At 34.0% G+C, this 56,827-nt stretch overlaps 4 protein-coding genes and 1 long non-coding RNA gene across 9 annotated transcripts; 4 read left to right on the top strand and 1 right to left on the bottom strand.

The window, feature by feature from the left end:
* Positions 1–6,874: 6,874 nt before the first annotated feature.
* Positions 6,875–16,657, bottom strand: LOC131620670 (kinesin-like protein KIN-4C). Of its 2 annotated transcripts, none has more exons than XM_058891805.1 (27): positions 16,323–16,657; positions 16,099–16,245; positions 15,812–15,967; positions 15,479–15,723; positions 15,127–15,266; positions 14,805–14,929; positions 14,267–14,303; positions 14,078–14,169; positions 13,848–13,964; positions 13,648–13,761; positions 13,469–13,552; positions 13,042–13,246; positions 12,729–12,838; positions 11,762–11,854; positions 11,536–11,628; positions 11,336–11,452; positions 11,151–11,231; positions 10,919–10,990; positions 10,747–10,840; positions 10,641–10,663; positions 10,449–10,534; positions 10,173–10,244; positions 9,825–10,046; positions 9,514–9,658; positions 9,268–9,333; positions 8,622–9,170; positions 6,875–8,412 (listed from the first exon to the last, which is right to left on the bottom strand). In XM_058891805.1, the coding sequence occupies exons 1-27, from the start codon at positions 16,461–16,463 to the stop codon at positions 8,002–8,004; spliced, it is 3,837 nt and encodes a 1,278-aa protein (XP_058747788.1). In that variant the 5' UTR covers positions 16,464–16,657; the 3' UTR covers positions 6,875–8,001. The 2 variants fall into 2 exon arrangements, with proteins under 2 accessions (XP_058747788.1, XP_058747789.1); XM_058891806.1 differs by having other exon boundaries at positions 10,750–10,840.
* An 11,150-nt stretch (positions 16,658–27,807) lies between these two features.
* Positions 27,808–29,923, top strand: LOC131617347 (uncharacterized). Of its 4 annotated transcripts, none has more exons than XR_009288558.1 (5): positions 27,808–28,126; positions 28,330–28,411; positions 28,502–28,565; positions 28,677–29,243; positions 29,574–29,923. It is a non-coding gene; the product is annotated as an uncharacterized LOC131617347 (long non-coding RNA). The 4 variants fall into 4 exon arrangements; XR_009288556.1 differs by having other exon boundaries at positions 28,668–29,243; XR_009288557.1 differs by having other exon boundaries at positions 28,330–29,012; positions 29,114–29,243.
* A 3,531-nt stretch (positions 29,924–33,454) lies between these two features.
* Positions 33,455–35,065, top strand: LOC131619259 (uncharacterized). The gene has a single exon (XM_058890374.1). It carries the CDS (start codon positions 33,455–33,457, stop codon positions 35,063–35,065), a length of 1,611 nt encoding a protein of 536 aa, XP_058746357.1.
* Positions 35,062–36,032, top strand: LOC131619258 (uncharacterized). The gene is made up of 3 exons (XM_058890373.1): positions 35,062–35,233; positions 35,321–35,439; positions 35,529–36,032. Exons 1-3 carry the CDS (start codon positions 35,062–35,064, stop codon positions 36,030–36,032), a joined length of 795 nt encoding a protein of 264 aa, XP_058746356.1.
* Positions 36,033–39,829: 3,797 nt separating this feature from the next.
* Positions 39,830–41,253, top strand: LOC131617346 (RING-H2 finger protein ATL43-like). Its single transcript, XM_058888654.1, has one exon. The coding sequence runs from the start codon at positions 39,844–39,846 to the stop codon at positions 41,125–41,127; it is 1,284 nt and encodes a 427-aa protein (XP_058744637.1). The 5' UTR covers positions 39,830–39,843; the 3' UTR covers positions 41,128–41,253.
* The last annotated feature ends 15,574 nt before the right edge of the window (positions 41,254–56,827 follow it).

Genomic DNA, 56,827 nt, shown 5'->3' with positions numbered 1-56,827 from the left:
TTGACATAGTAGATAGCTTTTCCACATCATTTAGGAGTACTTATTTATTTTGTTTTGTTTTGGTTCCAAGTGTTTGGGAGAAAAAAATTGAAATCAAAGCAAGATAAGGAAAGTGTTGAATTTGGTCAGGGGTCATAGGTCTAAGATATTTTCTTTTTGTTTTGTCTTATAAGATGTCATGTTGTTGGAGCCACCAAACAAGTGGCTACCTACATGCCAAGTCCATATAAGGCCAAATCAGTCCTCCAAAGAGACAATCAATCCCATCCATACAAAATTCTTGGTTGATTTTAAACTTCTCATCCACATCCAAAGTTACCAAATTGGTAAATACTATCAATTAAATAGTTTAGCTTTTGGGTACTAGTACTTATCCATCTCAAAACCTATGACACAAGGTCCACAAATTTCCTACTAAGTCAAAATTATTATAATGGTATCTAGCTTAGTATTTTATCATTTTCTTTCCCAATCATTCATTATGAAAAAGACAGACAACTTTTTTTTTCTCTCTTTTCTTTTGTGTCTAATGAATGAATGAGTGTTTTAAACCTTATGTGCCAACCAAGTCATATGTGCCATGTGGTATGAACAATTTGTCTGTGATTAGAATATCATTTTGGACATTTTATTATTTGGCCTTTTTACCATCCGATATATATATATATATATATATATATATATATATATATATATATATATATATATATATATATATAAAAGACGTATACTTTGACTATAATTACAATTGAGAATTTTTTATAATAACCATTAAATTTAAATTAATGACTCAGATTTACCTCATATTTTAAAATATTTAATTAATGTTTAAGTGAACAACATATTTATGTAATATGTATTTAACATATGAGATAAATCTAAGCCATTAATTCAAATCTGATGGCTATTATTAAAAGTTTTCTGTTCTCATTATAGTCAAAATTCTCATGTAATACGTCCTATATATATATATATATATATATATATATATATATATATATATATATATATATATATATATATATATATATATATATATATATATATATATATATATATATATATATATATATATATATATATATATATATATATATATATATGAGGGATATTCTTACTCCAGGAGTAAGTTAAAAAAAAATTACTCCTCATCATGAGGAGAGATATGTTACTCCAAGAGTAAGTGTAGTAGACTTACTCCAAATCTTAATCATTGATTATCATTAATCTAACGGTTTTAATTAATCATTTAATCTAATTATTTTTGGAAATATTTTTTTATAAAAAAATTAATTAAAGCCGTTAGATTAATGATAATCAATGGTTAAGATTTGGAGTAAGTCTTCTACATTTACTCTTGGAGTAAGTTTTAATTAAGATATAATGTATAATTTTTTAATAAATTATAGTATAACACACATATTATATTTATAAATATAATTTTCAAACAAATATTTATAAATTTTGTATTAAATTAAAAATATATTTAGATACAATATATTTTCATTACATTTGTTTTTATATGTTTTTGTTATTGTAGTAGATTTTTTTTAGCATGAATTAGGTTATATATTTAGTGTCGAATTCAGTTTTAGAAGAAATTAGAATAGGTCAAGTACATCTCGGATTAGTTTATTTAGTTTAATATATTTAAATTTTGTATACACATGTTTTTTTAATTTGGTTTTTGTAAAGAGACCGAGTTAATAACATGCAGATTAGTTAGTGACTCACTGGTCCGACTACTAACCTAATGATCCAGTGTATTGACCAGGTTAATTACTGGTCCGGGTTTTAAAACATTACCACTAAAAAATAAATTTACTAGTAAAATTACGCAAATATCTTTTAATTAAATAGACTAAGCTAACAATTTTTTTTTCTTTTACTAAGTGTTATAATAAAAAGTGATTCATCCAATTAGAAAAAATTGCATATTTGTTAGATATTTTGTGAAAGTTCAAACATAGTTGATTGTTTGAAAGAAGTTGGAGATACTTGTCGGTGTTAGATTGAAAGAATGCTCTGCATTTTCATTCAGTAGGATTACATTTTGTGTAATCTAATATTATATTGTTACCACAGTTACAACCATAATCCCGTTATACATAAGGGTCACAAAAGATAGAGCTAGTAACTGAAAATTTAACTAACTCTACTTGTAAAACTAATTGTAACTAACAACACTAATGTTGATTACAAAAGACTTAAGTCTAACTTAATTCTAATACTTCCCCACAAGATCAATGCGGTGGAAGCATGACCACTTTAAGCTTGTTCCTTACATCTTGGAAGATGGAACTTGAGAGAGGCTGAGTCATAATGTCTGCTATTTGAGCTGAGGTCAGAACATGTTGAATTTTGAGCTTATTTGCCATTACTCGCTCTCTGACAAAGTGGATATCCAATTCAATATGCTTTGTTCTGGCATGAAGAATAGAATTATGGGACAGTAGATCAACACTGAGGTTGTCACAGAGAAGAGTATGAGAGAAATATTTGATTCTGAGTTCAACAAGCATGGACTCTAACCAAAGTAGCTCTGAAGTTGTATAAGCCAAGGCCCTGTATTCTGCCTCTGCACTAGATCTAGCAACCAATGTCTATTTCTTAGAGCTTCAAGAATGAGATTAAGACCAACAGAGATAAAAGTTTCAGATGTAGATCTTCTATCATTTAGATCATTTGCCTAGTCAGAGTCACTATAGGCCCATAATGAATGAGCTTGATTAGGATTAGCGGGAGAGAGTGATAAATCCAGTGTAGAGGTACTACTTAAGTACCTAAGAATCCTTTTTACCATACTCCAATGAGTGTCAAGAGGGTTTGGCATAAACTGACATGCCTTATTTACAGAGTATGCAATATCATATCTTGTGAGAGTGATGTATTATAGACAGTGACACCTACAACCAAGGACGGAGCTATTATGTTGAAAGGGTGGGCCCATAGTTTTCAAGAAACTTACCATTGATTCAAGATTTAATATTACAATCAATATATTAATATATTAAATATTAAAAAGAAAATTGAATATCGCCCCCACTTAATGAAAGAATACGGAGTAAATTGAATCAATTTTTCACACATCCCATTGCATTCAATAGTTTTCTTGAGTTTTTTATTTTTTATTTTAACTATTTTGGTTCTCTCAATATAATAAATAAAATAAATGTTTTAAATAAAATAAATTTTCTTTTTCTATTCCTATTAATTCTCTTGGACTCTTTTCAAATAATACAAACAAATCACTTTTCATATTTATTTTTTCCTCACTCCTCGTTCTTTGACTGCAAAGTGTCTTTTTGTTACTAGTTTCTTCTCCATGGTTGATCTTTTAAAAATTAAAAATTTTAATTTTTTGAATTTATAATCTATTTTTATTAATATAATAAAAATAAAAATATATTATTACCCTATTGAGTTTGAAACTATGTTAATGGGAGAAAGTTTATTTTTAGAATTTTACAGTGTTTGTTTGAAATTGTTATGTTTGTATCAATTTTGTAGTATTATTATGAATTTTCATTTTAATTGTGTTTTTTTTTGTTTTTAGTAGTAAGTAATGGAAAAATATTTTAAAGGGAAATTAAAAGAGCAATCATCAACTCATAATTCTCAAACACTTAATAAACGCTGAAGTCTCAAATGGGATCCTTCCGTTGGTATAGTTGATTCTAAAGTTATTTCTAATATTATTGATGGGAACTACAACAGCTGAAAGATCTTTCTTTGCTATGAGTATTATTAATAATTGAATGCGAAATCACATGGGTGATGAATGATTAAATGATTGCTTAGTTACTTTGAGAGAGATATTTTTGTTGATGTTGAAAATTAAGGGTGTTCAAATCCAAACCAATCCAAATAAAAACCGCAAACCGATAAAAAAAAAACGAAAACCGCAAAAAACCGAAGTTTATTGGATGTGTTTGGATGTCATTTTGTGATAACTGCACAGTTCAGATTGATTTTTCAAAATCGATCCAAACCAAACCGAACCGCATGTATATGTATTTTGTACTTATTTATTTTTTATTAGTATGATATGTTACATAAATTTATTATTACATGATAATTAATTTTTTTATCTTATCTATTAACTTAGTTTAATCTATTTATTTTTATTATTTCATTTTTTTAACTATATTCGATCATTTTTATTTTATAATATTAACTTTTAATATAATATATGATATATATTATATCGAATCTATGATTTATTAGTAATTTTATAATATTAATAAAAATATAATTTATAATTTTGATATCCAAAAACCGATCCAAATTAAACCGCATTAAATTGGATCGGATCGGATTGGATTTTTTTAACATATCATCCAAAATCGAACCAAACCGCAAGTAAATTTATTTTTGGATCGGATTAGTTTTTTCCTTAAAACCGATTCAAACCGAACCGCGAACACCCCTATTGAAAATGAGAAAATCATTCAACATTTTAAGAATATAAAAATGGTAGAAAACAATTATAATGTATATTTATATTTTTGAAAATGAAATGTTATATTTATATTGACCCTACTATTCAAAATTTCTGGCTCCGTCCTTGCCTACAACATACTTATACAAGAGAGGTTCCTTCGTAGAATTAGTTCCAAACCTACTAGGTTTACAATGACTTAACATAGGTGGAGGTACTCCATTGATTTCTACCATGTTAACTCTAGATAAAAAATCTTTGATGTATTTAGTTTGAGTTAAAATAAGAGAGCCATTGGACTGATACTTAACTTCTAGACCTAGAAAGTATTGAGGTATCCCAAGTTTCTTGAGAGCAAATTGTTCATGAAGCTGAGTGATTAGTTTGTGAATAAGAAGAGAGGGAGAACTTGTAATAAGAATTTCATTTACTTATACAAGCACATAAAGTGTAATACCTTGGTGATTGTATGTGAACAATGAGTGATCGCATCTGCTTTTTACAAAACCAAAGTGAAACAAAGTTTGATGGAGCTTTTCATACCAGGATCTAGGTGTCTGCTTAAGGCCATACAATGCTTTGTTGAGTTTGTAAACAAGAGATTTGTTCTCATGTTCAAAACCTGGTGGATGTTGCATATATAATTCTTCATGAAGAGCTCCATTAAGAAAGACATTATTTATGTCTATTTGTTAAATTTCCCATTGATAAGTAATGGCTAAAGTGAGGATAACCTTAATAGTAGTTGGCTTTACTATAGGTAACAATGTTTCATGAAAATCAAAGCCATATTGTTGGTTGAAGCCTTTGGCCACAAGTCTGGCTTTATGTTTATTAAAGATACCATCAAAATTTTATTTTAGTTTGAAAACTCATCTACAGCCTATGGCTTTTTTGTGAGAGGGGAGAGTAGTGAATGTCCAAATATTGTTGGCTACGAGATCATTATATTCTTGTTGCATAGCTTCAAACCATTGAGGTTAAGAAAAAGCTTGTTTAACAGTTGTGGGTTCACAATGTGCCAAAAAGGTTTTAGGTTTAAGATGATCTGTCTTACCTCTAGTAAGTATGACATGTTTATTAGAAGCCATTGAGGGTACAAGATAGTTATCTTAAGGAGGGAGGGATGAAGGTTGGGAGGACTCATTTAGGATAGAAACAAATGGAGTATTATGTGAAATCTAATTAGGAGAAGTAATGGTAGATGCAAGTTCATTATATATAGAATTGTTGACAGATTGAGACTGATTTTGTACACTAGTGGAGGCTACCATATATTGGATAGTGTCCTGAGGTGGTTGATATGACATATTAGGACTCTCAACATTGATGGAAACATTTCAATCAGTATGTAACACAACAGAGGTAAGCATTGTAGGTTGTTCAGAGCTGGGTTCATTGGGTAGTGTGTTGTGATTAGGAGGAATGACATGTTGAACAAACCTAGAGGGCAAAGTAATGGAAAGTGGAAGAGACTTGGAGGGGCCTGATGTACTTGGCTAATTAGTAGGTGAGACCATGCTATGGTAAGGAAATTTAGTCTCATCGAAAATATCATCTTTTGAGATGTAGAAATGATCGTCCTTGCTAAGGCACTTATATCCTTTATGTTTGGGAGATATGCCAAGGTACACACACTCAGAGCTTCTTAATTGAAGTTTGTTTTTATTGTAGGTTCTTAAATAAAGAAAACAATAGTATTCAAAAGTTTTAAGTGTGGTGTAATCAGGGATAGAATTAAAAAGAGCTTGAAAGGGGGATGTGAATTTAGGCAAGGTTGATGAAGGTAGTCTATTAATGAGATTGACAGTTGCAAGTAAAACTATGCTCTGAAAATTCCATAGGAAGATGGGCATGAGCAAGAAAGGTTAAGGCCATTTCTACAATATTTCTACGAGTTACGCCCAACTTATTGAGATACCTAGTAAAAGGTCTAAACTCCCTACCAAAATCAGATTGAACAACCTTAATGTTAGTGTTAAATTGTGTTTGAACATAGGTAGAAAATTATTTGAAAGTACCTAAAGCCTCAGATTTTGGTTTCAAAAAATACAACCAAGTATATTTAGTATACACATCAACAAAGACTATATAAGAAGAATAACCTTGACCAGAGAGATTTGAAGAAGGGCCTCACAAATCTGTATGTACAAGAGCATAAGGACTAGTATATACAGTAGATGTTAAAGGTGCATAAAGTCTATAAGACTTGCCTAAACAACAAGAGGAACAAAATTCAAAACAATCTTTTACTGCTTAAGGAAATATTACACAATTTTAGCACATTTTTACTGAGTGATAAAAAAAATATATGTTTAACAAATGTGACTACGACCACGAATCTCCGAATCCACCTAAAAATATTTTGTAATTTCAGATGTGCACACCATTTAACAAATGTGGGATGAGAAATTGTCAAATTAAGAAACATAATAACTAATGGATACATAATTGTATTAATTCAACTACTGTTGATGTTTGGTTAGGCCGTGATAATCCGTAGGTCACCATCACATCTCATAATAATCTTGAAATAAAACCCTACCATTTTGCCAACTAATATACATCTTTTTCAACAATACATACAACACAGGTATCTCTTTAAAAGAATTTGCCATAAGAGTATGGCATTGACATGCTTCATAAATGGAGGATTGCACTATCAGAGCTCATTGTTCTCTTTTGCAAATGTTCTTTTTTGACGAATTGGAATTGTAGCATCAACTTCTGGCTCCTTTTTTATTGATTGATAAAAAATATATATATGTTTAACAAATGTGACTACGACCACGAATCTCCGAATCCACCTAAAAACATTTTGTAATTTCAGATGTGCACACCATTTAACAAATGTGGGATGAGAAATTGTCAAATTAAGAAACATAATAACTAATGGATACATAATTGTATTAATTCAACTCCTGTTGATGTCTGGTTAGGCCGTGATAATCCGTAGGTCACCATCACATCTCATAATAATCTTGAAATAAAACCCTACCATTTTGCCAACCAATATACATCTTTTTCAACAATACATACAATCTCTTTAAAAGAATTTGCCATAAGAGTATGGCATTGACATGCTTCATAAATGGAGGATTGCACTATCAGAGCTCATTGTTCTCTTTTGCAAATGTTCTTTTTTGACGAATTGGAATTGTAGCATCAACTTCTAGCTCCTTTTTTATTGATTGATAAAAAAAATATATATGTTTAACAAATGTGACTACGACCACGAATCTCCAAATCCACCTAAAAACATTTTGTAATTTCAGATGTGCACACCATTTAACAAATGTGGGATGAGAAATTGTCAAATTAAGAAACATAATAACTAATGGATACATAATTGTATTAATTCAACTCCTGTTGATGTCTGGTTAGACCGTGATAATCCGTAGGTCACCATCACATCTCATAATAATCTTGAAATAAAACCCTACCATTTTGCCGACTAATATACATCTTTTTCAACAATACATACAACACAGGTATCTCTTTAAAAGAATTTGCCATAAGAGTATGGCATTGACATGCTTCATAAATGGAGGATTGCACTATCAGAGCTCATTGTTCTCTTTTGCAAATGTTCTTTTTTGACGAATTGGAATTGTAGCATCAACTTCTGGCTCCTTTTTTATTGATTCATCTTGCTTACTAGCATTCCTATCCCCCAATGGAAGGATTGTACTTAATGACCCTTGCTTTTGCATGGCCCGTGGTATTCTCAAAGGTATTTTCGTGTCATTAACCTCCGGCTTTGGGGGCATTGAAGCATTTTCAAATTTAGGAGGATGCATTTTCTGTGGTATATCCACATATACATTTGCTTCACTTATGTTAGTCTTCTCTTTCTTGGGGACATCTGAATCACCTGGCAGCGAGGAAGATGGTGGTGGTTCTGTAACAAGAACCACTGAGGAGTTCCGCCATTTCTTTCTCTCGTTACCCTTCGTTGCATTTGATTTTGGCTGGAAAATAAGGTAATGATTGTTAACACAGCAACCATAAATGATCATACAAATAAGCAACACGTGTGTTAGTATCGGATACCAATTCCCAGCAACGCCGGACAACCTCTCAAGCATTGAATGACTTAAAAAATTAATGATTAAATCATATGATTTTTATCAGTGTAGATACTTGACATTGAAAAGGATGAAGTCACACGTACACGTACCAGTGCATTTCCAATGTCAGAGAGAGCTTTTCTTGGCGCATTACCATTCTTGGTTTCAGGAGGCCCCTCAATCAATGCACCCTGAAGCAACTCAGCACCTTGAGTAGCAAGAAGGCGGTTTTTATTTGCTTCGTCGCTGCCGGAATCATTTTCAGTCACTTGCTGCAGCTCATTGGAGCTAGATCCCCCCCTGTTTGCACACTTGGATTCCCGGCAACTGCAAGAACTTCCACAACCAACTCCAGTAGCCCTGCACATGCATTTTGATGTTTTGCAAGAAGAGGATTTGCTACACGAGCAGCAAACATCTGATGCAGTTTTTACTGATGGAGCATCGGGTGCTTCTGTTGAAATATCTTTGACATCATCCGAACTTACATTTGAATGATTTTTTTCGATGGTTGAATGTTCGCCGCTTTTAGATTTTCTTTTCTTACCGTTCGGTTTCGCAGACTCTGTCCATTCATCATCTGTTGCATCTGCAACTTCATCTTCATCTGATATTTCCATATATATTTCCATATCCTCAATGGTAGATCGCCGATTTTCCTATTTGATAACCAATGAATCATTAACAATAGAAGTCACAAAATATAAATGTAACTAATTAAATAATATACGGAGTATATCTGTTTGTAAAACCTACCAGCTTGCGCAAGTCATAAGGATGTCCTCCAACATAATATCCTGAATTTCGCATAGAATCTGACCTCTGCAGAAATTAAAAATTGTTGTAAAAAATGTAAGGAAAATAAGACATATAGTTTGTTACTTAAATTTGGAAAGAAGAAAATTTTATCTCATAATATCAGTAAAACCCAGGTTGCCTTGCAAAGTTATTCTGAATGCTTAATCAAGAAGACGTGGAGTTTGTTAAAAAGGTAATACTAACCATCAAATTCAATTGATGATCAAGTCCATCCCTCTGCATTTTCAACTGTTCAATTGAACCTCTTAGACTAACTATTTTCTCCTTTAGATAACTTATTTCCATGTCCTTATCTCTGCAGATAAATTCTTTTTCTCGCAAAGAACACCTGAAAATAAAGAAAAGTACGCAAAAAATCCAGTAAACTTATGAACTACTTGAGATAAAGCCAGTTATAACTCACTAAAGACAGTGTATGAACTACTTGAGATTTGACAGGTGTAGCATTTTAACATAATATATCGGTGGAAAATAGACTTGAAGATTAGCTCTACCTAGAGGTAGATGCAAGATTGAATAAATAGTTCATCAAATTCTTGGCATCAGCAAGGGACCGGACTTGGTTCCAACGTCCCTTGCCACTGAAAACTCTCTCCCGCTCTTCAGCTTCTGATAATTGAGATGCCATAGAAACTAGTGTTGTAGAAGAAGTAGCAAGCATATTATCAAGGGCAAAAATCCTTGAACTTCTTGCAGCAGGTGACATTGATACACCACTGTTATATTGGACTTGTAAGGGTTAGTGTATTAGATACAGATGGAATATTAATTAATAATATACAGTTGGCATTATTGTAGTACATAATAATTAATGGTTTCAATAAGTGCATGGTTTTTATCACCTTGGATTGTTTAGCTTCATCGTCTCTGCTTCTTCTTTTAACCGGGCACTCTCCTTGGCCATTTCAGCCCTCCTGAAATGATTAGTAAAATTAAATAAGGATGAGCGAAAATTCAACATCTATCACAGAACTCTTCCATTTGCTGATCAGAATTCTTCCAGGATAACAAGTAAATCAACTAGAGTTTTCTCATCTTTTAAGTCCGCATCAGTAATAGAGAATGTATAGTCGAGCAGGATAGTGAATATTGGTCTCAAATGAAGAAGCGCTACGTACACTTCCATTTGACGTTGATACTCTGAACGCACTTCATGCACTCGGACAGTAACTTCAAGTTCATGCTCTATTGCCTTCATCAAAGCCTTCAAATAAAAAATATATGTTAAGTAGAGACAACCAAAATCCTCAAGAAATCACAATCATTTAATATGTAGCCCCACTGATCAAAAATCACAAACATTGCAGTACCTGAATTCCTGGACCACTGATGCCTGTATAAAAAAATAAAAATGAGACTGGCTAGTAAAAAGCTTGCTAAATATACAAATATGAATGGCTAGATAAATCTCCTAACCACCAGTTTCACGTGAGGAGGCCTTCCGAGATTCCAAAAGTTCTTTTAGCCTTTTTGTAGCCAAGGATGCTTCTTCTGTCTTCCTTTGCAACACCTAAATTTGAAACACATTAATAGTGGGAATAACCACCATCCTCAGTCACAACAACGGGTGATTTGAAAATACACTAACCATCTTTGTTCTCTGATTCAACGCTAACAGCTTATGTCTTTCATATTCGTTCTTTCTCCCCTCTTTTTTAAGCTGGTAATTAAAAAAAGGTCAGCAGAGAAAAACTGTTAGAATCACCACTTAATGGCAAACAGATGTATGCTATTATTGAATGGAGTAATAGATTATTATTATAAATAAGGGTATTTCTCTAATAAAAAGTTTTGAGAAAGCTCATCCTTACTACATTTACCTGGAGAACTTCCTTTTCACGAGAAGCTTTCCATAACCTAAATTGTTCAGATTCTTGCTTAATTTTATGTTGCAGTTGAACCTATTGAATTGAACAGTCAGAATAGAATGTAAGAAAATATAATAGCAAAATGATTAAAGCATTTCAACCTATTAATACAAGCTCCATTAACAAGAGAATTGCACCTTTTGAGATTTAATTCTTTGGATCTCATCCTGCAGTTTCTTTGCAGCTTCATCACCTTTCTGTTTTTGTCTCAACAGATGAGCTTGAGCATCCTGTTTCTTCTTCAGCTCAGAGACCTGGAAAGTAAGTAATTAGTTCACTAACATAGCTGTAGTGTAGCATCTTGTCTAAAAACATTTTTAAATAATAATAAATTTACCTGTGATTCAAGTGCGTTTAATTTTTGAAGATATTCTTCTTTTAGTTTGTGAGTGCTATCACCAGAGGTGGATTTGAGTTCTTCAATTTCTCTCTACCAATAACAATTAAAAAAACAGATTTCAGTTATCACAGTAGTAAGCTTTTAAATATAATAAATTATAATCATCAATAAAATTTTCATTAATCATAATTCAACAAAAAGCTTTTAGCATAAATTGAACTACCTGTAAATATTTTTTCTCATGTTCCAACTCAAGAAGTTTCTTTTCATAATGTTGCTTGAGAACTGAAGCATTGTTAACCAGTTTCATTTCAGCCTTCAACAACAACAAAAAAAGATAGTTCAAATATGTTCTAGAATCAATACTAAATATAAAATAACAAGCATGTACAAAACTACGAAATTGCATGATTTAGCGAAGATGTAACTCAAGTTCCACGCTTCCCGTTTTGAAATGTTTCTGTTTTAACAACAACTCATCCAACAGCCCCTTCGTTTTGCTTTTACATTCTCTCTCTTTCGAAATTTTATTCATGACTTGACCAAGTTCTATCTCTTTTACCATGTGCTCTTGCTTACGCTCTCCAATAAACTCCTCTATCAATCAGAATAGTGCTTCCTTCACTACAAAATCCTTAACACATCCTTCAATTTTCCCAATCATTTTGTTATGAATTTCATTAATTCTTCTAACGCAACAAGCTAGTTTCTTCTTATTTTCAAGCTCTCTGCTACACACCTCAATATCTCTATTTACACACTCTAATCTCTTCTCTTCTTCTCTCCTCTTCCTATTACATTCCTCAGATGATGTTTCAACAAACTCAAGATCTTACTTCAACGAGGAAAATGATTTATCAACTATTTTTTCCAGTCTTTTAGTTCTATCCTTTTTCTGACCAGGTAGAAAAAACAGTAAAACCAGACGGTACTATCCTTCACATGACATGGAAAAATCTTTAGAATCAGGCGGCCATCAAGTTGCTTCTTCTCTGATTCCAGATCCTTCACCCTACAATCGAATTTAGCCTCTTTTCAATTAAACTCCTTCACTCGGCCATCGAATTTAGCCTGTTTTGAATTAAACTCCTTCACTCGGCCATCGAATTTGCGTCGTCTGTGATTCCAGAATGATCCAGTGTTTTTGTGTATTTAAAACTCAAATCTGGATGCAATAACTTATATCATACCTCCTTTTGTTCAAGTTTCTTGTCCAATTCTTTGAGTTCCCTGTCCAATTTTTCTTGAGCAGAAGAGTGTTCTAACTCCTTTTCACGAACATCCACCGTTTCCACATCATCTGCATACAAATTGCAATGTTTAAAAATTACCTAGTTGAAAATAATAGCAAATATAAAAAAATTCCAGCTATGGAGGAGAAATCAAATTGCCATCTTAAAAATTTGAAGGACTTGGCAAGAATAATATTATCAAAGTCAGCGTCAAGGAATCGCTTAAAAATAGACTTCAAAATATACTGTAAAACAGGTAGCAAAATGTTACCTGTTATACCAACAGGTTTGACATCACAATCAGAAGAATACTCATTGCCACCTGCAAATAAACCACTCTTTGACTGGAACTCGAGATCATCTGAATCAGCCCAATCAGGAAAATTGCTTGATTTCACATTCAAATTTTTCAAGCGCAGCAGTTCTTCTTCCAAATCATGGATCTTTGAAACATAAGATTTCATCAGGTCACATTCCTAAAAACAAGTTCAGATCATGAGTTAGTGATGTGCTATATTGTTAGTAAATACTGACAAAAAACTTAACGTGAGGAGTGATGAGGTGGTTCGAGGGAAGGAACACGTGAGTTAGAGAGATACACAGTAAGTGGTTGTGGATTCAACTCTTTCATTAACATTTCCAACAATTTATTAACATCTTGCATTTTTTTTAAAGGCAGTGACTTTATGTATTCGAACCTGGCTTGAACTGGAGTCAATCTCATCCCAAGATTTACCATTTCGAGCTGCTTCTATTTTCACCATCAATTGATCTTTCTCCACCTAAAACATTCAATACTTTGAGTTAGACCCAAAAATTGTTAAGTCAAAATACCGCTCTATGAAATTGCAAGAAACTCTAAGCATTCACTATGCACCTGAGCATCACAGGCACGCTGTTTTAAACTCTCACAGATTTGTCCACGTGCATGAAGCTCGCGCTGTAGCTCTGCATTGCTTGCTTCGAGTAAGGATACCTTGTGTTTGAGGATCTGGGCAGGAGGAGGAAAGGACATCAGAAATATATGCCCAGTAAATGAGGGATAAACTTCACACAGTTCCTAAGAGAACTATGTACCTGAATTTCCTCAAATGGTCCACCACCAAGACCTTTAAAACATAGAAGTTCAGCCTCTAATTGGTCAATACGGCTTTGCAGTCTTTGCTGCTGGGCGCCCATTGGATCACGATTAATCTAAAACAATAAAATTGAAATTAATATAAAATACAAAACAAAAACCCCACCCCATCCACAAGCAAATATAATAAAACATCAAAACTATAAAAACAGTAACATAAAACACTTACAATTGCCTTGTTCTGTATGTTTCGCGCGCGATTTGCATACTTTAATGTATTCAATGTCTCTTCAACATTGGTGTCTGCGGGACTAACACAAGCTGCAACATTTCAAACAGATTAAATGAGACACATGATATTAAATAGGTATAAATATTTCAAGAATCTATTGCAATTCATTGGGAATGAAGAGTGTACCTATCATCACCGTTTTGCTGTTCCCTCCAAGAGAATCCTAAGTATTCATTAACCAGTAGCTTGTCAAGATAACATGATATGAATCCATGTCATAGATATTTCAAAAGAAAACACAATTGAAACTTTATCATCACATTTTTCATCAACATTTGCTTTCAAATTTCAAGTTCGGTGTTGCAACATATATTCTATATGATAGTCAAAAGTTTCAAATGTCGAACAAGAAGAAATGCTCACACCCTCCCTGGCAAAACATCATTGTAAGATCATGAATGATGTGTTTTGTCCAGATATTATACATTTAATTATTTTACGAAGTAGAATAGAATTGTTAATATATAATCATAATATGACAGAAAATACAGTGTTGTTTAAAGTAAGAGTATTGCATTGATTGAACAAATATCATACGGAACCTAACACTCCCCTCCCCCACAAATACCACTAGTAATTAGTATCAGAATTTTAGTTAAGATACCCTATTACTTTATTTCACCAAGTAGAATAAGTTTATTTCTTTCACAAATAAGAAGTGAACCTGCAATAGTCGTGTTAACTTGCTATCTCTGTACGGTACGTGACCTCCTTCTTTTCGTTTTTTTTCATCCCCCAGCGCACTTATTACATTTCCAAGAGTCAACAATCCCTTGTTGATATGAATTCCTAAACATGAAAAATCAAGTTATTGTCAAATAAATTCGGAAAACACAACATAAAACATTTATATAATGATAGAAAGGTTGTGCACAAACTCGATTTTCAGAATTCTATTGAAACAAGTATGACAAATTATAGAACAAGTTACTGTAATAGTTATATACAAATTATATAACTATATTAGTATCACACAATCGGAATACCTTCTTTTAATCTCATTCCATCTGCCCCAGTTCTTTTTGCTCGTTCAGAACCAGCAAGATCAACTAGATGTAACTTTGCACATAAGACATCGTCACCATTCTTCTGTTCCATTGTGATGGTGAATATTGCATGTGAACGACTAGATAAAACACAAGAACCCACAGTGTCATCATCTTATTATAAATTAATTTCCCAGCTAAACTGGAAGGATAAAAACTACATGTGTAAACATATAAAAACTACTACATGTATAAACATTAATATACAGTATATTAGAGCCAGTATAAAAGTCAAACTAAACAAGTAATAGGTGGCATTTAAGATACACAATCCAAGTTTTGTTTACAGTACCTTGACTGACTGTTCATGTTTGTACTCCCGGTTGCACGTGACATGGAACCACGAGATAGATAAGAAGACATTTCTTCTTTAGTCTTGACTTCTGGCTCTGTCACACCAGCCAGGGTTATCCCCCCACTATAAGTCTCCCTAATTTGAATTGGAACTCTAGCTGGCCCGGAAAACTTCGCATTTCCAGCTAATTCTCCTTTAGAAGAATTAGGATCCAGCAGATCATATACCTCTTCCTTGAAAATCTGTAATTTTTTAACAAAAATATCCTAAAATGACTGATCCTCAATGAAAGAAAAAAAATCCACTAAAAGAGACAGTATTTTTTTTTACCTCAATAAAAGATACCCGGATTAAAAGCTCAGATGACTCGTCTTTGATATCCTTAACCCGGTTGAATATTGTTCTCATCACCTGGGGTATAACTCCACCAGCACTATCCTCTCCATTATAATTCGTTCCCATCGTGTAGGTCTTACCAGATCCAGTCTGAGAGGGGGGAAAACATCGAAATTGAAATTCAAAACCAAACATAACATCAAATTTTTCACAACCATCATTTACAAAACACTTAACCAGTAAAGACTATATAATTACAATATCATAATTAAAAATTCGACCTGGCCATAAGCAAGAACAGTCGCATTGTATCCATGAAACAGCGCATCAACTAGCGGAGCCACACAGTCATCATATATGGCTGAAGATGGAGATCCCGTACTACCATACACAAAATCATAGGTAAACGCATGTGTCCCAATTTGCACCTACAATATAAACGCGTCCATATTAAGAACAATTACAATTTCACAAAATTAATACAGCTAATGAACAAGAAATGCACCTGAGGTTCACCGGGAGGAACAGTGATGCAATTGGTGCATCCGTGAAGAAGTTCAGCCGTAATAAGAGGTCGAATGTTCACCGCGACTCGAACGCATTGCGTTGAATCTGGATTCTTGGCGCTCGTTTCAGTGTGCTCCATTTCTAGCGAGGTCAAAACGGCTTTTGTTCTTGGATCTGTAAGAAATGTTATTGGTTGAAGGGAATTAGGGTTTTGTTGAAAGGGATTCGGTGAAAGAGAAGAAGAAGAAGAAGATAGAGTCGACGAGAAAGAAAGAGGGTTTGTGTTTTTTGAAAATGTGAAATTTGAAAGTGGACGTTGGGGGTTTTGGATTAAATGAAATTTGAGGAAATGGCTCTGAGTCCGAATTCAAATGAAGAGTGAGATCATGCGCAGGGCACGTGATGTAAGGAATAGGGTGAGACTCGTAACGGTACAATACTCTTTTCTCTTTAATTTTCTTTTTTTTTAAGGTTGTGTTCGAAAAATTTATCAATGATGGTATTCGTTTTGGAAGGGTTTAATTTATTTATTTTTGAACAAGGTAGTAATATATATCAACGAAAAAGATACAAAAGGGGGAATAAGTTAGCCCCAAGATTACGAGAATCTAAAGAAAGGTATGCCTAACCTATTCTTTACAAAATCATTCCTAATTCCCAACGGGATGGAATCAAAAGTAACGGTAGAACCAATGCCAAGTGCGAAATTCGCCAAAAATCACCACAAGTATTACCTTCTCTATAGATGTGAGTGAAAGTTAGATGAGAGAAATTAGGGTGAAGAACGCAAAAGCGCCAACGAACCCTATAAACAAAAGAAACAAGATTATGGGTGGAGAAAGATTTGACCACCATGCTAGAGTCGGTTTCAACCCAAGGCTTATTCCAACCTTTATCAATGGCAATCTTCATGGCACGGATGACCGCTCCAAATTCAGCATGAAGAGAAGAGATGTACCGAATAGGCTCAGCGAAAGCGAGCTTGAAATCCCCTCTGTGATTGCGAAAAATACCCCCACAACCCGCGTTGGAAATGTCGGGAATAAAGGAATCGTCGCAGTTGCATTTGAGCCAACCAATAGATGGAGGACTCCAAAGGACTTCTTAATAACGGGAAACTTTGGAGGAATAATATTGACTTTGAATTCTTTTATGAAGGCGAATTCCTGCATGTTGATATATTAGCCTCTAGAGTCACAAAAAATTATCAGGGTAATTTGAGTCTCTTTATTTTAGTCTTCGTTTAATCACTTTTAATTATTATTAGATGGTATGACTTATAAGTTTAATTCATTTATAATTCACCAAGTCTGAAAATCTCTCTTGTTGTTATAAATTGAAACTACGTGTTTCTTTTTCATTCATCTGACATTTGTTTTGACTTTATAATTTCGTTAAAGAGTTTGGTAAGCCACACAATGCTTTTAACTTCAAGCATCTTCCAAACCTAAATAGGTATGTAGGGTAGTCTTATCGCCTCTCGGCAAACTGAACTCCATCAGAAAATCCGCTAACACTTGCAATTTGATGCTCTTTCTGGGTATATGTTGGATATTGTACTTAGATAACTCCACTTTCCAAGACATCATCCTTCCTACAAGATCTAGCTTCTTCAAAACTTGCGGATGGGTAGTTGGTTTTCATTATGACATGATGCCCTTGGAAGTATTGTTTTAGCCTCATTGCAGTTATCACGACTGCCAAGACAAGTATCTCGATCTTCTGCTACCTGGTCTTGGCACTTTTGAACACCTTGCTCATGAAGTAGACAATGTGCTCAACTTTGTTTTCTCTTGGATGAGCACAAAGCTCATCACCTGTCTGGTTAGTAATAAACAGATATAGATAAAAGGGTGTGCCCTCCTCTAGCGTGTCAATATGGGTGGCAGATTGAAAAACACCTTCTTGCACTCATTTGTACATTCTAATTTCTCCTTCTTCTTCAAAGTAGCAAAGAGGTGAAATATCATGTCATTTGCACAAGAAAGAAAATGTGTTAGGGTGGCTAAGTGTCTTGTTAGTTGTTGATGATAGCTTGACTCTTTTTTGGGTTTGCCTTTATTCCTCTCATAGTTACCATAAATCCCTGGAACTAACACGTTCGCACGCCAAATGAACACTTTGGGGGTTTAAGTGTATGTTATATCCTCCCAGCTTATTCTAGGATGTCTTCTTGGTGTGTAGCATATCGTTCCCATCTTAAGTCTTCACAATCATATCATTGATGTAGATTTTCAAGTTTCACCCTATCTATTTTGAGAATATGATATCCATTAATATTTGGTAAGTGGTGAATGTGTTCTCTAGTCCAAAAGACATGACAATATAGTAGTAATTGCCATGCTTGGACTTGAACGTTGTCTTGAGCACGTCCACAAGATCCATTTTTATCTTATTGTAGCCTAAGTATGTGCCCATAAAACTTAGGGTTTTGTAACCGAAGTGAAAGTACAGTCACGGTATTGTATGGTATCGCTTATTTGTTTTGATGTTTTTATCAATTTGAATGCGGTTGTTTTAGTATATTTGCATATTTGTAATTTGATTCTCATTTAATATTTGTGTGCTTGTACTTTATTTGTATTTCAATTATTTTATAATTGCTTAAGTTATTGTGTAGTTGTACCACTAAGAACCCTTTTTTCTTGATTAACTAAGAGTGTTTGATCCATGATATTGTTTCTTTTTTAGCCTAGCAAGTTGCTATTTTATCATTTTATCAGGCGTAGCTTGAATCACAAGTTAGATCTCTTAAATATGGATGTTGAGTTATTTCATTCAAATCAAGCATAAAACATTATTCGAATCAGAAGCCTTATGAAAATTGGGAACTACCTTTGGACCATTTGATTCGAATCATAAAATGAACATGATTCGAATCACAACCTCGTGTGATCCAAATCAAGTGTAAAAGTTGATTCGAATCAGCTGTCTCCATGAAGCAGTATTTAGGCTTTGCTCAAATTGATTTGAATTAGAATTTCTTCTTGATGTGAATCAAAGCTTCATAAGACCCATTTTTCATCCTTGATTTAAATATTTGTTTCTTTGGTGAAAGCAATAAGAAAGTGACACATATGGATGAAACCCATAGAGACAAAGAGTGAATTTGTCTTCTCTTCTTGGTGTGTATTTACTAATGACCATGAATCTTTCTTTTCTTCACTAGAACAACCTCTTAAGTGTAATCAATGTTAGATTCACTTTTTTGTTGCATCTTGTTCTTGTACAATTTTTTGTTGTTTTGAGTGAATTAGAGAGAGTGAGTTGTTTAATCTTGTTATGTTGTTTGTGATGAATCAAGATCATGATAACTGTAACACCCTAAATTCTCCACATGTCAAATTATAAAATATATCAAGTATGGATCACATATACACCTTTAGGATGTCACTTGTAACACCCGAAACCCCGAAACTTATAAATAAAGAATTAATCAATAATTTAAGGTGTCACTAACGATAATCATTCAAGCACAACATAAGAATTTAGAAAACATACAGTGGAAAACATAAAGCATACAACACTTGTCATCGCAAGGTCACTTTCACTTAGGGTATCATCACATTGAAAATCAACAATTAACATGCGACACAATTGAATAGTCTCAATCAAATACTTAAATTAAAATGAATTTCGTAAAATTACTTCAAAACATAAATAAAGTGTCCCCAACCCCGATGCTACATGAATTAGAGCATAACTACTACAGAAATAACGCACTAAATGGAAATAAACTCCAGGGAGTTTAATCTTCCACTCACAGCAACAACGCCTAATCCTGATTATCTGCAAGAATTCTATGGGGGACAATATCAAAGCAAAGGAGGTGAGAATTCACATCAATAATTAAAAAGGCATAAGCTGCAAGGTAGAATTCAAACATCTACACATTCAACAAGCAATCACATAACATCATGCAACAATAATATTCTCACACCCACATAAACATCATAGACAATTACAATTACGCATGCAACTCATTTATGCAATGCAACTCAAGTATGCCACTCAATGTATATGCATAAGGTACCAACTCAACATTTTTGTTCTCAGGAACCGGGTCCTCTCTCTAAACCCATGAGTCCCCTTTCTGAGCTTTAAGCCCCCTATTTGAGCTTGGGACAAACCACTAGTACCCTCTCTGAACTAGCGAACATGCCTCTTGACATAACTCGAATGATGCATGATTATATTATCAATATCAATGTGTTAGGATCCCTCTCTGACCCTCCCATAATCCCCTATCTAGATTACAATACAAGAACCATATATGTACAACAGAACAACATAACATTCATACTCAACATGCTCAATACATCATATCATATTCGTAACTCACAAACATTCTCATCATAACATCATCGTCAACATAACATCAATAATACATGTAATTCTCATCATTTACTCATGTTATCACAATACATTCAATTAAGCAACATCACCAATAACAATCAACATAATAATACAACGACATCATGATCATCATCAACATCATAAGAACATCATCAACTATCATGCTCACACAACAACCCATACTTGTCATAACTTTTAATCGTTCAACACAACATTATCAACATATTTTCACCTATTCACCATCTGTTAAAAATTTCATAAAATTGATTATATTACATTTTATACACAATTAATTGTTCCAAAACAGAATTTCATACACAAATTGGCACACGAAAGTAATCATCAAAATAACATATATCAACACAACAACCATCAATTTCAGAATTTCAATTAAAAAACCAACAATTTTATTGGAGGTTAAGGATTTCTCATTCTACCCCTCATGCAGATACCCATTAGAGAAGTACTTCTCCCCATTACATGGTTATTCTTGCAGCAGTGCGAATTCTGATTTTTGAATCTCTAATCCCTTTCAAGCTCTAAGCCTTCTCTTGCATTTTATTTAGCCTTTTCCTCTATTCTCCCATTATGTTCCTACGTACTGATGAAAAAGATCCCAAACTTAAGTTATGTTCCTAATTTATATCATTAGGGTAAATTTCATTATAATTATAGTTCCTCCCTCACTAACACTTGTTTTTAACTCCTTCCTCCCCTCTATTTATTTTAATTTTCACTTTAACCCATGCTCAGTTCTTTCTCTGATAATGACCAACTCGGAGAATCTAGACAATACATTTCCAATCATTTTATCATAGAAGGGAGATTGCAAGGTATCTATGAATCAATCAACCAGCTCTCATTCAGCCAGGGGTGGCTCAACTTGAGCATCTAGCTCTCTCCAACGTTGAACATGCTCCTTGAAAGATTCTTTATCTTTCTTGGTCATGCTTTGCAGTTGTCAAACCAAAATATAGAAAAATAAAAATTAAATAACAACGTTTCACCCTCGGTAATTACTATAAACTGAAGTAATAATGCTTCTCTATTACCTCAGTTTCTCAAATAATCGGGAGGAAATATGGGGTGAGCACTACAACAAATAATGTTTGTTATGACAAAGCTTTCACCATATACAATAAAAACCCGCGGGTACATGTGACCAGAGCGCCTTATTTTATTTAAAAAATAATAATTATAAATCAGCTTCCTCATATTTAAATAAAACCGACATAAGTATATGCTCAGAATTTGAGGTTCGATTCTCAGCTTCTTTTATTTAATGTTTTATATGGAATCAAAAAGGCCCCTTCATCTTTTTTAGATTTTACTACGGATATTTTACCTCGGTTTTCTGTAAAACCGAGATAAAACTCCCTAATTTTTTATTCTTTTTGCAACCCAAAAGGCGCCTTTAATTTTTGTAGATTTTACGTCACCTATGTTACCTCGATTTTTTAGATTAACCGAGATAAATACTCTTTATATTTTTAATTCCCTAAGTGTCTACCTAGATCAATTTTCGAGCCCTAACGAAAGAACACTAATTCTCCAACCAATGAAAGAACACTTCTTCTCCAAGGAGTCATAGCAAACGAAAAAACTCTCTCACCGGTATGTTATTATTGTTCTTGTTGTTGTTGTTTTTCTCCATTACTTTTGTTCTTGTTGTTTTTGTTGTTGAGAAGCATTACTTTGGGTTGTTTTAGGTTTTGGTGTTTTGGATGGTTAACGTACAAACTGCCTCAAGAATCATTGAATATAGGAAATACAACAAGATAATTTACTATAAGTTATAATTTTTATGTATGAAGCATTTCCTTTATTTTTGTTTTGGTTTTATTCATATTTAGTAGCATATAACTATAAGATGAAAGCTGATAGATTAGTGTATATGAAACCATAGAATGAAACTCCTTAATTAGTTGTAACCTTAAGTTGACAAATAAGAAACCATAAAATAAAACTTTTATTAAATAAAATTACAAAAGGACATTTTTTATTAATCATATCTAAATCCTCTGGATGAGAGAAAGTTTGACCAAGTATAATCTGCTTCATCATTATCATCAGAATCAATGATGACTGGCCTTTTCACCTTTCTTTTTCTTGATCTCCTCTTCTTGAGAGCTCTCATGGGTTTCAAAGGTTCTGTAGCAGGGTCTCTTTCAACAACTTGGACCTCTACATCCACAACAGCTTCTATTCTCTCAGCATAGGATGAAGTACTCTGTTTTTGTTTTGGTTCTTCCTCTTCTTTGATTTCTTTGGATAAAGTTTCAGCAAAATTACTCATTTTAATTCTTCCTCTTCTCTGGATGAAGTTCTTTCGCTTTTATATTAATTTTTCTGATTCTATGATCTTTGAAAGTCTAAAAGTCAAAAGATTTCATGCATGTCAAGTTTCCTTCTAATTATTGCTTCTTTAATTCACCATGTTTTCTTATCTTGGAAGTTGGAAAGATCTTCTGGTAGACTAGCTACCTTGAGCTGTTGAATGATTACATCTTTTTGTCTTTTCAAATTTCTTTTTCCCTTCTTTGATATTCCTTCCACTCCTTCTTACGCATAATTTGATGTAATGATGTGTACATTGTATGTTGTTTGGTTTCTAATGAATTGTGTCATTGATGTTATTCTTGTTCTTGTTAATTTTGTTGTTGTTGTTGATATTGTTCTCCATTACTGTTGTTCGTGTTGTTGTTCTCCAGCCAGTTCTAAAAATAATAAAATGTTGATGTTGGGAATCGAACCCACGTGCAGCTAACTTCAACCCTCGGGGCTTTAATAACCGAGGTGATAAGGGGTCACTTTTCATGATGCCCTTCGTTATCTCGCTTCCGTAGACGAGGTCAAACACATTTTGTGTCCGATGTTAGATGTGTTTTTTGTAGTAGTGGAGTTATCTAGTTCTGAAAATAATAAAAATGCAGTTGTTAGGGATCAAACCCATGTGAAGAACACTTTACCCATCGGTCATTCCAAAACCAAGAGGTAATGTGGCAAGTTTTCATGACGCCCTTCGTTACCTCACATGTGTAACCAAGGTTAAATCCCTATCGCGGCCGAGATTAAATGTGTTTTTATAGTAGTGATTCTTCAAATTTTGTAGTTAGAGGTATATGGAGAAAGAAAAGCTCACCCTAGGATGACGCTTAATGATACCCGTCCACCCTGAGAGACTCATTTTATTTCATAAAAAAAATGTCCCAACGGTGGAATCCTCAGATGAACGCCCAACTTTTACGATGTAGCAAAGAGAGGGTGAGTTTAGCACGTTGAAGACGTAGAACTCAAAGATGGTGAAGGGGATGCCGACCCCAAAATATTAAAAAACTCTGGTATAGAAATAAAATAAAAACTTTTTCTGCCCCAGAAGGTTTCCACAAAGAGACCCTTTCACATTGAACACATGACTCAAATATAACATTGGCTTTAGTTTCAGTGTTGGATAAGCCCAAGCCCATTCTTAATGTTTCTATCCAATCAACTTCTAGGAAGATGAAGTTCAAACTTAGGACTTATTTAGAAAAAGAGACCAGGAGAGTGGTAGAAAGCTCTATGGTAAATTCAATATAACCTTAATAAGAAGACATTAAATCAGTTTCATTCTCAAAAGAACCTAACATCTCTCTATCCCCTATTTTTCTCTCTCCTCACAAACTTTTAATCCACTTCCTCTGTCATCTATTCGGAAGCTTTTAGGCATCGATTCCATAAATCAAACATCTTCGAAATGGTTTAGGGCTCTATAACTCAAACTCACCACACTCACGAATAAAAACCATGAATACAAATAAAATAAGAAAAAATCAATATTTTACATGCGACAATTAGCAAATGATGAATAAGAAATGTGAAAAGAAGTTAATAGGAAGCACATGAGGATGCTGAGAAAAGACAAAACTCGAACCGTGTGGTATAGAAATAAAAAAATTCTTTTTTCTACCCCAGAAGGTTTCCACAAAGAGACCCTTTCACATTGAACATATGGCTCCAATATAACATTGGCTTCAGTTTCAGTGTTCGATAAGCCCAAGCCCATTCGTAATGCTTCTATCCAATCAGCTTCTAGGCAGATGGAGTTCAAACTCAGGACTTATTTAAAAAAAGAGACAGGGAGAGTGTTAGAAAGACCCATGGTAAATTCAATAGAACCTTAATAAGAAGACATTAAATCAGTGTCTTTCTCAAAAGAACCTAATATCTCTCTATCCCCTCTCTTTCTCTCTCCCCACTAACTTCTAATCCACTTCCTCTATCATGTATTCGAAAGCTTTTAGGCATCGATTCCATAAATCAAACATCTCTGAAATGGTTTAGGGTTCCATAACTCTCTCAAACTCGTCACACTCACGAATAAAAACCATGAATACAAATAAGATAAGAAAAAAAATGATATTTTACCTACGACAGTTAGCAAATGACGAATAAGAAATGCGAAAAGAAGTTAATAGGAAGCACATGAGGATGCTGAGAAAAGACAAAACTCGAACCGTGTTGAAATAAGGAAAAATAATGCTTATTTAAGGCCGTAAGTGGCAGGAAAAAAAAGCGACATCATTTAAGACTATTAGCCTAGGGACATAGAGGTAATGATGACCCAATTTCTGTGTTAGTCCCAAGGCAGTAAATGCTGCATAAAACTAAGCCCTTAATAAAAAAAATAGGTAGGCCAATAGTCAGAAAGAAAAACCTCTATGGAATATCTCGCGACTTCTCGACGATGATGATGATGATGCCCATACCTATAAACCAAAACTATTAAACATCATGGTTCCTTCCCCTCATAAAGGACATCTTGCCCTTTTGAGCCCCAGACATGAGGGACTAATGGTGTAAGTCGATACTCTCGTGACGTCTTGATATTTTTTTGAGTTTTTAGGGACTGATGGTGTAAGTCTCAGTCTCTCCCCATAAAGCACTTTGCCTCTTTGGGCCTCATGCTTGAGGGACTATGTACATTCCAGTCTCTCCCCTTAAAGAACCTCGCCTCTTTGGGCCTCATGCTAGATAGACCGTGCCCATTATGGACTTTCCCCTAAAACACATTGGCGCCCATGCTTGAGGGACTGTGTACATTTTGGTCTCTCCCCTTAAAGCACTTAATTTGCCCCCTCTAGGCCTTATGCTTGAGAAATTTTATACTTTTCGATCTCATCTTAGACCGGGTATGAATTTGGGCATATAGTAATATGGTCTCGTGAGAACCCAAACGCAGATGGGTCTTTGGGCCAAGGCAAGCATGTAAGCTTAAGACAGACAAATCCCATTTGATGACTGGAACATCTCTATGCAGACATAGTTGTTAAAGACGTATTAAAAGCCATAAATCATCGAACCCAGACAAGAAAACAAGAAATTTGATCCCTGTTGAGTGACATCAGACAAACATAGAGACATATGCCTTTATGGCTTATCAATTGGGCTTACGAAGGCTGAGTCTACAAGATTGTACATAAATGAACCATCTAAGAAGAATTTGATGGTCTTTTACACATATTCATACCAAAAGTAGCCTTGTGATCTAACCGACTTATCTCTAGTAGAATTTATCAAATATTTTACTTCTACTATCTACCCAATATTATAAAATTGACCAAACTCCCAATTTTAACCTTATGCAAAATAAACTTTACCCTTGCAAAAGGTTAGTGAAGTAATTAACAAATTGAATATTTGCACTTGCCATGTGTTGTCTACTCATTCGTCTACTTTTACAATTGTGTAGTTGCTTTAACATTTCCCTCCTCACCTTTCCTCTCTCTTCACGATTCAAATTATCATTCCCTCTTCTCAAACCCTAAAAGTGACTGAACAAGCAAAACCCAGAACACGCCTCCCCGCCGTCCAAACAGTTGAAGCACAGAAGATGAATCAGTTTTATCCACCAAAGCTGAAAATCTTTGTTCTCTTGGATCTCAGTTTTTTGCAAATCACACCACATGTATGTTGCTGATTCTCTCTTGAATTTCGCTTACTGTTTTTTCGTTTTCGTTTTCCTTTTGTTTTGATTTCGATAAATCTGATTGCAGATATACACAAGAAGCATTATATTTGCGCCTTCTTAAGCGTTAGATCCGCGAAAAATTTGTATTGTTATTAATTGATATCACTATGGATTTACAGGGCGATGTTCCAATATTGCTTAACCTATGCTTGATTTGCTTGCAGTTTCTATGTTGGTGATGTTCCAATCAGGGTGTTAAATAGATTAGGCTGGAGCATTTGGCTGTTATGGTAAGCTATTATGTGTTCTTGCTATACCTTTTAGGTTTTTGATGTTTTTATATATTTCTCACCATATGGAGTAGTCTTCTAATTTTGCATTCGCATTGTTCAGGTAAATCCGGTGGTGGTAAAGCTAATGAAGAGAAGGTTCTGAAAGTTTTGTGGGAGAAGGACGGTGAAGATTATTCTCTATCCTTTTTGGTATTTAACTGCATGTCTGCAACCATTTGGTTTTAGCAGAGGAACAAAAGCACAAGTATCCCATTTATTTTCTCCATTTTGCTTTAAGTAGATTTCTTCTTTTGGTTCAATGTATTTTTTCTTTGATTCTAATTTACTACAACCTCTTCTTGGTACATTGTTTTATTCTTCCAAACAGTATTTATTTAAACCACAATTAAATCAATGTATTATTATCATGTTTAACCAAAGGCCAATTATTTTATACCTAGATTTGGCTAATGTGATTTTAGTTTATTTCTTTGTTTGTAGTTCCTAAAATTACTAATCTGGAAATTGCGGATGCCGCAGTAGTTCCGTTGGTATCTTCTGCTTTAATCATCATCTTTCTATGTTTGTATTCAAAAGTAAATCCAAAGTTGTTTTCATTTCATTTCAATACTTTCCAAATTCCAGTTCTTGTGAAAGTCATATAAATGAATTTTTAATATGGTCCAAAAATTATAGTTGCACTGTGTGATTCTGTCAAAATTGTTATTCAAGTTTCTTTAAAAACTTTGTCTTTTTTTAGTAAATTTGCGTCTACTTATTGTTGAATCAAAATTTAAATTTCCGTTTCTTCATCTTCGGGCTTTGTTGTAGGCTCATGGTGGAGCATTTTTTTTCCAGTCATTGGTGAACACATCTGGTATGACCCTTCCCATTCGACAGGTACTAATACACAGGATATATGTCAGAGTCTGTCATAACATTGCATTTGTAAATATATCTATGCATTTCATCATGAAGGAAACATACTGAATGTTATAGATGTTTTACCAGGGATATATGTTTATATATGAATTATATTGCATTTTATAGATGAATTATGTACATGAATTTTGTAACATGATTATGGATGGTCAGTGATACAAGGGCTCTTCAAAAATTGCCAAAGGTAATAGGAAATATATTACAATTGACTTTTTGATTTTAGAACCCCAAACAAGTTCAAGACTGATTAGGGAAATGTTTGGAAGAGCTCGCGATCATCAGGTAGGAAGAACTTTTATTGCGTCAAACTGGTTTTCATTCTAATTACACCTACTCATAATTGATTTTTACTGTTTCTATCACTTTGTTTAACCTTCCATCATATTCATGGATGAGATTGAGGAGATCTACACTTACTAGAAAGTTCACTATATTTATTGGCTTTTTCTTTGTTGCTTTGCTTCCATGATCACTATATAAAATAGGGGCTTAGCTTGGATGAAGACTGTATGGTTAATTGAGTTCATTTTCAATTCCGCAATGGCAACCGAAACCGCAACCACCACTGTAAGCTACTTCTGCTCATTTTTCCAGCTCTCTCTTTTTAATTTTGATTTTGGTACATGTATTTTGTATGCTTACGAGGATTTCTGCCAGAGATCAAATAGAGCATCTTACTGCTCAAGCATGGCTTTCAGATAATAAACAATTAGAACAAAAGGTTGGTAAATATTTCCTATGCTATCGCTTTACTCACTGTTTGCGTTCTATTTAATAACTTTATTTGAATTCATTTAATTATGTGTACTGATTAAGTGTTTAGTCGCTGCAGGATCGTGGAGCTCAAAATGCTAGGTCCGTCAAGTCTCCTTCTACGAACAGAGCCCTGCTTCTCAAACCAACTGTGAGTGACATAAAAGCATGTGTTAAATATTAATGAATTAATGCATTTTCAATTGTTAATTATTTTTTTTAATGTGATTAGGAAAAATTAGGAGTGAAAGAGGTTAGTGATGGATAAGAGAAAACATATTTTCAGTTGAAAGGATCTGGAGCAAAATTATATCAAAGGGTACAAAATCTACTCGGTGTATCCCGTGTCAAGGCTAATAGCAATGTCGTTAGCACAATAGAAAACACTTAAGTCATGCTAAATAGAAAAATGTTGGTTAGTCAAGTTCACAGAAGCATGAATATGCAATAGATGCATCATTTCCCTTTAAATTCTTATTGCATGACAATTGAATGAATTCACATTATTTTCATCAGCTTGCTGTCGATGATCTTCCCAAAGTTCCTACCACTATTTTGGAAGATATTGATGAAAAATTAAACCTTCCTGATGTCCCAACCAAGGCACCAGTTGCCACTAAGGCTAAAGAACCTATAAAAATAAAAGGTATTTTATCATCTCTCTGAATCTGCCACAACTCTCTTTCAGAGAAAACATAAAAATAGAGTAAATATTTGCTTACTGATATGGCAGATGTTGCAATAGTTATCTCTCTGAGCTATTTCTATTTTCCATAAATTTTGTTAATTATAGTGAACATTTTCTACAATATTATCATTCTCTCAATTCTGTGTGACATTTCTTTCCTTTATTTGTATGGGATTATGTATGATTGCTTTCTACATTTGTCTCCTTCATTAGTATTAAACCATACAACTTTCTCTTCTCAATTATCACTTTGATTTAGGACATCTCTTTCTTTGTTACTCAATGCAGCAAAGCATTTCTTCATACATGACCATGTCGGCTCAGCCAACCACTGCTGTAGAACAAATTGGAGCCCCTCCACAAGCTCGACCAATACACCTGCCAAGTGATATGCCAATACATTATGGCTTGAAGAGGTCACTGAAGTTGATTTCCTAACTCCAAAACAGTCGGCAACGAAAGTCAAGCACTTCAAAAAGGAGTGAACAAAATCTCTTTCAATGGAACATTGAAATCGGATAAAGAATGACATATCAACAAGTTCTGTGACTACTTTATTAAACATGTTTATCCATCATTTTTTTTAAGGTTTAATTGACCATTCTTTGTAACTGTGACATATCAACTACTATTTTGAAACATGCTTGTCTTCTTAAGACAAATTTAATTGTCTCTAAGTAATATATCTCCTAAATTATTTATTACCATGACTATCATCTCTTTTGTTCCTGCATAATATTTCAAGCATAATATTACTATTCAAGCATAATATTACTGCACTATTTGAGTTTCCTATCAACAATTGTTTTAAACTTTGTGCACTGCTTAGTAAAGAATGGTCTCCTAAAGTATGGTTTAAGTTTTCTATCAATCATTCTTCACCAGCAACATTTTTTAATAATCAAACTCAATTCCCTCTTTTGAACTATCACTTGCATAAACACCTGGACATCACTACTTTTTCAAAGTATAATATGGACCTTCAAACCAATTTTTCTAATTATATTCAACATTTCCAGTATCATTCAAATTGTATTAAACATCCCTGTTTCATTAATGTTTTAAAATATGGATATCAATTCAAGTATCAACTACCTAACTAATAATAAAACATACCACCAAACACCCAAAATTACCCTTAATAAAAATAATAATTACTCTTACAAAAGCCCTTTATTGTAATTTACTAAATCAAAGTTTTATTCTCACCAATCACATATCCCCATTCCTCCAAATGGCACTCTCTTTTCATATTCCTTTTCATTATTTCTCAATATACCTATTAACCATTGGGTTTTTCCCTCCAACCATTCAAAACCCAAAAATCTTTCCATTTCCCACATTTCTCTTTCTCTCCCCTTGTCAATATCACGTTCTCTCTCTTTCTTCTACCCCCGCTATCTCTCCTCCTTCACCATTCAAACCCTAAAATCACGGTCATCTCCTTTCTCCCTCATCTCCGCTTCTCTTCTTCAAACCCTAAATCTCCAATTTTCCCCTTCTCCGATTCAAACCGCGGTTTGGTGTCATTGTTGTGTGAACCAAGAGTGAGCCGGTGATGATTGTTGAAACACAGTGGTTGGAGGAAGTATCTGTGACCGGAAAAGTTGAGAGAAGACAAAGGATTGATATGGTGGATGTTTGTTGATTTTCGATTCGGATTAGAGAAACAAGGAAGAGGAAGTAGTTGTTGTGTTGTACTGAGACATGGATGAAGGCATGCTGTTGTTGTTGTTATACATCGGTACAGAACAAGTTCGATTAATCTAGATGAATGCTTGTAACTTTGATTTGTGTTTATATTCTTACAATATTTCTCTATAATTCTTGTGAAACCCTTTTGCAGTGTTGAAAATAATGGAAAAAGAGGTGCAGTACAAAGCTTGTATATTAATTTTGGGATACTAAGAATAGCAGCTTGGTGATTCTTTTCTCTTGGTATTTATTTTAATTATTTGTTTTGATAACAGGAAAATAATGTTAATGCTAAATGCATTCTTGGTCGATGGTCTTCATCCATGCAGATGGAGCTTTGTCTTAATCCAGAGTTGGTCAAGAAATGGAAAAGAATGTTAAAGAAGGAACTTGTGAAAGGAAGGCAGCATTCAAATCCTTCAAATGCAGTTGAAGTGACGTTTTTGAAGAATCTCATAGAAGAATTTTTGGAGGTCTCAATTTGTTAAGAATTTCTGGAGGTCTCAATTTGGTCAAGAAATATAGTTTTTTAGAGCAACCCATATTTTTTCTTGGAAGTAGAAGTCTGAATTGTTGTCAAATTTCGCAGACATTATTTCTAGATGTGTTCAGGTAAGCTACTCAGTCTAAAGATCAAAATTTCCTGCTGTAGACCCTAAACTACAATGCTTGTCAATGTTTGTACAGGTTCATGACCTGCTATAGACCAGAAATTTGTAGAGTTAATAAAAGATATATTTATGTATTCATGCCGACTCAGACGTGCTGCCATAGTATTGCTTGATGAACCTTCAAACTCATGTTTGGACCTTTGCTGGCCATTGCTGGAAGTTATGGGAAGTGGAGGAAAGGAGAAATCTGCCAGAGGTTTAGAGCCATGTCCTAAGGCCTGAAGGTATCTTGAAGTTGATTCAGAACTTGCAGTAGCTAATGATTCAAATGGACTAATGATGGAATCTTTATCTACATCCCTGTCATCATAAGCAATTTTTCTGCTGCTTTTATGCAGCATCTTTAAATTTGGATTGTTACCTGACTGTCAATTTTGCAGGATATTCTCAATCACATTGCTCACGTTTATTTAGTGGTGAATTTGAAATGTCTGCACGAGGTTATAATGAAAAAGGAACTAGGACTTCATAAATTTACTCCAGGCCAAGAAAATATTTTTACAACCAGTTCTTGGACCCCAGCCAAGTAATCACAGAACAAACATGTCCACAAGCTCATTTGTTTATCTTTGGTTCTAATAAACTAGATATTATGTGTTAATACTTGTAGTAATTTGTTTTTGTGTCTATATTTCATCTGTAGTCCAAGGTGCTAGAAGATTACTACAGGTGGAGCGGGAGAAACCTGGAAAAGACTTCTGACTGCACTACATCTCCAGAATTTCAATGCTCTTAGTTCGTCTCAAAAATTGACTGCATGAAGAAAGGGCATCAATGGTCTTAGTAGCTGATTTTTGTCCTCAGGTAGTTCTTTATAGGTTCTTCAATGATGAAGTGAGACTGAATTTTTCGGATTTCGCAATTGAATGTCATGTTTTACATTTTGTACTGTTGTTGCACTTTATGGTATTATAGTGTAATCTAACACCACAAAATATTTAGAACCAGTGGTTGCACTTACACTTAAAAAACTATTTTATTCCATTGCCAGATCTGACACCTCTAAAGTGAGTAATACCAATCATTTACAGATAAATCAATGGTTGATATTGTATATCGATAATAAATCAGATTGTGTTGAAATGTCAATTTGTCCACTTCAATAATAACTCACTTCAATGGGGGAGCCACATCTCTCATTACTTATATTGAAGTATCAGTTCACTTAGTTCTGGCGGAGATTGAACACATCTGTGTTGTTAATATCGGCTGGCGCGGCCGCTATAGCGGCGCGGTGCGGGAAATTCGAGGCAGCCGCTTCAGGCTTGACCGGTCCAGCGCGTTTGGGTGTAGCGGGTGTATCGGCCGCGATATCGGGTGGTGAAGCGGTGCCAGCGCGGCTGTATCGGGCACTTCTCACATGGAGCGGGTCGGGTAGGCCCAAAATGCTTAAGACGTTATTTTTTTTTCTTTTTTTTTTAAATATTAAAACCCTAAATCTAAACGTTACTTTCTGCCTCTCTCACACTCACCAAAAGACAAGTTCCTAACGTAACGGCTCTTTTGCTCTCTCACACTCACCGTCGCCCTCTCTCACACTCACGGCCTCACACTCACCGTCGCCCTCTCCTCTTCTGCTCATCTTCCGTCAACTTCCTCATCTCTCCAGGTATGATTATTTCTTTCTTTCCTCTATTTCTTTCTTTCTTCCCTCTATTTCTTTCTTTCTTCCACTACTCTTTCTTCCCTCTATTTCTTTCTTTCTTCCACTACTCTTTCTTCCTCATCTTTCTATTTCTCTGTTTCCATGGCTCTGTTCTGACTTCTGATATCCATGGTTCTGTTTTTCTATTTCCAACAGCCATGGAAACTACTCCTCCAACTACTCAGCCATCATCATCTGATGTTCCATCTGTCGGTTCTTCTGCACTTAATATCCACGTACCAAGCGGTGATATTGGCTGGAAATTCAACCATTTGAAAGACTTGAATAATAAGAGGAAGGTTACTTGTAACTTTTGTAAAGAAACGTCGACCGGAGGTATTTCTAGGGCAAAACAACATCAATTAGGAATAAAGGGAAATGTGAAAGCTTGCACTCAAACTCCGGAAGACGTTAAGTTGATTTTGCAAGAGCATGAAGATAAAAAATTGGCTGCAAAGAAATCAATGTCAGGTGACGTCCACGAAGATGATGATGAGGCATCGCACTTGCTAGAGATATCTAGGATTCGAGCGGGAAAAAGGCCAGCTGAAGAGGGAAGTATGTCGGCTGCCAAGAAGAATGTAAAAGGCCCCTTGGATGTGATTTACTATCGAAAACCCGAGGAAACTTTGAAAAAAGGAAAGCAAACAAGCTTGAATGATGCATGTGATAAGAAAGCAAGATCGAGTTGTTGCAAATACATAGCGCGTTTCTTTTATCGGAATGGAATTGCTTTCAATGTTGCAAATTCTAAAAGTTTCAAATTGATGGTTGAAGCAATTGGTATGTATGGTGCACATTTGAAGCCTTCAAGCTACTATGAGTTGAGAGTTCCTATGCTTCAAGAAGAGTTGAAATTGACACATGAGATGTTGAGTAGTAATAAGAAAGAACAAGAAAAATATGGTTGCTCTATAATGTCTGATGGTTGGACTGATACAAAGGGAAGAATATTGATCAACTTTTTGGTGAATTCTCCGGCAGGTACAATGTTTGTTAAAAGTGTTGATGCATCTGCTAACATGAAAACTGGAAAAAAGTCGTTTGAACTTTTGGATAGCTTTGTAGAAGAGATTGGTGAAAGTAATGTTGTGCAACTTGTTACCGATAATGGAAGCAACTATGTCTTGGCTGGTAAGCATCTTCAAATATCGAGGCCAAAGATATTTTGGACTCCATGTGCTGCTCATTGTCTAGACTTGATGCTAGAAGATATCGGAAAAATTGCAAGAGTCAAGAAGGTTATACAAAAAGGAATGACTCTCGTGGGCTTTATTTACAACCATTCTTTGGTTTTAAACTTAATGAGGGAGAAACTAGAAAGTGAATTGGTTAGAACTGGAGTCACAAGGTTTGCCACAAACTTTCTTACTTTGCACAGATTGCACTCTTTAAAGTCAAAAATTAGGCCCATGTTCACTCCTGAAGAATGGTTGAACTTGAATGCAAGTAAGGAGGTGAAAGGAAAGAAGGCGGCTGCTATTGTTCTTCAAGTCTCATTTTGGGAGGATATTGTGTTTGCTCTTAAAGCTATGGGGCCTCTTGTAAAAGTACTTAGGCTTGTTGACAATGAGAAGAAGCCGGCAATGGGAAGCATCTATCATGCAATGTTGGAAGCCAAGGAGTTAATTAAAAAAACTTCAACAATGAGGCCAAGTCCAAAGAAGTCATTGATATTGTTGATAGAAGATGGAGTATTCAACTTCATCATCCATTACATGCAGCTGGGTATTATCTTAATCCGAAGTACTTTTATAGCAATCCAATGATTGAGAACGACGATAAGTTGTTGGATGGCCTTTATGCATGCATTAACAAGCTTTCTGCAAGTGAAAAAGTTATTGATGACATTCATGGAGAATTGGCGAAATATAAGATGTGTACATGCCACTTTGGATTGAATGAAGCGGTGAGGCAAAGAGCCAATGTAGCTCCTGGTAAGTAACTATGTCTATTTCACAATAATTTAATTACATAAGCATTTTTGTGTAAATATGCTAATGCAAGTAATTGTTGCATTGCAGCTGAGTGGTGGAGGAGGTATGGAGCAAAAACACCAAATTTGCAGCTCCTTGCTATTAAAATATTGAGTCTTACTTGTAGTTCATCGGGTTGTGAGCGGAATTGGAGTGCTTTTGAGCATGTAAGTAGTTGTTATTAAGTTATAGATTCAAATTAATACTTAAGTATGTATATTTATTTCTTTTAACTAACATTAAAATTATAATATAGATTCACTCCAAGAAGAGAAATAGACTTGAACATCAAATGTTGCAAGACTTGGTTTTTATCAAGTACAATCAAAATTTGAAAGAGCGCTTTGATAGCGATGATTTGATTGATCCTGTGGTTTTGGAAGATGATTTTGATACTCATAACCTATGGTTGTTGGGAGGTGAAGATGAGGCTCAACCCGAACCTGATGATGATATGGTGTTTGATGGTGAGGATTTGTCTTGGCTAGATGTTGAAATTGCAAGTGGTGCTGCTGAGCCTGCAATCAACACTAGAAGCCAAGCAACATTGCAAAAGAATGCGGCTGCTCCTCCACCACCTCAACCACCTTCTTCATCTAGATCTAAGCCAAAAGCAAAGGAAGTGGTAGTAGTAGATGATGAATTTGGTGATGGAGAATATATTGGAGAGGATGAAGAGTGTGAAGAGGATGAAGAGGATGAAGAGGATGCTAGTGAGGAAGGAAGTGATGATGAAGACTTAGATTTTAATGATTCGTGAACTTTTATTAGAGTTTTCATGTTTAGTTAATTTAAGATTTAGATGCTTAAGTGTTTATTTTCATGAATTTTATTGCTATTTGAAAGTTTGTTGCAATGTTTTGCACTTTTGATTAAGACATACCTTTTAATGGTATTTGGATTTGGAAGTATGGTATTATTTATTTGGAATTGGAAGTATGGTATAATTTATTTGGAAGTATTTTATTACTTAAAGACTTATGAAGTTTGACTATATTTTTTTAGTATGTTTAGTAGTATGTTTTTGGCTAGTAAGTGTCTATTTTTTAGTGTCCGCGCCACAAAAAAAGCGCCCGTGCCGCTCCCCGCAACCGTGCCGCTCCCATTTTGGAGTTGACCGCGCCGCGCCGCTTTCCGATATTAACAACATAGGAACACATATACTGAGCCTTATCGTGTTTGTACATGTAAAGCTTCTGAAGAACTAAGTTTTATGACTCCAGCTGACACTTTCTTTCCGCAACTGCCAATATGTATGAATAATGAAAGAAAACAACCTTCAGGAATCCAAACAAAGGAAACAACTTCTGGTCACAACTTTGAAAGCATCCTTCTAGCCTTGTCACCCAGTTTTTCCACTTTCTCAATGGATTGCTCTTGCCTCTAGGATCAACCATGAGAGTGGGAGATTCACTAAAATAAGAACTGTGTTGGTCAGTGTGTGGCATTGTGTTTATTTCTAGCTAATTAACAAAAGTTAGAAAATAGGTTGTTTTTGAAGGCTGCTGTATTGGTCAGTGTGTGGCATTGTGTTTATTTCTAGCTAATTAACAAAAGTTAGAAAATAGGTTGTTTTTGAAGGCTGCTGTGTTGGTCAGTGTGTGGCATTGTGTTTATTTCTAGCTAATTAACAAAAGTTAGAAAATAGGTTGTTTTTGAAGGTTGTAACTTGATGTATGAGTTACCATTTTATTTACTTCTAAAATGTAAAGTATGTGTTTCAAGTGTTTTTAGGATAATTTTTAAGCCCATATGTTCTATAAATTATGGTTGGCTCACCTTTTTTTGTGCTACATATCTCTGTGTGTGAGTCAAGAAGCAAATATATTGAAACAAGTAGAATAGTTGAGGGCTGAGGCTATGCTGGTTAATCTTGTTGCAATATTACATGCAACTTTGCTGTGCACAACTCTTTTTGTTTAAGCAGATAATAATGCAACAGTGGGTTTCGTATGGCTTCTACTCAATATAAATGCAGTTGATGACACCTACCTGCAGTTAGTTTTTTGTTACACTAATTTAAAATCCAAAATAAATAAATAGATGCAGAAAGAAAAGTAATTTGCCAATACTGGAATTAGCAAATGCATAAAATCTATTACATCTATTTTTGTATATTTCTGTTGTAATGATTATATTTATATTTATTTTACTTTGTATTAACATGTATATTTTTCTTATTACAAATATATTAGTAGAGATAAATATATTTAGACAAATATAAGTGACTACTATGTACTATGAAAATTGTTTAGTAGTTTAAAATAGTTGATATTTGTCGAGAAAATTGAGATTATAAAAAAGTCTCCGAATAATTATTTCTTTTTTAAATGAGAAGGTTTATTATTTGTATAGTTGGAATTTCCTAGATAATATGATAATGATGAGAAGGATCGAGTAAGAAGATAAGTGGTGGCCTTGGAATGAGCATGTCCATTCTTTGAGAGTATATAAGATTTGGGGAATGAATGTTTCTCATTAGCATTAAAGCTCAACTAATTCTTTCTTTTTTATGAAAAATTCCAAGCAACAACATATTATTTTTTCTTTTCCATTTTTATTTGTAAAAATCCCCTAACCACCATTTTTAATATGAGAGTTTCTTTAAATAATGTAATTAAAAATTTAAAAAAAAATTAAAATTTAAATAATTCAATTGAAATTTATAATTTGAATGAACTTATTCGTGCGGACGCACCTGTCTTCTAAGTTTTTACCTGTTATGTATTTGAAAATTTATAAATTTGTATGAAATTCTTAGGTACTAAATCCGGTGTAACTTTTAGTAACTCTGTTAAATTTTATTAATGAAACTCACTATTTTACGGGCCACTATCACCACAATATCTTTTTTATTTTATTCAACAAAATATTTATACATATTTATGGTTATCAGTGATATTTGTAATATTTCACTTCCAAAGATGATGTTTCACATTAACATTTTTAAATATATTCCTAAGAACCATTAAGATATAAGTGCTCATTTCGTTTGTAATATATTATTCACATTAAGATATGAATTACCCGTGCGGATGCACGGGTCTTCTACTAGTTATCAATAGTATTAATATTGGATGGATAGCAAACTCATAGTTATCTAAAATGAAGATTTATGAGATTTAAAATGTTTTCAATATTTTTCATTTTTCATATCGGAATTTTTTAGTTTTCTATTTATTTTAAAATGATGATTTATTACATGTTTAACAATGGTCAATTATTTATGAAAGTTTTAATATACTATTTATCTGTACATTAAAATTATATAATAAATTTATAAGTACAAGTGCATATAAATACTTTTTAAGAAAAAAATACTTTAAGTTTATTAAATAAAACAATGTATCTGATAGTTATTTTGTTGCTTTTAATAGTTATCAGAGGGTATACCAATTAAAACTAAGGATATGTTTGGATATCACGAAATGAACGGAGCGGAATAGAATGGAGCGGAGTGGGATGGAGCGGAATGGAACGGAGCGGAACGAATGTACCATTCCACTGTTTGAAAATTTTAGAACGGAATAAGACAAATTATTCATTCCGCCCAAATCGGAGGGGAAGGAATATGGTGGTAAGTGATGGAATGGAATGGAATCCATACCACTCCTTTCCGCTCCGCTCCATCGGTTTTTAAATTATCCAAACAACGGAATATCATTTTATTCCATTCCGTTCCGCTCCGCTCCATCCGATTCCATCAATCCAAACAAAGCCTAAAGGACCAGTGCGGAGAGGGTATACCAATTAAAACTAACGGACCAGTGCGGATGGACGGGTCCTTCCGTTAAAGTTAGACGATTTTCAATACAAATTGCCCACTATATAATGATTGCGTCTTAAAAAAACAACGTAGAGGAGCTTCCAATATTGATATAGACAATTAGCTTTTCATCTCACAGGTCACTATCTTAAGTAATTTATTTTAAATTTACATGTGTATTTAATTTTTTTTATGGATTATTATTTTAACTTAGAACCTAATTTTCATACTACTACTATTTTGTTAGTAAATTTTTTTAAATGGTTAATTTTCATTTTATATATGCAATTTGGTCAAACTTATTTATTTCACATTTTTCGTATCGTTCAAAAAATACTACACCATAAATAATGTACCTGTGCGACAACACGGGTCTCTGACTAGTTATGTGTACAACAACTAATATGAAAAGGTAATTAGTTAGAGAATAATTAAGTAGTTAGAGGAATAATGATTTCTTTTTTTAAACTTTAAAAAAATGAATTTTTAACTAATGAAAATATATAGACAGAATTTTAACTACAAAGGATCAATATACACTTAATTAATTCATGATCTAAACAATACTAGAGTGAGTTGATTCAGAATGTGGTGTAAAGTTAATTCCTTGATTATTTTTGTTATATTTATTTATAATTATAATAAACTTGATATTTCTATAGTTATTTGCTACCATAGAATATATCTCCCAATATAGACACGACATCCTCGTTCAAAACAACAACTACGCCTACCTTGTTTGTCTCTTTAACGTTCCGATGTCAAACTCCAAAAACAGAAAACAAAGCATCCCTTTGCACATGACATGGGTGGTGCACCTTCTATCAACCCATTCACCGTCCCATTTTTTCCCTTCTTCCCCATCATCATCATCGTCACCACCACACTCATTCTAATCGCAAGCGCCGAAGAACAAGATACAAAAGAAAATACAAAAATTCCCAGTCTCGAAGACGATAATGGCGCGGTCGACATGTCATTACAATCGCCAGTATCAGCAACCGCGGACCCCGATCAAGTGGTGACAAAATCAGTTTCATTCAAACCTAGCGCGGGAGCCATCGTAGGTGTTTTAGCAACAACATTCTCCCTCACGTTTCTACTTCTTCTCTATATTAAACACTGCAATGGCGTTGCTGGCAGCAATGCGAATCAAGACGGAGAGACGGATTTGCAAGAGAGGAAGAACTCCGGGATTGGACGGTCGGTTGTGGATTTATTACCGGCTTTCAAGTTTGGTTCATTGAGAGGACAAAAACAAGGACTCGAATGCGCGGTTTGTCTCACAGGGTTTGAGGATCAAGAGATACTAAGATTATTGCCGAAATGCAAACATGCTTTTCATATGGAATGTGTGGACACGTGGCTTGACGAACACTCCACGTGCCCGCTGTGTCGGTATAAAGTCGACCCTAATGACATCGTTCTTTCTCAGTCTCAAGAACTGTCGTCAGACGTTGAAAGCGGGAGAGTTATGAGTAATGTGATCAACAACAGCAATAGTAATAGCAATAGCAATGAATCACGACATGGAAATGAAAGTGTAGGTTCACGACGAGTTTCTTTTATGAGAGAGAGGAATAGTGAAGGGTGTTTGTTTAGTGGTCATTCAAGAAAGGTAAAGAGTGAGAGTGTTATAGGAGAACATAGGTTAGATCATCGTATAGTTTTGTCCCCTACTTGTTCTTATACTTCACATAGCGGGGTTCACCAACGGTGGAGCAATTTTGAAACAGATGATATGCTTTACTTAACTTCTGATAGGCTCATTAGTTGCAGTTCGTCTTCGCGTGACGGAAGGAGAAGAAGGATGAGGCGGAGTCACGGTGGCGGCGCTGATGATGAGATGGAGAGTGGTTTTGGTGGTTGTGGTGGGAGGAGGAGGAGGAGTGAAAGGGATTTGAGGAGTACTGTGTCGGAGATGACAGGGATGATGAGGTTTTTGAATAGGGATAGGAGGAGGGAAAGAGAACGGCGTGGTGGTGGTGGTAGGGATGAACAAGAAAGGCAAAGGGAGGGAGTGGCTTCGAGGTGGTGGGCTTGGATTTCTAGGCCACAACATTCATATAGTAGATCAGGTTCTGAATGATGATGATATTTTTTAGTTGAGTTCTGTTACTATAGTTTTGATCCATATTTTTTTTATGAGAAATAACATTATTTTTATGTCTTAATGTTCCTATTACTTAAGTAATGGGGTTGATTGTGACTTTTAATTTGCATTTTCATTTTTGTAGCTTAGGGTAGCATAAATAGTTTCACAAAGGATTCTTTTATGATAGTTGTGATATATTTTTAGAGGTTTGCTATGTGTACACTTGATTTGTATACACCATAGGTTTATACCGTATATGCCAACAAACAAAATTTATGTTGCACATGAATGGCAAAAAAAATTATTAAAAAATAAAAATGGTATGTGTTGTGTATAGAAATACGGTGTGTGGGTGTAATAAAATGGTGTAAAGATATCATTTTCCATATTTTTAACGGTGCTAATAAGGTAGAGGGATATACATCTAGCACATTAGGTGCGAGTGCGACAGGTCAAGTTTAAGCATTACAAATTCTGCCTCCCCCTTCATACATCACCATGTCCCCACTTTCAAACTCATTCGAAGTAACAATTGAATATCCACCCTACCCTCATATTTGTTGAGAGGTTGAAGAAAATTTATTCCTATACATAAAGATTTCAATGAATAAAATAATTTCCAATAACTTTTATAATTTTAATGATTTTGTTCTCATATAAGAAGGTGGAAATATTTATTTCCATGAAATTTCACATGATTTATTTATTAAAAACTATAACTACTAATTTTCTTAAGAATATCAAATAATATGTCAAACACATTTTCTTAAAAATACCTTAAAATTAAACTTCCTTATTTTTATTCACAGATAACTTATTCCTGGGAATATCTTTTGAATCCTTGAACCAAATGCACACCTTAAGGGTAATAAAGTATGTTTAATAGGTCAGAGTGAAATGGAAGTGGGTGCAGGGGAATAGAAGTGAGTGCGGGCGGATATTACCATCTCTGCCCCACAATTAAATATGTGTTTTTTTACACCTACACTCGCACTTACACTATATTTGTTTTAAGAGAGTAGAAAGAAAGAGACAACTTCCCTACCCATCACAAAAAGTTAGGTAGTGTACATTCAATAAATTATATGATGCCATCTAATTTTAACACATTTAATTATTTATTAAATATTACAATTGTTTGTTGTTTTCAAAGCATTTTATAGATGAGATAACCTTACCCAACTTTTTGAGTTGGATAGATAAAAATTCACCAAAAAAGAAAGTTATAGAATAAAAAGCACAAGTTCGAATAAACTTTCCTCCCTTTGGATGCAATGGAATCTTGAAAGAAACGATTATTTTAGACATGGGGGCCACAAAAATATTTTCCTCTCACGAGTGGAGAGAAAGTTCAGCCATAAACTCATTTTTTATTATTTCATTTTTGCCCTTCACATAAATAAAATATTTGTATTATTTTATTTAATTGTTATCAAGCAAATGAATAGTCATTAACACAAAAAATATAAATAAATAGTGTTCACAAATTCAATTAAATTACAAGACATGTTGACATTTTTTTGAAAATATTGTTAACTACTTATAAATTTTACATTCATATATAATTATTAAAATAAAAATATTTAATATATAAGGGTATTTATGTCATTGAATTTAAATAAATCTTTCTTTCTTCTCACTTTCTTCTTACTTTCACTCCTAACAAACAATAAAAGAATCACTTCACTTTCTCTTCATTTTCTATTCATTTTCATTTCTTCAACATTGTTTCTTTTCATTTTCTTTCCTTTTACTTTCTCTTATCATCCAAACAAAGTGTTAGTTAAATAAAAAATTTTGCGTTAGATAGCGGGCAAGGTGATTCGGATTTTTTGTCATGCTTAAGTACATCTCATTAACCACGTCTAAGAATGTGGTTAATTTAGTTGAACAAATAACTAGTTCAATTCACGTGGTAAAATGTGATTAATTTATCTAGTTGAATTAATCATAATTTTGTTTGTGAATTGAAATAACTATATTTTTTTCACATAATTAACAAATTTTCACACGATTGTACAAAAAAGAATGTCCGTAAAATATTTTCCAATTTTGAATGTTAACTAATTGAGAGTTTTTTTGGTTTCTATATTCTTTTTATTTTTGTTTTCACTTCTCAATGTTTATTTAAATATTCAATAAAAAATTATATTAATATTTGATATGTTGGAGTACAGTTTTAAGACTATAATTTTTACCTTCTCAATGTTTAATTTGTGTGAGTTTTTATTTGGGATCTCAACTACTAGGGTAGGATATCGATTTTTTTAAGATGTCTCCGAGAGCTTATCTAGTTGTTCTACTACTTTATTCTGGTTTCTCTCACAATCCGAGAGTACTCCAGTTCCCTTTCAACACGAAAGAGATTTTACTATTATTAAGATCTTATACAAAACTAACATAATCACTAAGAACAATCCTCTTATGATCAACCAAGTTGAAATGAGAACAATCCTCTCAAACTCAACTCTCTTGCTTCCAACAGTCATGGACAGCAAGGAACAGACCAAACAAGTATAACAGGAAAACAATCATTTCCTTTCTACTCTCTTGTTTCCAACAATCCTGGACAACAATAAATTACAACCAAATTTGGAAATTATTTGAGTAAATAAAGTTGATGAAAATATATCAATCACCATGATTGATCTTCTCTTCAAACAAGCAATTTATAATGACAATATAGTGCTCTAGTGTTTATGAGAATGATATGAATTTTCTGGACTGTTATGAACATACATGCAGAATTTTTTTTATGAAATATCAAGAATAAAACACTTGTTTGAAATTTGAGTGAATAATATGATGTTAAATTGCAATGGAAGATGTGACTTTAAAATATGAAAATATATAGTATATATAGTATCTTAACATTCTTTTTAAAGTGTGTGAATCAATGAAATAATGCAACAATTAAAAGCACTACTACAAAAAGCGATTCTAACGTCGGACGCGAAATGCATCTTACCTCGGGAAAAGAATCGAGGTAACGAAGGGTGTCATTAAAAGTAACGACTCAACACCTCAGTTTTTAAATCACTGAGGTAAAGGGTTGATTATGGCATGGGTTCAAACCCCAGCTTTTGCAATTTTATTATTTACAAAAAGTAGCGCCTTTTTTATGTCGGTCTATTATAAAAATCGAGGGGTCATTAGTTTTTTTTAATAACAAATCCCGTTATAGTGTTTACATAGAACATTTATAAAATAATTTGTTTACAAACTATAGTGTTTACCTAGAATAAAAATTAATTGTCCATGAAGATCATATGTTGGATCTTCAATCCTTTGATATTCTCGAAACCAAAAAAAAAAAAATTCTCTATGGCTTTTGCTTGCATTTGTTTCTGATATGAACAAAAAAAGGGTTAGACAAAAAAAGACTTAGACAAATAAATATTTTTCTACTCAAATAAGAACACAAACCTTATACCCAAATAATCTTCTACTCTAGCAATCTATCATAGATAAACTATTCATGACAAACACTCTTGCAAACCTTAAACTCTTCATGATGTTGGATCGTCAAATCATTGATATTTCGAGGAATATAAAATGATGGGTGCATAATTTTCTGGGGAACAAAAAAAGGTTAGATAAATAAATAAAATGATGTTGTAAATCTTAAAGTGGAGGATAGTTTGAGCTTTATGATGTTTCAGAATGCTTTTATAATGGAAGTTATTTTTGTTTTACGCAGATCACTAATGATAATGTCTTGAGCATTGATAGTCATGAAATGAACGACAAGGATTTGATTATGAACGAGTTAGAACATTTATTTACAAAATACAATTAAAATAGAGGTTCCAATGTTCCCTCGGTTTTTTTTGGAAAACGGACGGGTTAAATATTTATTTACAAATTAAAAATATAATTAACAAACTGGTTCCAATGTTCCCTCTATTTTTTTTCTAAAATCGACGGGTGTCATACCCCAAATTTGTTAGTCCTATTTTTAGTAGTCAAATTATTTTTAACCTGGGGTTTTTGGTTTATTTATACTAACATTTTAACATTAATTTATTTTGCTTATTTAAAAATATATAACAGTTTACTTTAAGTTATTTGTATTTCTTAAATAGCAACTATTTTCTCAGTTTTCATATGCTTTCAAGTGCATTTATATTTCAAATAAATGAGACAATGCAATTGCATTTATATTTTTCTGTTATTTGTTACCAACCTTATTTTCATTTTAAAATTACAAAATTGCATTTTAAATTATTTTAATTTTTGTTTTCCTATTTTATGCATTTTTTAAATAATGATTTTTTATTTATTCTATGCATTTTTCATAAAAAATAAGCTAATAAAAATCATAAATAAATTTTGGCTTAATACCTGGATAATTTTCTATTTTAGCAATTTACGAATCCACAATTTTGCAATTTCTTACACACACACACACACACTTCATTCACAAACTCACTTTTATAATTTCTTTTCAAAACCATTTGGCCAATGATTTTTATATAAGGCCACCCTCTTATTTTCAATTTCATCCTTTATTTCATCTATATATACTTGTGATTTATTTTTGCGAATTATTTGTGTGGGAAGTTCTACGCCCGAACTTTCGAGAAAAAACCTTAGAAATAAGGGATTGTCTATTGGCCAAGGGGGTTTAACATCCCTATGAGTTTTTGCGATAACTCCGTTCATAATGGATTGGTTTCAAAGAATTTTCTTTGGGAGAGCTAACCTCTCTTGAAGATGAAACCTTGGATCTTCAAATCCTTGATATTCTTGGGAATATAAAATGATGGGTGCATACTATTTTGGGGAACAAAAAAAGGTTAGATAAATAAATAAAATGAGGTTGCAAATCTTAAAGTGGAGAATATTTTAGACTTTATGATGTTTCAGAAGCTTTTATAATGGAAGTTATTTTTGTTTCACGTCAATCACTAATGGTAATGTCTTGAGCATTGATAGTCATTAAATGAATGAGAAAGATTTGATTACGGACGGGTTAGAACATTTATATAAAAATTAAAAATACAATTAAAATAGAGGTTTCAATGTTCCATTGGTTTTTTAGAAAATCGACGGGTTAGAACATTTATTTACAAATAAAAAAAATACAATTGGATCCAATGTTCCTTTTTTTTTTGTAAAACCGACACGACAGGTTTGAACATTTATTTACAAATAAAAAATACAATTAAAAGAGAGGTTAGAACACTGACGTGACGCACATGGATTAGAATCATATCACTATAATAACAATGATCAGCTATATTCTAGTCATAACGTCTCTTTTGGATTATAAAGGAGGCTTTTGAGCTATTTAAACGTCTCGTTGTGATCTTAAACATTGTTTCAAAATATTTTCCTATTTTCAACGCCTCATCACCAACTCTCTTTTTCTTGTTTCCTTGTTTCAAAGTCCTATGTTTCAAAAATGGATGTAAATCGGTTGTTCGTTATCAATGAGAAATATGAAGTTTTCAATGATTTCAATCATTTTGAACTAAGGAAAGATGTTAACAAATAGAGGTTAAATGATTAATGCGTTCTTGATGAATGCCTCCATTGTGCCAGTTGGTCATGATGAAATCATTCAGTCCTATATCAATGTCTCTCATTTCTTCATTACTCCATCACTGATTACAATGACAATCAACTATCAAGAGACAAGTAGTTGTGTTGAACACTTTGAAAGTAACAATGTCTACTCAACCCAACTTCACCGAATTTATTCCAGACAAAGTAACCTCTCCAGTCCTGCTTCTCTACTCCCTATTGCAAAATTTTGGTTTCAACTTCTAGGGGCAAATCTCCGCCCAAGAGAGAAAGACCTGGAAATGCTTACTTGGTATGACAAGCATCTCTTGTTATTCCTCATCTACAACATGAGAGTTAATCTTCCTCTGACCATTTTCAACTTCTTGAAGGAAATGATAAATATTTCTCAGGAGGAAACAACTTTCCTTATTCCTTATGGAAGAGTTCTTTCTGAACTTTTCCATAAGTTAGGGATAGTTATGGGTAATGTAGAAGTTGAGTGGACTGAGAAGTTTGAATTTGTTGAGTAGTTTTCTTTGTTGTGTTGTCTTTTATTTTTATTATTATCAATGAAATATTTCTTTTTTCTATTGTTACCTATTCTTGTTTATTGATAACAAAGTTTTAAGTGCGGAAACGGGGATTCGAAGTGAGGTTCTTATAGCTATATTATCTCGGTTCTCAAGAAAACTGAGATAATAGGTTTATTAATTTTTTATGGATAAACAAAGGAGCTAAATTATAACTGTGTTACCTCAGTTTTGTATAACACCGACATAACATATTGTTTATCTTATTGAAAAAATATAACATTACGCTCCCAGGACATATCCTCTCGGTTTTTAGAATGTTGGAGATGAAAGCGTCATCATAAAAAGTGTTATTCGTTGTAGGAAAGGTGAAAATATGAAAACGTTCAAATTTAAAAATAGACAAAATTGGCTCTGTCAATTCAGGAAATCGATTTCTATATATGGGGTAATCGATTTCCATAAAATGTTGTAACTGAAAATTTAAAAATTCGTGAGGGAAATCGATTTCCATGCCTAAAAACTGTTTTTCAGAAAAGACATGCATGTTGAAAAAAGAAGGGGAAATCGATTTCTACTATTAGGGTAATCGATTTCTTGAAGCAAAAACTGACAAATTATAGTTTAGAGGTTGGCACAAAAAATAAATTGTCTTTAAGACTTTTTATGATGATTGGCAATATGCACAAATCGTTTGGTATCCTTAAATTAATCGATTATAAAACTCAAAAAGGAAAGGAAAGAGATTTAGTCGTTACCCATAATTAAAATGTTGTCCTAATTGTTTAGGGCATATTTTTGAACTTTCCCAATTGATTGGGATAAGGTGTCAATCGATTGGCGGAGACAAAATTTTGCCTAGAGCTATTCTAGCTGACAGCTCCTAACTCATCTGGCACGACTTCAAGGCATTTTTCAAAAAAAATTCTTGAGAAAAATAAGTTTAAAGACTTGTTTGTGTGTGTAATTAGCCATTTACTTTTACAAGAATATCCTTATGCTTTTACAATGTATTTACACAAATGTGTCGAGGAAGACTTTGACATGCTTTCATATACTCAAAACTTGTCAGCTGTTCCTCTATTGTAGACACTTTCTTGAGTTCACCCGAGATGAGGTTTGAGTTAAGTTCCATTTGATTTCCATCATTCGAGAGTCAAGTCCATCAAACCCTAGTAATTTGTTTTGCATCTTTAACCGCTTATGCTTGACTATTGTCATCATTAGACATCTAGACGTCATCATCAAAAGTTGTTGTCCTTATTAAAGGCATATCATCAAGAAGTAACTTACAAAACAAGGTTCCACAATAATAACCAACACCTAAGAATTTGTTTCCACTTAAAGAGAAGTGACAAAAAATGGTTTGGCAAGATGAAGGTCGTGGAGCATACACTATAACTTGACAACCACAATATAAAAGGTTCCAATGTCACAATGGAAACTTATAATATACCAACCAGGGGAGTTCTTAATGAGACTCAGAGTAGTTATCATGGAAATTATGAAAACCGTCAACATTAAGCTTAAAAGCTTCTTCTAGAAGAGACTTCCAAGCAATGTGTAACTATTTATGATCGGTTCAAAGTAAGAATGAACTTCCATTTATCTTGAAGAATTAAATTGAAATAGCTATGCGACTGATGATGAAAGGTGATATCAAGATTGTTCTTATTGACAAAGATAATAGAGTTTCTATCCTTCCAAAGATGTCAAATGGTTTTTGCAAAAGAAGTAACATAATTTAAATTTGTACCTCAAGTATGAAAATCCACTCATACATGCCAAGACTGAAAATTTTACTCCCATTATAACAAGCAATATATGGGTCCCAGAACTCACACGCATCATCATAATTATAGAGAACTAATGGTGTCATCCTAGATATTATACTTGGTACAAGTTGCATCAATGGTCATATTTTTATGCCATTTTTCTTCATTAGTAAGTAACTTCCTATGACTCAATTTCCAAATAAAAGCTTGAATTCTTTGAGGACTGTGTAAATCCTAAGCAAGGGATAAAAGGGGTCACATATGCTAGAATTTTCTTCCCCAATAATCAAATTCAGACTTCATAGAGAAAGCTTTTTTGCTTGTAAGTTACTAACACATGTAATATCTGTGTCTAAAAGGAGGCGATTTAATACAAGAATTTTATCATTAGTTATTCTAGAAAGGAACTATTTTAGCGTATGCCAATTTCAAAAATGATGCATTTTCATAAATAGAAACATGGAACTCACATCCACCATGATAGAAATATGAAAAATAACAGTGTCTTTAAGAAAACCAACACCGAGGAATCAAGACTCTTCGCATGTAAAGCTTTCTTCTCAATAACATACACGGGGGCCATCCTCTCTGCAAAAAAAAGGTAAAAACAAAGTCAAATAAAAAAAAACATGTCACCTAGAACATTCAGTTGTGGAAAATACTTACTCAAGTAATATGCAACTTTTTTGTCACTCTTATTGTTCCAGTCATACTACACCACCTCCCTTGCACTCATAATACATGATGTCTCTAGGAACTTGTCAACCTCTCTTTTTGTCTCCCTAAAAAAACCACGGTTGAAACCGTTTTCTAGCACGTGGTTACTCGTCCAATGCAATGAAAATTGGTAATCGCCAAACTCTTCAAATATAAACACAGAATGGTCCCCTCTTCCTCGTACTCTCATGAATCAACCCTTCTAGCATTTGTAATTAGACAAATACAAGATGAACATATCCTTATTGGCAATAACACCTATAGAACCCAATATCCTTTCTCTACACCTTTGGTGCCTTAATTGAGAAAAAGAAGCCTATATTAGACATAATCTCCAAACATCTACATACGATCTCGAGCCCCATGATGAAGGCCTAACTATTCACGTGTTTTTGGGAGGGGCAACATTGATGGTCTTGAGGACTTCAGACTCAAATAGAATAAATGGAATCCTCACTCCTATGTCGTAAATAACAAGAATGTATGTTTAAAAGAACTTGGCCTATGGTCCATGAGACATCTTCATATTAACCTTTTTTCCCCCATCACATGGCTCTAATATGACACCACCTTCGTTGTCATTAGCAGACATGTATAAGACCATGTGAAACAAGGCCACCATAGCCTCACTAGTCTAGATAGTCCTTAATGATTATATTTGTCTTGGGAAAGAATATGGAAAAACAAAGTCACTATCACTACTTTTGTTGGATTTAAAACTACTAGACTACAACCGCAACTCATAAACATCCCTAAATATACAAGATTTTAGTCAATCCCTGTAGTGTTTCCACATCTCAAAAATCATTTCTTGTGTCATAGTTCTACAACAATATCATTTTCATATAATTGCTTAAGAATCACCATCATTGAACCATGAAAAGAAAATAAGGACAAAAGAGATGAACTTGAAGAAGGAAATGCAACCCTTAAGAAATTGCAAAGACAAAGATAGAAGCAAATAATGGAAAAATCATGACTCGTTATTTAAAGGGTTTGATTTATACTTAGGCCGAGTAGGGTCATCATTACTAGATAGCAGATTCACAGAAACATCCATAAGGACAGAGCATTAATGATTCTTAGTGCGAGCATGCAAAAATATCAACGACATCAATGGTTCATCATTACATATCATTAAATCCACCACTTTCCCTAAATAATCATATAGTCACGCATGTCTCAGTCATGACCTCGATATTATGGGGCGTCACGCCATATAAATAAGACCGAAGCATTCGTTAGCTAATGCACCTATCGAAATTCCAAGCCTTGTACGTGGGAGAGTAATCCTTATCGGCCTAATGTATGAGGTGAAGGATAGAAAAACACTTAGAAAGGGGGGGTTTGAATAAGTGTAGCTTTAAAAAACTTGACCGATAAAAATAAATTGCACAGTTATTTTTATCCTGGTTCGTTGTTAACTAAATTACTCCAGTCCACCCCCGCAGAGATGATTTACCTCAACTGAGGATTTAATCCACTAATCGCACGGATTACAATGGTTCTCCACTTAGTCAGCAACTAAGTCTTCCAGAGTCTTCTGATCACACACTGATCACTCCAGGAACAACTGCTTAGATACCCTCTAAGACTTTCTAGAGTATTCTGATCCACACGATCACTCTAGTTACAACCTGCTTAGATAACCTCTAAGACTTCCTAGAGTATTCTAATCCACACGATCACTCTAGTTCCTTACAAATTAATGTAATCAATTCTAAGAGTATTACAATTGCTTCTTAAAAGCTATAATCACAAACTGTGATATTTCTCTTAACGTTTAAGCTTAATCTCACTAATATATTACAACAGCAATGTAGTGAGCTTTGATGAAGATGAAGATTCTGAGCTTTGAATAGAACAGAGTTTCAGCAAGTTAATATGAGTTGTTTTGTTCAGAATCGTTAACCTTGCTTCTCATCAGAACTTCATATTTATAGGCGTTGGAGAAGATGACCGTTGAGTGCATTTAATGCTTTGCGTGTTCCGTACAGCATCACATTTAATGTTATACGCTTTTGTCAACTACCTCGAGCCTTGTTCACGCTGTGTCTACTGACGTTGCCTTTAATAGCTTTTAACGTTCCTTTTGTCAGTCAGCGTAGCTTGCCACTTGTACTTCCTTCTGATCTGATGTTTGTGAATACAACGTTTGAATATCATAAGAGTCAAACAGCTTGGTGCAAAGCATCTTCTGATCTTCTGACCTTGAAGTGCTTCTGAGCGTGATACCATCAGAACTTCAGTGCTTCTGATCTCATGTTCTTCTGATGCTTCCATAGACCCATGTTCTGATTCTGCTTCGACCATCTTCTGATGTCTTGCCAGACCATGTTCTGATGTTGCATGCTGAACCCTTTGAGACAAAGCTTCTGAGCGCTGAATTATGCATACTCTTTATATATTTCCTGAAAAGGAAATTGCATTGGATTAGAGTACCATATTATCTTAAGCAAAATTCATATTATTGTTATCATCAAAACTAAGATAATTGATCAAAACAAATCTTGTTCTAACAATCTCCCCCTTTTTGATGATGACAAAAACATATATAAATGATATGAATTTGCGATCAGAAAGAGCATACGGCAAAAGACAAATTACACAGCTATAGCATAAGCATGTGAATATGTCTCCCCCTGAGATTAACAATCTCCCCCTGAGATAAATAATCTCCCCCTGAAATAAATACTCGAAGAACTTTAATAAAAGACTTCCCTGATTATTTCGGTAGAGACGATCACATAAGCTTCTGTCTTCAGAGAGTTCATAGCTTCTGACTTCTGCTTCCATTGGACAGCTTCAGAACTAGAATTTCTTTAGATCCCTAGAACACTCACAGCTTCTGATTCCTGCTTCCGTTTAGGACAGCTTCAGAACTTGAATTTCTTTAGATCATCAGAACATTCACAACTTCTGATTCCTGCTTCCATCTAGGACAGCTTCAGAACTTGAATTTCTTTGATCTTTAGAACATTCACAGCTTCTGATTTCTGCTTCCATTTAGGACAGCTTCAGAGCTTGAGTTTTCTGGATCTTTTAGAACATTCACAGCTTCTGATTTCTGCTTCCCTCGGATAGCTTCAGAGCTTTGAATTTCTACCAACATCACTTCATGCTAGATTTGTATCAGAACATTGTTGAATGTACCAGAGCATCATCAGAGCATCTCTACATCCTGAAATGTTACAGAACAAAAACTAAACGACAAAAGTCAGCATGAACGAGTCAGAACATAAAATGTATATTAGAACACATGATATGTATCAGAGCCATATAGGCTAAAATAATGTATCAGAGCAAATAGAATTTTGTCAGAGCAAATAGACAAATATGGATCAAATTCTATTATCAGTGCTTCTGATTCATTCTTCTTTCTTGCTTCTGATTTCTGAAGCTTGACAGCACTCAGCTTGCTTCAGTTTCCATGAGCTTATTCTTTTTACAGAATAACGCTTCTTATGGTTTTGCTTCTTGTGTTTGCTTTGAAGATTTTCTTCACTTCTTTATACCTGCAAAACACTTAACCCATATAGAACTTGCAGTTCTTGTTAGTAAATGTGTGGGAGCTTTACCCAGCAACTGATAGATTAATCAAATCATTTATCATTTATCTTCTCCCCCTTTTTGTCATAACATCAAAAAGAATATTTCAAAAGATTCAGATGAATAAAACGACAAATAAAATCACTGGAATGTAAAAAACAAAGAAACTTTTCATTGATAATCAAAAGATATTACAAAAGGTTCTTATGTTTAACAAGATAAGAAACATTCCTAGCAAATACATAAAAAGTCATCCCAAGAGGAAATGACTACAAAAATTAAAAACAAAACTTTGTTTGAGCAAGAGAAAAAAACAGGAGAGAGAGAGAAAAACTTGATGAGGAATGCAAAGAGATAGAGAAGGAAAACAGAGACAGAGTGTAATAGAGAAAATATAAGAGGGAAGGAGAAGCGTTTGAAGAGTATTTAAAAGAAAATAAAATGAAACAAATGATGGATAGCATTTAATGTTACGTGACATGAGGAGAGATAATAAAGACAAATGAGGTGACTAGCACAGTTACCTATGGTCGGCGTCCCTTCAACTGCACGCGCGCTTATCCATGAACAGTAAAGACAGGTTTACCATCCGAGATAAAACGTTACAGCTGTTTTGCTTTAAAAGAGGTTCTGAATCAACTTAGACAATGAAACGTTAGTAATAACCGAATCATAATTTCTAAAAGATTTCAATCAGAACTTCTGATTAAAAAATAATCCACTTTCATTTCAGAAGATACTCATACATAAGAACTTCTCATCTTCTCATTCTGGGCATAAATCCATACTGATGTTCTTCAGAATGAACTTAAACCTATCTTCAGCCAGGGGTTTTGTAAAGATATCAGCCCATTGATGGTCTGTATCCACAAAGTTTAAAGATATAACACCCTTCTGAACATAGTCCCTTATGAAATGATGTTTAATCTCAATATGTTTAGCTTTTGAATGAAGAATAGGATTCTTAGATAAACATATAGCAGAAGTATTATCACAGAATATAGGAATGTTACTCTCATATATCTGATAATCTTCTAGCTGACTCTTCATCCAGAGCATCTGTGTACTGCAGCCAGCAGCAGCGACATATTCTGCTTCTGTTGTTGATAGAGCAATAGTTGCTTGCTTCTTGCTATACCAGGAGATCAAATGACTTCCAAGAAATTGGCAACTTCCTGAAGTACTCTTTCTTTCAATTCTGTCTCCAGCATAGTCAGCATCGCAGAATCCTACTAAGTTGTATTCTTTAGATTTTCTGTAAACTAAGCCAACATTAGTAGTACCTTTCAGATACCTTAGAATTCTCTTAACAGCAGTTAAATGAGATTCTCTAGGATCTGATTGGAATCTAGCACACAAACAAACACTGAACAGAATGTCAGGTCTAGAAGCAGTCAAATATAAAAGAGATCCAATCATACCTCTGTATAACTTCTGATCTACCTTCTTACTTACCTCATCCTTACCTAGGATGCATGTTGGATGCATAGGAGTTTTGGCTTCTTTGCAGTCTAGAAGATTAAACTTCTTCAGAAGTTCCTTCACATACTTGGTTTGGTGAACATACGTTCCTTCTGATGTTTGATTTATTTGTATTCCAAGGAAATACTTGAGTTCTCCCATCATGCTCATTTCAAACTCAGCCTGCATAGACTCAGCAAACTCCTTTCCAAGTGTAGCATTAGATGTTCCAAAAATAATATCATCTACATATATTTGACAAATTAAAATATCCCTTTTAAAGGTTTTACAAAAGAGAGTAGTGTCCACTTTTCCTCTAGTGAAACCATTATCCAGAAGGAAAGAACTTAAGCGTTCATACCAAGCTCTGGGAGCTTGTTTCAATCCATACAACGATTTCTTTAGTTTAAAAACATGATTAGGAGACATAGAGTCTTCAAAACCAGGAGGTTGATGGACATAAACTTCTTCATCTATATAGCCATTTAAGAAGGCACTCTTAACATCCATCTGATAGAGAGTGATGTTATGTTGAGTGGCAAATGAAATTAATAGACGAATAGATTCTAACCTGGCCACTGGTGCAAAGGTTTCTGTATAGTCAATCCCTTCTTGCTGACTATAACCCTGAGCCACCAGTCTGGCTTTGTTCCTTACCACTTCACCTTTCTCACTGAGCTTGTTTCTGAAGACCCATTTTGTACCGATTATATTGAATCCATCTGGTCTAGGAACAAGATCCCAAACATCATTCCTTGTAAACTGATTCAGTTCTTCTTGCATAGCAATTATCCAGTCTGGATCTTCTAGAGCATGATCAACAGAAGTTGGCTCGATCAAAGATACAAGACCTAATTGACAGTCTGCATTGTTCTTAAGGAATGCTCTTGTTCTGATTGGATCATCCTTCTTTCCAAGAATGACATCTTCTGAATGACCAGAAATGAGTCTGGATGATCTTCTGACAGATGGTTCTTCAGAAGTGCTTAGATTCTCCAGAGAAGCTGATACTTGATCTTTAGATTCTTTGCTTCTGAGAAGCTCTACTTCTGATGCGTTGCTTCTTGGCTCAACAACTTCTGATATATCAATATCACAATCTGCAAAATTATCAAACTGCTTTGGTTTTTCAGAACCAAGCTTATCATCAAACCTGATATTGATTGATTCTTCTACAATCAATGTTTCAGTATTGTATACTCTGTAGCCTTTTGAGCGTTCAGAATATCCAAGAAGGAAACATTTTTGTGCTTTGGAATCTAACTTACCAAGATGATCTTTAGTGTTCAGAATAAAGCATACACATCCAAAAGGATGGAAATATGAAATGTTGGGCTTTATATTCTTCCACAATTCATAAGGAGTCTTATTTAGAATAGGTCTGATAGAGATTCTATTCTGAATATAGCATGCAGTGTTTATTGCTTCTGCCCAGAAATGCTTAGCCATATTGGTTTCATTGATCATGGTTCTGGCCATTTCTTGCAGAGTCCTATTCTTTCGTTCTACAACTCCATTTTGCTGTGGAGTTCTAGGACAAGAGAAATCATGGGCAATACCATTTTCTTTGAAGAACTCTTCAAAGAATCTGTTCTCAAATTCACCACCATGATCACTTCTGACCTTTATGATTTTACACTCTTTTTCAGATTGAATCTGAATGCAGAAATCAAAGAACACTGAATGAGACTCATCCTTGTGTTTCAAGAATTTTACCCACGTCCAGCGGCTATAATCATCTACGATGACTAATCCATATTTCTTCCCTCTGACAGATGCTGTTTTGACTGGGCCAAACAGATCAATGTGCAAGAGTTCTAATGGCCTTGAGGTAGAAACAACATTCTTGGACTTGAATGCAGGTTTGGAGAACTTGCCCTTCTGACATGCTTCACAAAGAGCATCTGATTTGAATTTCAGATTAGGGAGTCCTCTGACAAGATCCAGTTTGTTAATCTGAGAAATCTTTCTCAAACTAGCATGACCTAATCTTCTGTGCCAGACCCACTGCTCTTCAGAAACAGACATAAGACAATTCACCTTCTGACTCATAAGATCTTGCAGATCTGTCTTATAAATGTTGTTCTTCCTCTTGCCTGTAAATAGGATTGAGCCATCCTTCTGATTTACAGCCTTGCAAGACTTTTGATT

The sequence above is a fragment of the Vicia villosa genome, linkage group LG7 (assembly GCF_029867415.1).
Source record: "Vicia villosa cultivar HV-30 ecotype Madison, WI linkage group LG7, Vvil1.0, whole genome shotgun sequence".
NCBI lineage: Eukaryota > Viridiplantae > Streptophyta > Magnoliopsida > Fabales > Fabaceae > Vicia > Vicia villosa.
The sequence above is the reverse complement of the archived record's forward strand: the minus strand, read 5'-3'. Positions and strand labels throughout refer to the sequence as shown.

Bases quoted from the DNA above. Each gene is read 5' to 3' on its own strand.
- LOC131619258 (XM_058890373.1), top strand. From the start codon at position 35,062: ATGATTGAGAACGACGATAAGTTGTTGGATGGCCTTTATGCATGCATT. The intron at 35,234-35,320 runs GTAAGTAACTAT...GTTGCATTGCAG, and splicing joins AAGAGCCAATGTAGCTCCTG to CTGAGTGGTGGAGGAGGTAT. The intron at 35,440-35,528 runs GTAAGTAGTTGT...ATTATAATATAG, and splicing joins ATTGGAGTGCTTTTGAGCAT to ATTCACTCCAAGAAGAGAAA.
- LOC131619259 (XM_058890374.1), top strand. From the start codon at position 33,455: ATGGAAACTACTCCTCCAACTACTCAGCCATCATCATCTGATGTTCCA.
- LOC131617346 (XM_058888654.1), top strand. From the start codon at position 39,844: ATGGGTGGTGCACCTTCTATCAACCCATTCACCGTCCCATTTTTTCCC.
- LOC131620670 (XM_058891805.1), bottom strand. From the start codon at position 16,463: ATGGAGCACACTGAAACGAGCGCCAAGAATCCAGATTCAACGCAATGC. The intron at 14,170-14,266 runs GTACACTCTTCA...GAAATGTTGCAG, and splicing joins CAGCAAAACGGTGATGATAG to CTTGTGTTAGTCCCGCAGAC. The intron at 12,839-13,041 runs GTAACATTTTGC...ATTTGTATGCAG, and splicing joins CAAACCTGTTGGTATAACAG to ATGATGTGGAAACGGTGGAT.